At 33.3% G+C, this 72,089-nt stretch overlaps 2 protein-coding genes, 1 long non-coding RNA gene, 1 other non-coding gene and 1 pseudogene across 5 annotated transcripts; all 5 read right to left on the reverse strand.

Annotated features, from left to right (window-relative positions):
* Nucleotides 1-2,190: 2,190 nt before the first annotated feature.
* LOC112097859 lies at nucleotides 2,191-5,642 on the reverse strand (annotated as a pseudogene).
* A 7,212-nt stretch (nucleotides 5,643-12,854) lies between these two features.
* Nucleotides 12,855-12,991, reverse strand: LOC112098716. Its single transcript, XR_002905825.1, has one exon. It is a non-coding gene; the product is annotated as a small nucleolar RNA Z247 (small nucleolar RNA).
* Nucleotides 12,992-35,070: 22,079 nt separating this feature from the next.
* LOC18040531 (coumarin 8-geranyltransferase 1b, chloroplastic) lies at nucleotides 35,071-37,916 on the reverse strand. The gene is made up of 12 exons (XM_024184361.1): nucleotides 37,729-37,916; nucleotides 37,311-37,651; nucleotides 37,116-37,199; nucleotides 36,935-37,009; nucleotides 36,613-36,696; nucleotides 36,419-36,508; nucleotides 36,148-36,249; nucleotides 35,968-36,063; nucleotides 35,788-35,859; nucleotides 35,587-35,682; nucleotides 35,383-35,487; nucleotides 35,071-35,259 (listed from the first exon to the last, which is right to left on the reverse strand). Exons 1-12 carry the CDS (start codon nucleotides 37,784-37,786, stop codon nucleotides 35,218-35,220), a joined length of 1,245 nt encoding a protein of 414 aa, XP_024040129.1. The 5' UTR covers nucleotides 37,787-37,916; the 3' UTR covers nucleotides 35,071-35,217.
* Nucleotides 37,917-44,474: 6,558 nt separating this feature from the next.
* LOC112097688 lies at nucleotides 44,475-47,317 on the reverse strand. Of its 2 annotated transcripts, XR_002905186.1 has the most exons (5): nucleotides 46,914-47,317; nucleotides 46,756-46,814; nucleotides 46,150-46,228; nucleotides 45,025-45,125; nucleotides 44,475-44,650 (listed from the first exon to the last, which is right to left on the reverse strand). It is a non-coding gene; the product is annotated as an uncharacterized LOC112097688 (long non-coding RNA). The 2 variants fall into 2 exon arrangements; XR_002905185.1 differs by lacking the exon at nucleotides 44,475-44,650 and having other exon boundaries at nucleotides 44,824-45,125.
* Nucleotides 47,318-64,511: 17,194 nt separating this feature from the next.
* Nucleotides 64,512-66,894, reverse strand: LOC18040315 (BAHD acyltransferase At5g47980). Its single transcript, XM_006431778.2, has 2 exons — nucleotides 66,737-66,894; nucleotides 64,512-66,027 (listed from the first exon to the last, which is right to left on the reverse strand). Exon 2 carries the CDS (start codon nucleotides 65,977-65,979, stop codon nucleotides 64,609-64,611), a length of 1,371 nt encoding a protein of 456 aa, XP_006431841.1. The 5' UTR covers nucleotides 65,980-66,027; nucleotides 66,737-66,894; the 3' UTR covers nucleotides 64,512-64,608.
* Between the last annotated feature and the right edge of the window lie 5,195 nt (nucleotides 66,895-72,089).

Raw genomic sequence — 72,089 nt, forward strand, 5'->3', positions numbered from 1 at the left:
ATTGCTGAATATGGAGTGTAGTGACTTTAGAAACGCATCTTCATCGTTTGAAAAAAAAACCAAAAAAATAAAAAAAAATTCGAACATTTTCTTTTTCTTTATTAAGTTTTGATGTTCATTTTTCTTCTTCTTTTTAATTTCTCCTTTATAAATATACATTTTCAAATTTTTGAGTCGAAGATGGCTGAATACGGAGAGTAGTGCCTCTAGAAACACATCTTCTAAGTTTAAAAAAAAATTCTTTTTCTATCATTTTAAGTGTAACTTTTCTAATTAGTTTTTCTCCATCATTTTCACATTTCTGCATGCATATTTTTCTTTCATGTTTAGAATAGGTTGGGGGGTAGAATGTTGTTTGAAACAAAAAAAATTTGTGTGATTTGTTTTAACATTGGATGACATGATGAATTTCAAATTTTAGTATTTTTATTATCTTTGGTCTTAAGTGATGTTATGCCATGTTTGCTACTTTACATGTTGATATCGGAGACAAATATGAGTTGCTTGAAGAAATGAACATGCCATAATAAGTACCAAGTGAGTTTTTGAGCCTATTATTTTTCTTGGAGAGTAACCCTTTTGCCCATTCTTTATACGGCTTAGCAGTTTATTATTTTATACACAATCTCTAGATTTCTTTTGAGTTAACCCTTAAAAAAATTGTAAAATTAAAAAAAAGAGAAAAAAAAATGTGTGTTGCTACATTTAGAGGCCCATCTAACTAGTAGATATGGACGATTATTTAGAGCCCTAAAAAATGATGGAAAGGCCATCTTTGATCCGTTTGAGCCTTTCTAGCCATCCATTTTATCAAATATCCATAGTTAACCATTTTGAGCCTTAAAAAAAAATAATTCTTTGTCAAACTTATCATCTTGACCCACTCCGATTTGGAGTATTACCCAATATCTTATAAGTTCCATCACCTATTTATGCTTGAGAAAAATGTAAATAAATATTTTGTACAGTGAAGTTATGTCCAACAAAAAAAAAAGATATTGTTGTTTCAAAAAAAAAAGAAAAAAAACAATTGTTGTTTTAAAAATAAAAATAACGATAATAGGTAAAATCCACCTTGCAACTTTCAAAAAAAAAATCTATGTATTTTTCTCAAACATACACTTTGTTTTCCTTATTTCTCTTCTTTGTGAGCCATATCCCTAGCCCCTAGTTCAATTATGAGTGGCTAATTTTCTTTCAAGCTTGGGTTGAAGGTGAAGTCTCAACATGTGTCATGGGCTTTATTTGGTAAATTTATTTTCTTTTCCCCTCTAGTTTTTGTGGATGTTTTGACTTCTCGTCGACAAATAATAATAGTCTTGTCTAGATACTGCTCTGGTTTCACCGGCACCCCAGTACAAGGTTATTATTATTTGGCACGATAAGCCCTTAGCACCATATTGATTAGAGCGTGGTTCATGAGGTGTGGATTCCCCTCATGATTTAATTGGTATTAATAAGGAATATTTAGCCCATGGTGCATGTTGATACGAATCCAGATACCCAAGTACGTCAATTTAATAGATTTTCACTTCAATTTCTTCTCGCCATTTCAATTCCAATTTTAGGATAATTTAAATCACTTCCACCACAAATCCAACCACCCATCTTCATAGAAAATTAATTCTACACACAATTAAAATCCACCTCCTCGTGGGATCGACAATCGTCACCATTAATCTATTCTACAATAGATTCGTGCGCTTGCGAGTTCAATAAAATTTGCACAACAGTCTACCTGGGGAAGTGGGAAGCTATCCTTGGGGCAGGACTTGTTCAAGTCTGTGAAATCCACACACATACACCACTTTCCATTTGATTTCTTAACTAGAACAATGTTGGATACCCAATCGGGGTACACCACTTCCATGATAAATCTTGTTGTTAACAAGCGGTCTACCTCTTGCTCAATTGCATCGTACCTCTTTTGGTTGAAAGTCTGACATTTCTGTTTGACTGGTTTATTACACGGGTTGACATTGAGTTTATGACAAGAGAGAGAATGCGAGATACCCGGCATATCCAAGTGGAACCAGGCGAATACGTCGTGGTGCTCGCGTAGGAGGTTGATGAGCTTTTCTTTTTGTTCCTCCGAAAGGTTGGAGTTTATTCTGACAGTCTTTGTTAGATCAATGGTGCAAATCGGGACTGAAACTAGGTCTTCAATTTGCTTACCCTGTTTCTCATCTTTCAGTCTTCAGGGATCCAAGGGTGCCTCAAATCAGGGATTTCACCAGAGAAATTGTTAAGGCTGAGATCAAGCACATGAAGAAAATTCAGGTTACCAATTTCAATGGGAATGCTGCCATTTAGGCCGTTGTTTCTCAGGTATATTGCTGGAGGTAAGCTGAAGAGTTTGTTATATTGTTGATTGTAAAGAGTGCATTTTGTTTCTTGCACAAAGAGAGGCAACTAAAGTTGGTTACCATTAGCTTTGTATTTGGCCTCTTGCAATGCCAGAGCTGGCAGGCCGCAAAATTCTTTCGGAAACTCTCCGGAAATGGAGTTGTAAGACAAATCTATGTAGAAGAGGTTTGGCATATTTCCTAACCATCCTGGAATCAGACCAGTGACCTGATTTGATCCCAAGTCCAAAACCTGTAGCTTCTTTAACTTACCAAGCCAAGTTGGGATTTGGCCCTTGATTTCGCAATCGCCTATACCCAGAACAACAAGATTTTGAAATGCAAATGACGAGATTGTTATCTGGTTTTCATCTGGAATTGCTTCGTGGACAAAATTTTTACAGAGGAGGAGCATCCTCAGGTTCTTACAGCCCATTAAAATCCTGATAGCTCCAGTGATATTGCTCAAGTTATTGTTAGTAATTGAAAGGTAAGATAGAGATACTAGTGCAAGTATCTTAGGAGAAATTTGTCCCTCTATCTTGTTACGAGATAGACGAATTACAGTAAAAAACTTGCATGAAGTGAGAGTTAATGGGAAACTACCTGTAAAGTTATTATTTCCAAGGTCTATGGTATGTAGATTGTAAAGGGTAGAGAAATTATATGCGGAGAGATCTCCTCTAAAGTTGTTAATCCGTAAATTCAATGTGATGAGATTAGTGCAGTTCATCAAAGATTGAGGCAAAAAACATGATAGGATGTTTGTGTGAAGCTTCAAAGATTTCAAGTTGGCGAGTTTCCCAATATCTTGGGGGACCAGGCCACTGAATTTGTTAAAGAGTTAAGCTCAAGAATACTGAGGCTTGTGAGGTTGACGACACCGTTGCTGATCGCTCCGGAGAGTTGATTAACAGGTAAATAGATTTCTTCAAGTGATGCAGTGGCAGAAACGTCATTAGAAATTGATCCTGATAGGTAACTGAAACCTGCCCGAAATGTTTGAAGCTTGGAGCAATTTCCTAGGAGTAAGCTGGCCGCTAAATAATTGTGGGAAAAAATCCAGGATCCTGAGGGAGCACGAAGATTTATTATTCCAGCTGGTAAAAGAAGGGATATTGCCGGAGAACTTGTTGTGGCTGACATTAAGAGCAATCAAATTTTCAGCCAGCTGAAAAAAGGATGATGGAAATTGGCCAGAAAAAGAATTGTAAATCAAATCAAGAGTTTCAAGATTAATAACGAAAGAAAAGGAACTGACGGCGAGAGGATCGAGAGGTGATTGTGGGAAAGATTGAGATAACAGAGATGTGTCAGCTTTCCAGTAAATCGATAAATGCTGCCTCTAAGGCCTCTGTCGGGTAGCCATAGATGAGTGACTTGAGCTTCGAAATCGCATTTGATGCCTTCCCAGAGGCAGCAATCAGTGGAGAAAGACTAATTCAATGAAGGATTAGATGCATTGAAGTTGAGCGATAAAAGGGTTTCTTGATCTATTTGATTGTAGGCTTGATCAAGAAAGGCAAAGCGAGACAAGAATACTAATACAATAATGCTTATGAACAAATCCATTGTTGTTCTTCTTTGAAGTTTCATGCTGCAGGTTTCTTAATTTTTTATGGCTATCGTATGAATGGAAGAGAAAAGACTTGAAAAATAAAAAAGTCGATAGTTGTTAAAAATTAAAAAATTAGAAGACGGAAATTAATAATTTAGCAACATATCATTTCTCATATTCAAACTCTTTAGTAACATATAATTAGCAATGGAGATTTAAAACTTCAAATTTTGACGAATTCTGAAAACTTTTCATTTCCATTTCATCATCTTCTTAACTAAACCATTGGTTAGACTTAGTTTTGCTTATTTTTATTTTCTTTTTTGTAATTACCTCTTGGGGCTTGACATCAGTGTTATGAATTTTTTTTTGGGCTTTGAGGACGTGAACTCTGCCTCAAGCGCCGATTCAAATTCGCTTATGGGGCCGGGGCCTTTCCATCCTATTCCTAATGTGTGTGTGTGTGTGTGTGTGTGTAGAGTTTGATAGACTAACAAATAATAAAATATTTCATTTCTTTGTGTACATTCTACGTATAACCTGCTTGATGGATTGATTCACAATATAGATGAGGATAACTCTTGCTTGATGGCGTCACCAGATTTTTGGCTCAATAAGGATGAAAGAAAACAAAGATGTTGTTTGGTTGCTGAGAAAATAGCTCAGAAAGAGATAATTATGGGATCTGTATTATTATTATTATTATTAAGCTCAATTTGTGACAAGAATACAATCTCTATATGTATACATCTCTTAAGCATTATTATCATTACTAATTGACAACTAACTATTAACTAATTACAATCTGAAACTTCAACACAGAATACACATTGTGTTGCAATAAACTTTAACGGTTTATGCTGAGTTGTCATCTTGCTTACTAACTTCTGACGCAATTATGTTTTCTTTCTTTAGCTTAGACTTTTCCTTCTTCTTTTGTATGAAATGAGCTTCCTTAACAACCCCCCTTAAACTCAAGGGACAAGGAAGAACGTTAAGTTTAGCTCTTAAGTAATTGAGCTGTGTAAATGAAAGGGGTTTAGTCATTATGTCTGCAACTTGCTCTATACTTGGCACATACTGAATATTTAGCTCCCCTACAACAACCCTGTTTCGAATGAAATGCATATCAATTTCAATATGCTTTGTTCTTAAATGATAAACATGATTTCTAGCCAACTCAGTTGCACTTATATTATCACACCAAATTGTAAGCTTTTCTGTGCAACATACTCCAATTTCAATGAATAAAAATGGTAACCAAATCAGTTCTGCACTAGCTGAAGCTAAGGCTCTATACTCACTCTCTACACTTGATCTGGTGATGATGGATTGTTTCTTAGATGACCAGGATATTAGGTTGTTACCTAGATAAATACAATAAGCACCAACCGATTTCCTATCATCCAAGTACACACCTAATCAGCATCTGTAAAACCAGTGAGTGTCAAGTTGCCTTCTTTAAAGAACTTCAAACCATAATCTTAAGTAGCTTTTAAGTATCTTAATACTCTCTTGCAGGCCATGAGGTGCTGTAATGTAGGTGTAGAAACATATTGACTTACTTTGTTGACAACAAATGCAATCTCAGGTCTAGTTAAGATGAGATACTGCATTCCCCCAACAATGCTCCTATAATGTGATGGATCTTCAAGAAAATAGCCTAGCTCACCTTGGACAACTTTCTGCAACTTCAAACCAGTACTCATAGGAGTATCAATCCCTTTACATTCAATCATGTCAACCTTGGTCAATAAGTCTCAAATATACTTTCTTTGAGACAAATATAAACAGTCCATATCATACAACACTTCAATGCCATGGAAGTATGACAATATGCCAAGATCTTTCAAGCAAATGTTGTACTAAATAACCTCTCTAATTCCATACTATTTGGTCCTATAATTAAAATGGAACACCCTAAAAATTTACCCATAAAAGCATAAGGGTAAAATTGGAATAAAGCCTCACATCGTTTATTTTTATTAATAAACCTCAAGATAGACAATTATTATTCATACTCCAACTATATCCTTACGTAAAACATTTGAAATAAAGTCTTCAAAGAAAAATCTCTAATCCAAAATAAAAAGTCTAGTCAAATTTAATCTTTAAAGCAACTCCAAAGGTCAACTAAAAAAAAAAATTCCATCTAGATACCCAAGCCACATCTCTAATCAATCAGCAAAATATTGGAGATGAGGGGTGAGATGTCAACTCAGTAAGCAAATCCACGCACAATATTTGAAAACCTTTGTCATTATACCTTTAAACATTTTATAACATCTTATAATAATATCTTCATTTAGCATAAGGGATGGATTCATGTAAAAGCATTAAAAATATTAAAATATCATAAAAACATTAAAACATAAACATTTGGTAGCTCATGCCTCATAATCATCATCATTCATCATTTAGTCTACTATACCCCGTATTGTTCCTTATTCAGGGTACTATTCCCCGCATTGTTTATAACATCATTGTGCACAAGATCATCATCGTACTAGCAAGCTGGCCATAACATTACATAACATCATAACATTCGTATCTTATACATTACTACGGACTATGAGCCTAAACATTTTTTAATCCACCTTACATCCTTTCATAAATAACATTTAAAGTCTTCTAAAACATTTAAGAACCTTTCTTTAATCATTTAATTCTTTTAGAAATTCTTTAAGAAAACATTTTATTTAAGAAAACTAATTTCTTAAGAAAAAATCATTTTGAAATATATTTATACATTTATAGTGTTTTTATTTTACAAAATTCATTTAAATATTTTAGAAATCCTTTTTATAAAAAAATTCCATTTAAACATAATTCTTATAATATAAATTACATTTATTATAAAGCACATCATGCATTAATCTACTTATATCGATCTGCAGTAATCAACTCAATACCTTAAGAACAAACCAACGAGATCACCCATGTCCTATAATCATCATAAAAATATCCTTATCAATATTATCTCTAACCTTAAACATAATCCCAATCATCCTTAAATCATAGACACTTATACTAACTCAATACTTATACATATTCTAGACATAAACATGAGTATCTTGCACATGCTGATTTTTAATAACCTATACACATGTCGGAAAACCATGAAAATTTACAGAGATACTGTGAACATGCATAGCATTGCTTAAAAAATTTCACAAAAATAAGTACAGGTGAAAATTAAGTCAGAATATTGACCTTTCACCAAAGTAACATGACTGTCCAGCAATGACCAAAACAGACCTTTACCAATTAGGAAATTCATAAAATATTCTCTAGTACTCGAAATAATCCGTTTCTTTTTTCTAATTACATTAGACACATTCAAAAATCATTTAATTAAAATTCATAATTTTTGGACGTCTGAGACGATTTTAAAATCATTTTATTTCCGAAAACATCGAACCTGTTCAGAAAATTCGAGATTTGAAGACAAATTTCAAAATTTCATATCTTTTATTTTACAAGCCCAAAAATCGCGATTCCATTTTTTCAAGACAGAGAAAAGATTGAACTTTCATTATAAAATCCTAACATGGCATGTAATATTCATGAGTTATCCCAAACTATTACATATTTCAGCTTCTGCAATTCTGGTAAACAGTTTCCAGATCTGCAGCAGCCGCATGTTATGATTTTTAATAATTTAACCATAATGATTAAAAATTAAGAAATTAAACAAGAAATCATACGAGACATAGATCTGTTGATAAAAAATCATCATAATTTTTAAAGATGTGTAACCTTATGGAAAAATTTCCAGAAGTGAGAACTGTCGCTGAAAATTGAAATTTTCCAGGACCAGTAACCCAACTTCAAAAAATCATAACAATTTGCATACTCATAGAATTTCAACACAAACCCTATCAATGGAAAGCTTAGGATGTCTAGTTCCATGATATGTAAACGTGTTCATGTGATTCTAAATAAAGAAAATGATTTGAAGATGCAGACTGTTCATATCATCATAGCATTACAAACACACATATATTACCCAAATCATACTACAAGTAATTAAAGGCAGACAAGTGGAGAAGAAACTGTCATCTTCTCCTAAAGGAATAGACTAAATGTCAACCAAATGAAAAGTTCTCCCTCCCCCCCCCCCCCACCAAAAGCCTTAAACGGCCTTAATGGCCTCTCTAGCCTCCGGTGATGGCAACCAGTCATCATCGGTCAACACCCTCTCCACCGAAGAAAGAATTATTAGGAGTTTGAACCCTCCTAAGAAATCATTTAAACGACCCCCAAAAGTCACCAATGATCCACCACTTGACGTCCAACTGCCACCACCGCGAATCAAATCGCTCCAACAGCAAAATGACCTCAATCCATTCACACAACCAAATCATTTCTCTCCAAACCACTCCCATGCAGACCCTCCATCTCCAATCCACCATCATGCTGACCAACCACCGACATCCACTGCCTCTATCCTCTCGAAACTTCGGCAACCCTTAACCACCTCTATTGTCGTGAGTGAACAAGAAGAAACGTCTCATGAAGGCTGCCATGATGCAGCAAATCAACCATCCCTTCACGAGCCGGCTATCATGAACTTACCGGCTGATGGTAATGGCAGCCAGCCACCACCGATTCCCCCCTCACTTCTAAAAATGAATTTCCTTTTCTTAGGAGATCTCAAAGGCAGTTGAAGAACAAGAATACTGTTTGGCAGCCGAGAAAATAAGAACTAGATCTGAATATTTTCTATGAACTAAATTTCATTAATCACAACAACTTATTAATAAGTACAAAGCTGATTCTATTTATACTAAGCTGAAGCTCAGCACTAATAGATGTAATTAGCTGCAACTAATTCACTTATTCTCTTAACTAACTATAACAGCTTTAGCTAATTAACATATGCACAACTAATTACATAACCACCAGGTTCCAGCTGGCATGCCATGTCATCTATTTGTAACTGCATGTGGTTGTTGCTGTGATCCTCTGCTTTGCTGGTAATCTTACAAACATGAGCTTCCTTGACATCCCCCCTCAAGCTCAATGGCCTGTTGATGACATTGAGCTTGGATCGAAAATAGTTGAACTTGGGAAATGACAGAGCTTTGGTAAGGACATCAGCAACTTGTTCTTCAGTAGGAATGTATCTCACTTCTAATTCTTTTTCAAGCACTTTATCTCTAATGTAATGGACATCCAACTCAATATGTTTTGATTTAGAGTGAAGAATAGGATTTCTAGCTAACTCTCCTGCACTCTGATTGTCACACCAAAGGATTGGAGTTGGTAATTGGACAATATTAAGTTCTGACAGCAGAGATTGCAGCCATGAAAGTTCTGAACTTGCTGAAGAGAGTGCCCTGTATTCACTTTCAGTGCTTGACTTAGCTACAATAGCTTGCTTTTTTGATGACCAGGAAATCAGATTATTACCCAGGTAAATACAGTAGGCTCCAATAGATTTTCGATCATCAACATCACATGCCCAGTCAGCATCAGAGTATCCAGTTAGACCTGCAAGTCCAAGTGTTCCCTCTTTTTGAATATATAAACCATGAGTAGCTGTAGCTTGAAGATACCTGAGAACCTTCTTGCAAGCTAGCCAGTGTTGGAGTGTAGGATTACTAAGATATTGGCTGAGTTTGTGTACAGAATATGCAATGTCAGGCCTGGTGAGAATCAAATATTGAAGCCCTCCAACAATGCTCCTATAAAGAGCTGGTTCTTTGAATTCTTGCCCCAGAGGACCTTGAACATTTTTCTCGAGTTTGAAACCAGTGCTGAAAGGTGTATCTGACCCTTTGCAATGTTTCATTGAAGCTTTGCTTATCAGATCTTTGATATACTTTGTCTGTGACAGATGCATTCCATGAGTGGTGTAACATACTTCCACTCCAAGAAAATAAGCTAGCAAACCCAGATCCTTGAGAGCAAAAGCCTTACTTAGTTTGGTGATAAATTCTTCAAGTAATGTTGAGTCAGGACCAGTAACCAGAATATCATCAACATAGACCAAGATAATAATAATGCCTTTAGCATCATGTTTGACAAAAAGAGATGTATCAGCTTTTGAATTGATGAAATTCCAGGCATTAAGGCAGCCTTTCAGTTTATCATACCAGGCTCTTGGAGCTTGTTTCAATCCATATAAAGCCTTGGTAAGCTTACATATATAGCCTTCTTTGGACACAAAACCCTCAGGCTAAACCATATACACATCCTCTGACAAATCCCCATTTAAGAAGGCATTATTCACATCAATTTGTCTGACCTTCCAACAGTTCATAACAGCTAAACTAAGAATCAATCTTACTGTTGAAGACTTCACTACAGGACTAAAAGTTTCTGAATAATCAATACCTGCAGTTTGATGAAATCCCTTGGCTACCAGTCTAGCTTTATGTTTTGAAACTGAGCCATCTGTGTTGTACTTGGTTCTGAATACCCATTTGCACCCAACTAGTTTGTAGGATGAACACATAGGCACAAGGGTCCAGGTTTTATTCGTAATCAAAGCATCATATTCAGTCTGCATTGCTGCTTTCCATTTGGGATCAGATAATGCTTCTGAAACTGTAGATGGTTCCAGGCTATTGTGAGCTGTTAGGTAGGCCTTTGGTTTGAATATGCCAGCCTTTGCTCTGGTGATCATTTTGTGTGTGGAGAGATTTGGTTTAGGTTGAGATGAGTGGGTTGGTTGAATCAGGGAGTGAGATACAGTAGGTTGGGAGAATGATGTATTTTGTGTTGTATCAGGTATAAGTATAGGAAGATTGAGCTGAGTTGGTGAAGAAGGTATGGATTGTTGAGATAAAACAGCTGGTGGTGAAGGTTGTGATGATGTGTTGTGAGAGAGTGGTGAAGATATAGAATCAAGATGATTAGAATGTGAATCATTACCTGCAGTTTCAGCTTCAAAGGTGTTCAAATTGCTATTGGTAATAGGTATAGTGTACTGCTGAAGAAGACTGTACTGAAACTCAGAAGATTTGGATGGAGAAGAAGAACTGAAAATTGAGGAATATGGAAATGAAGTTTCATAAAAAACAACATGACTTGCTATATAGATTTTTCCAGAAGGATGGAGACATTTATACCCCTTATGCAAAGGACTATAACCCAGAAAAATACATTTGGATGTATGAGAATGAAATTTGTGTTGATTATAAGGTCTAAGAAAGGGAAAGCAAGAACATCCAAATGTTTTCAAGAATTTGTAATCTGGAGAAATGTAAAAGATAGACTCATAAGGAGATTTCATTGATAGAACTGGTGTAGGCAGTCTGTTTATAAGATATGTGGCTGTATGAAAAGACTCCCACCAGAATTTAATGGGTAGGTTTGCTTGTGTAAGTAGAGTAAGACCAAGTTCTGTAATGTGCCTATGCTTTCTCTCTACAATTCCATTTTGATTGTGAGTGTATGGACATGAATGTCTGAAGTGTATACCCTCTGTGTGAAGGAAGTTAACAAAGGATCGAAATTCTCCCCCCCAATCTGATTGAAGACATTTGATGGGTTTGTTAAGTTGTTTTTCTATCTGTTTTTTGAAAATTTTAAAGACTGACAGTGTTTCACTTTTGGTTTTCAAAGGAAAGATCCAAGTAAATCTTGTGAAATCATCAACAAAGCTTACATAATATTTGTAGCCTTGTGATGAAATCACAGGGGCTGGTCCCCACAAGTCAGTATGCAGTATTTCCAGGGGAAACTTTGTTTTGATATTAGTAGCTGGAAAATGAAGTTGGTGCATTTTTCCTATTTGACAAGCATCACAGAAATTAAAAGTTGTATTCTTATTGTCAAGAGTGAAAGATGAACATGTTTTGAGTACATGATTCAAAATCTTAGAAGATGGATGTCCCAATCTCTGATGTAATATAGAAGTACTTAACAAACATTCAGAGGGACTGACATATTTGGAACACTCAGAGTTTTTACAAGTAGCTGCAGTAGGCAGACATGAGGTATTATTGAAAGCATTGACAACTGAAAACATTGAAAGAGGAGAAGTTGATACAGCTGACTCAGCAACAAGGTTTTGACTAGAAGCAGAAGAGGCTATCTTATTAGGTGAAACCAATAGCAATTTGTATAGACCTTTTTCAGCTTTGCCCTGCAGTATGATCAAATTCCTCACCTTGTCCTTCACAAAACAGAGATTATTAGTAAACTCAATCACAACATCATTATCCTTTGTGAGTTTAGAGATGCTGATAAGGTTTTTAGTAATTTGTGGCACTAAAAGGATATCATTTAGTTTGAGAGTTAAAGAGGCATTATTGTAGTTGTGTGATTTCAATACAGCACTTCCAATATGTGTTATATCCAATCCAGCACCATTGCCAACAACAAGTTTAGATATACCTGTAAAAGCTTCAGAAACATGCATGTTGTTGATATCATTTGTCAGATGGTGTGTTGCACCACTATCCAGATACCAGTTAGCATCAGCAGGGCCTTCCATATTAGCCAAATATGCAGATTTTGGATTTCTGTTTGGTGGTGGTCTGTAAGCTCCAGATGCTATGAATTCCTCAAGTTTCCAGCAAATATTTGCAGTGTGGCCTGTTCTACAACAGATTTGACAGGTTGGCTTAGAGACATTCCATTGAGGCTTAATGTTTCCAGATGGTCTGCTATTGTTAACACCTCCATTACCAGCATTCTGGTTCCAGTTACCTCCACCTCCACCTCTCTGATTATCTCCTTGATAAGCCTTGAACTGATTGTTAGATCCATAAGCATTTCCACTATTAGCATTAAATCCAGAGCCTCCATAACCTTCTTTGTAACCATTACTGTTATTGTTTCCATAACCAGAATTATATCCAAAACCACCAAAACCTCTTCCTCCTGACATATTTCCCTTTTTATAACCTCTGTTATAGGCAAGATTGGCCTCAAAGTTTTGTTTCACATCAGTATTAGCCAGCATATAAGTTTGTTGTTCAATCCTAGCTTCTTGAGTTAGAAGCATAGCATAAGCTTCATTTACATTCATTTTTCCTACTCCTACTTGTCCAGTGATATAGGTAGCAACAGAGTTATAGTCTGGACCTAAACCAGAGAGTACATGCAAAATCAGATCATCATCACTTAATGCACTACCAGCAGCAGCCATATTGTCAGCAATACTTTTCATCTTAATGAAATAATCAGTAATTTTCAGATCATCCTTTCTAGTTGAGTTCATCATATATCGTAAGTGCAGAAGCCTAGATTTAGATTGAGATCCAAATTGAACTTCTATAGCTTTCCATACCTCTCGAGAAGTCTCTAGATTGAAGACTAGACTGATGATACCTTCACTCATTGAAGAAAGTAACCAGCCAAGCAGCACCTGATCTTGTGATCTCCAAGTTGCGAATTCTGGATTTTCTACAGATCTCAATTCATCTTCAATTCGTTGAGCAATGTGTGAAGGAGGTGGAGTGGTTGAATCATTAATGAATTTCTCAAGTCTGTTGCCACGAATTGAGGCAAGAACTTGAGATCTCCAAATCAAATAATTGGATTGATCTAGCTTAATAGGTGTATTGAAAGTGAATGTCACATTTGTTGAATTAACAGTTGCTTGATTAATTGGCGCTTGAGAAGAAGAAGAAGCTAGATGGACTGAAGCCATTGTTACTAGCTCTGATACCAAGTTGAAGAACAAGAATACTGTTTGGCAGCCGAGAAAATAAGAACTAGATCTGAATATTTTCTATGAACTAAATTTCATTAATCACAACAACTTATTAATAAGTACAAAGCTGATTCTATTTATACTAAGCTGAAGCTCAGCACTAATAGATGTAATTAGCTGCAACTAATTCACTTATTCTCTTAACTAACTATAACAGCTTTAGCTAATTAACATATGCACAACTAATTACATAACCACCAGGTTCCAGCTGGCATGCCATGTCATCTATTTGTAACTGCATGTGGTTGTTGCTGTGATCCTCTGCTTTGCTGGTAATCTTACAAACATGAGCTTCCTTGACAAAGGCAAACTCGTTCAAAATATAAAAGCCAATCGCCAGCCATCCAACCCCAACAGCCACCAACTTCCGTAAACACAGCCAATCAACCACCATCGCCATCATTATCCCTTCAATAGCAAACTCCAACCTTAATTAGCCATGACCACCTTCCAACCGTCGAGCCATCATCACCTTCAAATCGAACCAAGCCTTCCCAAGCTAACACAAACCAGCTTCCAGCATCTAGTCCGCAGCCAACACAAGCCATACATGATCACTCGGGAGATGATCAGCCAGCCGTTACAGTCCCTATGCATTCTCAAAACCAGCCCGTGCTTCATGGCCAATTGAATCAAGAACCTCTTCAAGATGCAACCACCGTGGTTAAATCCAGTCAGCCGCAACCATATCCTACACAAACAACCCCCACGAGCCAAAAAGTCTCACACACATGTACTCGGAACAGTGTTCACAGCCAGCTGCAGCTGCTGACCGCCGATTGTCAGCTCCCCATGCAAGCAAACACCACCGAATCCAGTCAAAATCAGTAAACATCCCAGCCCAAAAGTCTCCACGCGTGCAGCAGCCATGAGCAAACATCCCAGCCCAAAAGTCTTCACGCGTGCAGCAGCTATGTTGCTCCACATGCACATGAACCACTTTCGCCTGCACATGATTTGCGTCCCCCATGTGTGTTTCCATTAGCCTTTCCCACTAATCAATCCCAAGCCCAATCCATTTCTGACCCCAACAACCAGCCCTCCCGAATGCCCTCAACACTCATTTCTAATAATCCCCAATTTACCCCGTTGACTCAAAATGCTACACCGCCCACTTCCGCACCATCTTATGCCTCAATTTTGAATTCCGTCCCCAATTCGAATCAAAAGAGAACCAATAAAAAATCGTTTATGGATATTATGATCGGCCCAACTAGCTCAATGGTTCCAATCAAGACCGTTACTTCATTCGGGGGAGAGCCAAACATGCAATTCTCCGTTGCGGAAATTGAAGCGATGGTCATTCCCTTCAAGTTGACATTGGTTGGTAAATTTTCTTATAATAGACCTAGTATGAAATTAATTCGTAAATTTTTTAATTCTTTGAAATTGAAGGGAACTTTTAAGGTGTCTTTACTAGATAATCGACATGTGTTAATTCAATTGGACGTTGACGATGACTATTCCCGCCTATGAGTTAGGCAGACATGGCACATTAATGGGAGTGCCATGAGAATTTTTAAATGGACCACTCATTTTCGGTGCTCCGAGGAGTCCCCTATAGTTCCTGTATGGATCTCATTTCCTTACTTGCCTGTCCACTTCATGCACTGTAGGGAAGCATTATTTTCTATTGCATCAGCTATTGACAAGCCATTGCGAATTGACCAAGCTACTGCCTCTTTAGCTCGCCCTTCTATAGCTAGGGTATTAGTGGATTATGATGTTACCCAACCTCATTTGCCAAGGATACGAATCGGGGTGGGAGATTCTGGATTTTGGCAAAATGTAATTTTTGAGAAAATCCCACTCTACTTTGCTTCCTGCAAGCACCTTGGCTATACCATTGAGACGTGTTACGTGGCCAATCCAAGGCTTCGTCCCCAGCGACCCAGTGGGAATCGGCAGACCAGAGTAGAAGATGGGAAGAAGTCAGAAGTTCTACAGTCAGATACTCCACAACCCTCAAATACTCCTCGACCTGAGCCTTCCATCACTAAGCAGATTGCAGACGCGGGGTCCCCGATCACCAAACCTTCGAAGAACCGGCCTAATGTTACAAATTCTACATCCGTTCAGGAGCCGATTGCCCAAGATGACACAACTCATGATTCTAAGGAACCTCATGATCAAAGCTTGTCTCCCATGCGGAGCATTGGTGAGTATAATCCACATCTTCATCGAGCATCCAGCAAAGATTTTAGGCATTACAATTCTCATACTGATAATGATGATAGTTCTGACGAGCACCTGGCGAATAACAAACACTTTTTATCTACTTCTGAGAATTCTGAGATAATATACTTAAGTCCCAATTTTAGCATTGTTGGTCAATCGAAAAAGGGATTTAAATTACTTACCAGCCGTAAGTATCGTAAGACATATTATCACCGTCTTCATTAGTCTTTTTATTATGATTCTCATGTTAGGCTATGCCCTAATCTTTTCTTTTTCTATTGTATTTTTTTCTCTTGATTGGAGGTTTTGGGTTTTGTCCCCCTCCTTGTATCTTTCATTATCTTTTATAAATTACAGGTAGAGGTCCCGCCTAACCCCCCACCTTAGAGTGGTATGCTTATTTAAAAAATATTAAAGGCAGACAATTCATAAAAGTAAATCATATAAGTCAAAGAAATACGTAATACCTTAAGGCAAACACCAAGCAAAGAAGTTATAAAACTTTCTTTTCCTTCTCCAAAGACTTATGTTTTTTTTTCTTGGATTTTGTAATGGTGTAGAAAATAAAATACGACTTCCTTTTAAATACTTTTGGCAATTAATAAATACTTTAAAAAAAAGCAAGAAAACTTGAGTTTTAAGAAAATTCTTTTGTTTTTAATAAAAGCTAATAACCTATATAACTTATTTAAAACCAATTGATAATTTTTACTCACACGCAAACACCCAATAATAATTATCCTACCCAACTTAATAAGGGTAAAAGAGGAAACAAATAACAGGTGTTACATAAAATATCATCAATGTTGTGAAAATTTTAATATACTCGCAAGCGCACGAATCTAGAAATAGAGTAGTGGTAACGAGGTCGATCCCACAGAGATTGTTATAAATTGAAAAGTCTAATTTAAATCTAAAATTAATATAAATTCTAACCTAGTTGACCAAATTGAGTTTCTAAGAAAATTGAACCAATTAAACTAAGAAGGCAATTAAAATAAAGGAGAATTCAATAAGATAAGAATTACCAAGGTTTCAAAATCCACCACAATTCAACTAGTAATTATCTAATTATTAATTAATCCCCAATTTTAGAGTGACAACTCGAAATCAATCTATGTCATCTAATGGATATAACAATTAAGCCCAAATAAAATTAATCTTATGTAGGTTCTTTTTCTGCTTACTAGTATGACATCTAAGCATCCCATGTAAACATATTGAATAACAAAGAGTCAAAGTTTCCCTAAGCACTCCATGTAAACAATTTAATGAAAGACATAAAATCAAAGATAATCATGTATAAACTTTATAAATCCAAGCATAGATTTAATCAAATATTAATCCTAACAATCAATAATGCATGACAGAATTGATGAAAAGATTTTATTAACATCCAATTAATCATATGAAATAAAAACCATAATCATCAAAGAACATATATAGGGAATTAATTAAATAAAAAGATAATTATTTCATTGAATAAGGTTTCATCCTTAACCTCAGTATAAGAAAATTAGCTAGACATACTTGAATTAGGAGTAACAAAAGAAATAAAATCACTCATGGAAGCCGAACTGCTGCTGCCCAGCCTTGCGTCTTGCGTCTGCAGCTCTCCCCCTTCAATTCAAAAGCAAAACTCCCTTTTATATTGCTTGGCCACCGAATCCTATTGTGATTCTAATAACTAAACCAACTTTTACAAGCTAAAGCCTTAAGCTTGCCACGTAATTGAAGACAATAAAAGCCAAAAGCTATTGATTTCCTTCCTTTATTCTACTTTGACTTTCCATTCAAAGGCTTAATTAAAAGCTTTGTTTTATGTGCTGCCCACTTTAGCTTTAACCTTCTTCTTTGTTTGCACGAGCATGGAAAATTCAATTTATTGGCTTTGGTTTCTTCGAACAGAATTTCTTGCACATCTCCTTAATTACTTCCACAAATTGATTTGATCTTCAATGATGTCCAATTGTTATTCTTTACGTACTTTTCATCCATAATCTTCAATTAATTCCCTATGCAATAAAATAATTCAATTAATTAAAAATAATAAATAAACATAACTAACAATTATATTATTAAGGGTAAAATATGTAAATAAATTATGCTCATCAAATACCCCCAAACTTAGATTTTGCTAGTCCTCGAGCAAAAATAAAACAAAAACAAAAACAAAAACAACAAAACAAAAAGTAAATCCTAACTAAACCACTTTCGCAGGTGATCGCGATTGCATTTAGCGTATGCAACAAGCCTTTAAACCCTTAGGCGGCCCTAGTGGACGAGTTATAGTTTCTTGAGGGCTTCAGTGATGATACCCACAAACATCATCTTTAAAAATAAAATAAAATAAAATAAATAAAGAGAACAAAAAAAATTAAATAAAACATGAAAATAGCCTCAAAGATTACATAAATTATATAGCTCAAATAAAATTTCAAATATTGGCAAAGTTCTAACTTTAATTCAATAGTCAATCCCATTTCTCTTTTGATTCTTGTAGTGTGTGTGTGAAATCAATTCAATCAAATCCATTCCCAAAATCCTCAATATCAACAGCCTTCGCCTCAAGCAAAGAACAGAGTAGGTCAAACTAATCTTATCATCTTGATCTCCAATTTTTTTTTTTTCACAGGCTTTTATGTGCATTTTCTTTTGATTTTTTTTCAGCACATGCACTTGATTTGATTTGATTTTTTTTTCTTTTCTTTTTTTTTTAACCATAGTCAGGAGCTTTCACTCTACCCCTTAAGGTAGCTTTCTTTTCATGGTAGATTATCCTCTACATACTGGTGGTACATAAGCCCAAATTACTCAAGGATAGCTTCACTCTTAAGGGTTATAGGTAGCTATTTCTGACTTTGGCGCTCGTGTATACTATTTTGTATTGTGGAGATAAGAATCAAGACAAACAGTCATTTACTCTATCTAAAATTCTCAACTCAAGTTGCGTCAATCTCAAATTTCAAGTCAAAATTATGAAAGAACTGATATTAGTGCTCATGGTTTAAAGAATCTCAATCAAGATGAACTAACACAAGAATCAAGTATAAACTAAGATAATATTCAACCCTTTCTAAGATCCATATTCATTGTCAATCAAGTTCTTATCATTGGCTTTTCACGTAAAAACAAAAAAAAACATAATTTTTTTTTTGAATTTTTGATTTTTTTTTTGGTTTTTTTTAACAAACAAAGCAACACTATTCCCACACCCAAACTTATTTGGAACATTGTCCTCAATGTTTCATAAATAAAAGATATGCATGCAAAAAGATGAAAAATAAAATAAAAATAAAAATAAAAACATAAATAATAAAAGAGAAAGTTGGAGAGAACACACCTGAATGGGATGAGAAAGCTTAAAAGAAAACGTTAGAAGAAATATAAATAATAATAAAAAATCCTATTAACTAACTAATTAACGTAAACAACAAATCAACCAGGATCAATAAGAATTTGGTGAAAATCAAAGCAAGTATACAAAAATACCAGAAAACATAAGTGATTAAGCACTGGAGCATTTTATCCATAAAAGGATGATGGTAATGAAACTCCTCAATATCGCACTGCTTTGATCTCTTCTGTTCCAAACTTTCCTGAGAGTTATCTGAAGTAGTATAAAAATCTAATAATTTAAGCACTTTAAATCTTACCACCTTTTTCATGTCAGAATGTGACCTATGTTGTACTTTTTTAGGAAGTAGCTCCAACTTGAATGGTTCACTTTTCTCTTCAGGAGGAAGTGGCTCAATCTTTTTTTTACACTTAATTAGATCTATGATAAGAGTCGAATCAAGTAAAGCATTAACTTCTTCAATACCACTATCAACATCAATAGAGAAATCAGAGTCAGTTGTGCATGGTATTAATGGATTGTCACAGTGGTTAGAAATAAGTGAATCATCAATTGATGCTTCTATCATATCTACTTCAACAACTTCATCATCTTCTTGTGCCTGCTTGGGAACATTAAAAATGTTTAATTCCATGGTCATGTTACCAAAAGACAATTGCATGTTTCCAGTACTGCAACTAATATGAGCATCAACTGTAGCTAAGAAAGGACGACCTAGAATAACTGGGGTGTGTTTCTTAAGATCTTGTACATACTGAGTATCAATAACAATAAAATCAACAGGATAATAAAATTTGTCAATCTGCATCAACACATCATCTATAATACCACGAGGTATTTTCATTGATCTATCGGCAAGTTGCAAAACAATGGACGTTGGCTTTAATTCCCCTAGTCCAAGTTGCATGTAAACAGAATAAGGCAAGAGATTAACACTAGCACCCAAATCCAATAATGCTTTATCAAAACATTGGTTCCCTATAATACATGAGATAGTAGGGGAACCTGGATCCTTAAATTTTGGTGGCATTTTACATTGAAGTAAATTGCTAGTTTGTTTAGTTAAAAATGCATTTTTGGTGACATGCAAGTTTCTCTTTTTAGTGCATAAATCTTTCAAAAACTTGGCATAGGAAGGAACTTGCTTAATAGCATCGAGTAAAGGGATGTTTATACTTACCTGCTTGAAGATTTCCATAATCTCACCTGTTGAAATCTCTTTCTTTACCTTTGCTAACTTTTGAGGAAAATGAGCCTTGGGAATGTAAGCTAGTGGGCCACTCTCTTTTGGATCATTTGGTGATGAGTCTTGTGATGGAACTGGATATGAAGAAGTAGGCTCAGATGTCTTCCTTGTTGGAACCTCCACTTTGTTGTCAAATAATTTTCCTCTTCTCAAGGTCATAACAGATTTTGCTTCTTCATGCTGATGGCTTGAACTCGATCCAACTTCATGCACTCCTTTGGGATTAGGAATTGGTTGACTTAGAAATTTTCCTTTTTCTCTCTCTGCTACAGTAGTTGCTAATTGACCCAATTGATGTTCAAGCTTTAGAATAGCTTGAGTGTTTGACTGAAAAGCTTGTTAGGTTGACTGAATGAAACTTTGAAGTGTATCCTCTAAAGAAGGCTTTCTCTGTTGGGGTGCAACAAATTGAGACATAGGTTGTTGGGCAGGAGGATATACTTGATTAGGAGGGACAAATTGTTGATTGGGCATTTTAAATTGTTGTCCTCCTTGGTTTGACAAAGGTTGATTTTGTTTCCAAGAAAAATTAGGGTGATTCCTCCAATTAGGATTATATGTGGATGAATATGGACTATTGAAGGATTTTTCATACGATTGTAAGGCATGTACCTACTCAGAATAAGCCTCTGGATAGGCTAGTAATGATGGACAATTCTGTGCTGTATGAGACAAGTTAGAACAAAAAGCACAAACCTCATTAGCTACACTAGGATGATAATTCATGAATTGGTTCAGAGCTAAGGTATCTACTTTCCTAGAAAGCGTAGCTAGAGTGGCTTTCACATCAAAGTCATCCTTAACTTTGTATAGACCCTTTCTAGAAACTTGAGATAATTTTTCCCTTTGATTTGAAAAATTCCATTGTTGAGAATTATTAGAAAGTGAATTAAAGAAATCCCATGCAGCCCCTTCATGTAAGTTCAAAAATCTCCCACCATTCATAGACTCTACCAATGACAATTTGACATGGTTAAACCGTTATAAAAGCATTGTATAAGTCTCCATTTTTCAAAACCATTGTGGGGACACTTGAGGAGTAAATCATTGAATCTTTCCCAACACTCATAAAATTGCTCACCCTCTCTTTGATAAAAAATCACTTATCTCTCTCCTAAGGGCATTTGTTTTAGACATAGGAAAAAACTTGGTGAGGAACTTATTACTCAATTCATCCCACGTAGTTATAGACCCAGCAGGAAGCGAATTCAACCAAGCTTTCGCTTTGTCTTTTAATGAGAAAGGGAACATACGAAGCTTAATTGACTCATCATTAAAATTTTGAAAACGAAATGTAGAGCATATGTCAAGAAATTCCTTAATGTGCAAATATGGATCCTCTCTCTCTAACCCATGGAAAGATGGTAAAAGTTGAATGACTGAGGGCTTAAGTTCAAAGTGTGTTGCTGTAGTTTGTGGCAACACAATACAAGATGGTTGGTTGGCTGCAAGTGGTGAAAAATATTCTCTAAGGGTTTTCTCTGCTTGCACTGGTGGAAGTATTGGCAATAGTCTATTTGGGTCATCCATCACTTCTAAAGAACTAACTTGCTACTATCAATTTTCGACTCTCTTTTAACCAAACGATTTGTTGAATCACGTTCCCAAACACTCGTAAACTAACTAGACAATGAAAGAAAGAAAAATAAAATAAAATAAACCAACAATAATGAGAATAAACGAAATTTAAAAATAAAAGAAATCAAACAACCAAACAATGAATTTAAAGACAAATAAAAGTTTTTTTGTGCTTTTTATTAATTAAAAAATAAAAGACAACTTAAATTATAACTAGTGGAAGAATCAAATCAACCTAGATTAAACTGACTTTCTAGCACAATCCCCGGCAACGGCTGCAAAAACTTGTTGTGAAAATTTAATATACTCGCAAGCGCAAGAATCTAGAAATAGAGTAATGGTAACGAGGTCGATTCCACAGGGATTGTTATAAATTGAAAAGTCTAATTTAAATCTAAAATTAATATAAATTCTAACCTAGTTGACCAAATTGAGTTTCTAAGAAAATTGAACTAATTAAACTAAGAAAACAATTAAAATAAAGGAGAATTCAATAAGATAAGAATTACCAAGGTTTCAGAATCCACTACTATTCAACTAGTAATTATCTAATTATTAATTAATCCCTAATTTTAGAGTGACAACTTGAAATCAATCTATGTCATCTCATGGATATAACAATTAAGCCCAAATAAAATTAATCTTATGTAGGTTCTTTTTCTGCTTACTAGTATGACATCTAAGCATCCCATGTAAACATATTGAATAACAAAGAGTCAAAGTTTCCCTAAGCACTCCATGTAAACAATTTAATGAAAGACATAAAATCAAAGATAATCATGTATAAACTTTATAAATCCAAGCATAGATTTAATCAAATATTAATCCTAACAATCAATAATGCATGACAGAATTGATGAAAAGATTTTATTAACATCCAATTAATCATATGAAATAAAAACCATAATCATCAAAGAACATATGTAGGGAATTAATTAAATAAAAAGATAATTTTTTCATTGAATAGGGTTTCATCCTTAACCTCAGTATAAGAAAATTAGCTAGACATACTTGAATTAGGAGTAACAAAAGAAATAAAATCACTCATGGAAGCCGAACTGCTGCTGCCCAGCTTTGCGTCTTGCGTCTGCAGCTCTCCCCCTTCAATTCAAAAGCAAAACTCCCTTTTATATTGCTTGGCCACCGAATCCTATTGTGATTCTAATAACTAAACCAACTTTTACAAGCTAAAGCCCTAAGCTTGCCACGTAATTGAAGACAATAAAAGCCAAAAGCTATTGATTTCCTTCCTTTATTCTACTTTAACTTTCCATTCAAAGGCCTAATTAAAAGCTTTGTTTTATGTGCTGCCCACTTTAGCTTTAACCTTCTTCTTTGTTTGCACAAGCATGGAAAATTCAATTTATTGGCTTCGGTTTCTTCGAGCAGAATTTCTTGCACATCTCCTTAATTACTTCCACAAATTGATTTGATCTTCAATGATGTCCAATTGTTATTCTTTACGTACTTTTCATCCATAATCTTCAATTAATTCCCTATGTAATAAAATAATTCAATTAATTAAAAATAATAAATAAACATAACTAGCAATTATATTATTAAGGGTAAAATATGTATATAAATTATGCTCATCAATCAATATATACAAGGACAAGAATTACAGAGGTTGGATTTCTTCTGATGAAGAGTGATGTATCTAAACAGGTGTTGATAAAACCCCATTGAAGTAAACAATCTTTAAGCTTATCATACCAAGCTCTAAGAGCTTGTTTAAGTCCATATAAAGACTTGTGTAACTTGCATACAAAATCAGGCCTTGTGCTATTAATGAAGCCTTCTGGTTGTGCCATGTACACCTCTTCTATCAATTCTCCATTAAGAAAGGCATTGTTGGCTTCAACTTGCCTAATATGCCATCCATTCATCATTGCTAGGCTCATGACTACTTTGACAGTTGCTGGTTTAATTAAAGGACTGAAGGTTTCAAAGTAGTTGATTCCTAAAATTTGCTAAAAACCTTTGGCAACTAACCTTACTTTGTATTTAGCCACACTGCCATCAATATTATATTTAACCCTATCCACTCATTTATTACCAACAATTTTATGATCAGCTTGTTTAGGAACCAAGGACCATGTACCATTGCTGATTAGAGCATCATACTCATCTTTCATATCCTTCAACCATTTAGGATCATTCAAAGCCTCTTGAACCGTAACAGGTTCTTTATGAGTGAGTATAGTAGTGATCATATGATGCATGTTGGATGAGGTAACAAGTGGATGGCTAATTATTGGTATTGATCGTGATTCATTGGGAACATAATCATAAGTTGATGTGTGAATAGGTGGGGAAACAGCAGGTTGTAATTTTGGAACAACTACTGGCTATTCAGGATGAACTGAGGGAGTAGAACCACTACTGTCAGGACTTGCAGAGTTGAGACAATCAGTGTTGTTATTAGTGAATGTATGTATGATAGGAAGAGTGGAAAGTGTATAGATTTGTTGAGGGGAGTATGAACAAGATAAAAAAGGAACATATTCAATTGATTTGTGAAAGACTGAATCAGTAGAGTATAGAAATGTATGCTCATTAAAAATGACATGCCTAGCTATATAAAGCTTTCTTGAAGGATGTAAGCATTTATATCCTTTATGTGATGTATTATAGTCAAGGAAAGACACTTATTATAATGGTAATCAAATTTGTGTTTGTTGAAGTCTCTCAAATAAGGATAACAGGCAGAACCAAAAGATTTGAGCATGTTGTAATTAGGCTTATAATTGAAAACCTTCTTAAATGGAGTTGCAAGATTGAGAACAACATATGGTAGCCTATTAACAAGGTTTACTATTGTATGAAAAGCATCCCACCAAAACTTGAAGGGTAGTTTAGAGTGAGCTAATAGAGTCAATCTCATTTTAACTATGTGCTTGTGTTTCTCTTCACCAAGCCATTTTGATGATGTGTATAAGGGCAAGAATGTCTAAATATAATTCTAGATTGATTCAAGAAATCAGTGAAAGACCTATATTCTCCCCTCCAATTAGACTGCAACATCTTAATGGTTGTGCTAAATTGATTTTCAACTTACAGTTTAAAAAGTTTAAAGATCTCTAAGGCATTATACTTGAGTTTTAAAGAATAGATCCAAATGTATCTGCTAAAATCATTAACAAAACTAATGTAATAACAGTAGCCATCTTGAGAGATTACAGGAAAAGGACCTTATAAGTCTGTGTGAATAAGTTCAAGTACTTTAGAGGTTTTAGTTGAAGTAGAGGAAAAATGGAGTCTATGAGCTTTACCCATCTGACATGCTTTACAAGTATGTTGAAGTGCTTGTTAAATTTGATGAGTAATAAAATTTTCAGAATTGATATGTTTGAGAATATGTTGAAAAATGTAAGCATTGGGATGACCAAATCTATTGTGAAGCAAAGTAATCTTATTGACTGATGGTTTATATGAAGAAACAGAAGATTGATACAAGACTTCAAGTCTGAGTTATTGAGTTTAACATCAGCAAAAGCAGAATTGATATAACAACATGACAACATGGATAATTGTATAGAAGAAGTAGTGAATGAAGAAATGTTGTGAGATAAGAAAGAAGATGGTTGTGATGATGATGATTTGAGAAACAACCTGTATAATCCTTTCTCAGCAAGGCCCTGTAAAAGTACCTGCCCCCTTAGAGAATCCTTTATATAGCAGATGTTACTAACAAATTTAACAGATAAGTGATTATCATATATAAGTTTAGAAATGCTCAAAAAATTCTTTGTAATGGAAGGAACAAGTAGAATATCTTTAAGTGCTACTTGTGGGTGATGGTGTTTAATATTTAAACTTCTAAAAATAAGAAATGCATCACCAATATGTGTTATAGGCAAACCTTGTCCATTTTCCAATGATGAACTGATCAGAACCACTGAACTCTTCAATGATCTTCATATTAGCCATGTTATTAGTTAAGTAATGTGTTGCTCCATTATCGAGGTACCACCCTTCATCAGCTGGCCCTTTGAAATTTGCAGCATAAGCAGCTCCAGGTGCAGAAAATGTATCAGATGTATAAGCATGAGAGTCAACAACATATGGATTTATACTAGATGGCTGATATAGAGAGTAATTCATAGCATGAAAGTCAGCAACACATGGTCCAAATTCAGTATATGGTTCAAAATTAGTCATATAAGCAACCTTTGATCCTTTTCCTCTACCAAAAGACCTTGATTAAGTTTTCAATGTACCTATGCCAACATACATCAGCAGTATAACCAAATTTATGAAAAATTTGGCAAATAGGGGCATTGTCACTAGATTCAACAGTAAATAGGCCATAAGATATATTGAAAACAGATTTGTTGCGTGATGATGCCTTATGGATTTGCATTTGTGGTGAATATCCTCTGCCAAAATTATTACTACCATTACCATTGGGAAATCCTCTAGAATAAGCATGAAAGAACATTCCTCTTCTACCATTGTGACTCTTGTTTCCAGCATTAAGATGTCCATGATATCCACCATATCCATAACCTCCTCTTCTGCTATTACCCCTTCCTATAGAATAGTTTGAATTAACTATTCCATAATTTGCATTAAACATAGACTTAGCACTTTGATTTTGTTCCAATCGAGCCTCATATGTTAAGAGCCAAACATAAGCATCATCATATAACATTTTATCTGCAGTGATGGTAGAGGCAAGATCTAAGTAACCAGGTCCCAATCCATTTAACACTTGCATCAACAAATCTCTTTTTGACAAAGGACTACTAGCACAAGAAAGTTTATCAGCAAGAATTTTAACTTTTAAACAATATTCTTCAACAGTCGTCGACTCTTTTCTAAGCACACTCATTTCATATCGAAACTGCATAACCTTGGCCTCAGATTAAGAACCAAATTGTTTTTCCATAGACATCCACACGTCACAAGATCTATCATAGTTAAGAACTGAACTCAAAATACCTTCACTAATAGTTGACAAAATCTAGCCAAGAAGAGTTTGATCTTTAGCTTGCCAATTAATATAAGCTAGATTAATGATTTTCTACAGTGATCCATCATCTGCTATTTAATTAATGTATTGATCTGGTATGATCTGAGCATTAGATATGAATTTTCAAGCTGATTTCCTCTTATCGAAATAAGAACTTGTTTGCTCCATAGTAAGAAATTAGATCGATCCAATTTTACTAAAGTAATGAATGAAAATGAAATTTGTGAAGCCTGAGCAACATTTGTGGTGTTTAGATTTGATGTTGTACTACTTGAACTTGCCATATTGATGGCTCTGATACCATTAAAGAAAACAAAGATGTTGTTTGGTTGCTGAGAAAATAGCTCAGAAAGAGATGTTTCTGGAATCTGTATTATTATTATTATTATTATTATTAAGCTCAATTTGTTACAAGAATACAATCTCTATATATATACATCTCTTAAGCATTATTATCATTACTAATTGATAACTAACTATTAACTAATTACAAACTGAAACTTCAACACATAATACACATTACGTTGTAACAAACTTTAACTATTTATGCTGAGTTGTCTTCTTGCTTACTAACTTCTAACGTCACAATTCTATTTTCTTTCTTTAATTTAGACTTTTCCTTCTTCTTTTGTATGAAATGAGCTTCCTTAACAAAGGAGAATAGAAAACAAGAAATCTAACGACAAGATGGAAATTTTTAAACTACTGGAGGAAAAACATACCATTTTATGAGAATTTCAATTAGTACGCACTATTTTCCCTTGAATTTTTTTTCAAAATTGAGGGGGCGCTTGCTCCTTTTAGTCTTTAATATTTCATGTAGGCCTTAAGCAAAATGCTTTGATACCATATATTAGAAATGGATCCTCTACTCATTTTACCTTAATTTACTTTTTAGTGATAAAATCCTTCTCTCATGCATAAGCCCTCATTTTTTTTATGGACACGTTATTAAGTCATATAGTTTAACAGAGTTAATACAAACATGTTATTTAATCATATGACTTTATAGTGAATTTAACATCGACTCTATTAAATGTTATGGCTCAATAGCATGTCCGCATGAAATAAAAATAAGGGTGCATGCATCTGAGAATTTCTATTTAATGATATACTTTACAACACATGTACAATATTAGTCATGTATTGATTAAATATATTCATTTTTTTTCAACCAAATCACCAATCAATAAATCCAAAAGGCCAAATCAAAAGGTAAAAAGAGAGGAAATTTACGAAAATAACCATAATACTTTAGCAAATTATAAAACTAACCAGACAAGTTTTTTTTTATCAAAACTGGCCAAACAAAAAAATTTTGAACCAAATTACCCCTGTCAATCTCACCTAGGCCCACCAAAATCTCTTACTCACCCAAACTTCTCACCTATCGTTGGCACCATAGAGAAAAATCGGAGTTCATCATCGGCGGCCAATCTCATCGGAATCATGTTCAACAACATCAATTCCACCAAAATCACGTCTAATAGCAATCAAGATCTCTGAGATCAACATTTGAAATTTAAAAATCCTAGGTATTAATTTCAAATACACGCTTTATTTTATTCTTTTGTTGTGTTGTGGTTGTGTTATTGTTGTTGTGGTGGTGTTGGTGGTGGTGGTGGTGGAAGTTGTTGGTGGTCTTGATGCATTGTCGGAGTGTGTTGGCGGGAATATCTTGCAATAGGTGCTAACCAATTCGCGAAGATTAAAAAAATGGGTAGCACCCATCGCATCAAATTTTGTGTGACAGGTAAGTCGTCGCACCAAGTTTTGTGTGACAACTCGCTCGACGAACAAAAATTCAGAAATGACAAAAATTTAACATGTCACACAAAATTACAATATATGCGATGGCTATTTTTTGGAGGTCCTAATTTAGGCTATACGTGTCTTTTTTGCGTCTAATATATTGTTTCGAAGCTTGCGACAAAACGAATCAAACCCACAACTTTTTTTGCCGGTCTCCCCTATGACCAAACAAAAAATTTGCCTCAAGTTATGTGTGACAGGCACTTGTTGTGACAATTTCTACGATATCTATATAAAATGTGTCGTATATTCACTTTATCATGTTTTTTAGTGTGTAACCACATTTTTTTAAAAAAATATTTTTCAGGTTTAATGAATTCAGTTATGCTTCAATTTACATGTTGTGTGATTTTCGTCTAGTGTGCAGTAGCAGCCATCCAACACCCACAAAATACATACTCAACAACAACCTTACCCATCCCACTCGCAACACAACAACCTCACCTACCACCGCCATCAACAATCACAAATACTCAATCCATCACCACCGCCACCAACACAACACAACAACAACAAAAACACAACAATAGCACAAAATCGCAACACAAATTAAAAAAAAAAGTAATAACTCACCTAGGGTTTTGAATTTTAACCATTGATTTTGGAGATCTTGGAAGATTTTGAACGTGATATAGGTGATTTCGGCCGCCAACAATGGACTCCGGTGCCGCTCTACTTCATCGACGATGGATAAGGGATTCCGATGATAAGCTTTCTGTGAGAGGGGGAGGATTTGGGCGAGAGGGAAGGGTGAGAATGAGAGGGGTAGTTTGGTCCTCAAACTTGGGATTTGACTAATTTTGATTGAAAAAAATTTGAGGGGTCAAATTTACAAAATGCAAAAGCATTATGGTTAATTTCGTAAATTTCCCTAAAAAGAGTCAGCTACTCAACTATAAGGACAATAAATAAAAACTATAAATCTATAACGCTAGAAAAAAAAACCCACATAGCTAAGGAAAATTGTCACTCTCTTGAAATAAGAAAAACTAATAAAATAATTATAATATCAGTTAACGTAGACTAACTTTCGGATGTTGCCTATTGATTTATTAATTGGGATAGGTTATGATCATTGTCTAATTCTTCGATTCCAACTCCATATATTTGATATTATAATCCTCATTTGTCAAAACCACTTTAACAAGATATTTAATCAACAATTTAACCCATATATTCAATGTAGAAACTATTGGCTTTGAGTTTCAAACATGGAAAAAGTTACCCGCACACTAGACTTGCTTAAAAGATTACACAAACCCTTTTAATTTTAAAAATGATTGTGTAAATCTTCTTTTTAACTATTACACCGTTGCATTGCAGTTAAAAACTTTGATAATAAATACAAATACGTACTAAGATAAATATAATAAATAAAATAACTCATAAATTCAAATAAAACATTAAAATAAATATAATTAATAATATAACACATTTATGGGGTGCAATTTATTTTTTGTATTAAGCTATTATCCATATATGCTGACAGATTTTATTATATTTAATTCCATTAATCCAAAAATTTCTACTTATATAGATCTAATATTAAAAATAAGCTATAAAAATATTATAAATAAACATATAAAATATAGTTTTTAAGAAATTTTGAATGTTTGTGAAACAGTTGTTTTAAGATTAAGACAAATTTGAAAAATTATTTTTTAATATTAAAAAATAATTTATAAAATATATATTATTATACATATTAGATTATTTTCATATTATATTTTTAGGTTATTGTAATCAAATGATATAATCATCAAAAAGGGGTCTATAATCATTTATGAAATTAAAGAGATCTATTTGACTATTTTTAAGTAAAACTTGGGGATGTGGGTGGCTTTTGTCCTTCATTTTTTTTTTCAAACTTTCCACATTTACTTTTTTTTTCTTCCTTCATTTTAAAGTAAAACTTGGGAATGTGGGTGGCTTTTGCCCTTCATTTCTTTTTTCAAACTTTCCCATTCATTTTTTTCGAACTTTCACATTTATATTTTTTTTAATTTTGTTATTCACCATACATTTTTTAACAATGTGGAAATGCAAAAGATACTATGGAGAAACAAAGTTTTCTAAGCAATGAAAATATTATTGATAATTCTTAATAAACAAAACTAAATTTTTGGGTTTTTTTTATACTAACCCTACCTATCGCGAATTTACCAAAATATCCAAACCTAAAATATTATTTTATATTAAAATTCTCCTAGTCTAGATAAGGAAAAAAAACAAATAGCACTTAAAATCTGATATCTAGAAAAAAAAAAGGATAAAAATCCTAAAAGCAATAGGAAAAGTAATAAAATAAATTAAAATGACAAAACAACTAAAAAATAAATAGAATTTTGTGTTCGACCATGGGTAGAACATCGTAGAATTTACAAAATATTATTTATGAAAATTATAAAAGATGAAAAAAGCTGAATTTGATTAAAAGTGTCAATCTCAACTCCGAGGGGTCTAATCGAATAGTTCTCAATTTTTTCAGATTTAGATTTCGAAACATTAATTTAGGCCCCCCCAAACACCCCCACAAACCCCAACCACAACCCCCCAACACCCCCCCCCCCCCCCCCCCCCAAAACACCCCCAAAAACCCAAACAAAAACCCCCAAACCCCCCCCCCCCCCCCCGGCGCAAAGAGTAACAAAGCCATTAAGGCACAAGCTGGGTCAGCTGTCGTCGCTAAGTCAAAAGTTTTAGAAGGTTCTAGTTCAATTAAATTATAAATTTGCCCCTATTGGACCAGTTAAATACATTGAATTTAGGTTCAAAATGTATTAAAAAAATTAAGTTCAAAATTTATTTTTAAAATCACACAAATATTTGCACACATATAAATCTGAATAAAGGATTCACCTACGGTACCACAGTGGCACCGTATCACTGCTTTTGTCTTTAGTGCCAGCACTAGTGTAAACTTCCATAGAACTCCTTTTACTCTTTTTTATTTTAATTTTGTTTCACAAATATTAAGTTAATTTCTCCCAAAGCTGTGAATGTTTCAACGGCGGCAAATCGGCTCCCCCGGTGGCTGTGGTTGGTCGGAAACGACAGAGGGAATTGTGGGGAACAAAACCCAAGTGGTTCTGTCACCGGAAACTGGTGAAATCGCGGTGAATTGAAGCGATGATTCCGCGGCTTTTCATGGCTTCGATCGGCAGCGTTCCGAACGGTTTCCTGCGATAAGGATGGCATGAACATAACCGGAGTCGCACGAGCTTCCTATCGGTACCAACCTTCGCCGGTATAGTGGCCGAAAAAGAAAACAGAATCCGGGTCGAGTTCGAGGGTTCGGGTCGAACTGGTTCTTTTTGCGACAAAGATTTTTAAGTAGGCGATCGTTGAAGGATATACAATTTGCGAAACTAATAATAACCAGAAACTAAGCCATTAAAGATATACAATTTTAAAGAGGAATTTGATGCAGTGGATTAGTAGTAACAAGAAAAGCCAAATGACGGGGCTTGTGATGATGACGAAGGGTGGTGGCTGCGCTGGCGGGGACGGGGGAATGGGAAGGCGACAAAAGGAGCGAGAACAACTGAAGAGGAACAGAACCAGTTCTCGCTGGTGGCGTTTGTTATGGCGGCATTAAGGAAATCGATGGTGTCTTGTCGTGTTGAAAGAGGCGAAGACGTGATCTCCGCCGTTCATAACATGGAGATCGGGTGTCCCACAAATGTCCGGCACATTACTCACGCCACCTTCGATCGGTTCAACGACTTTTTGGGTCTTCCTGTTGAGTTTGAGGTGGAGGTCCCGTGTCGAGTTCCGAGTGCTAGGTAGGTATTGTAATTGAATTGGATTTTTGGTTCCGCTATATGGGCGTTCATAGTTTTTTTCCATTATTCATCTGTGGTTTACTTGGAGTGCTCGTCTAAATTTTATTTCTAGCATAGGCATAGCTTAGCTGGCTGTGTCACTCTTGTTTAAACATTTGAAATTCGAATGTCTGTACATACTTTGAACTGAGATTTAACTTCCTCGTTTAAGCTGAAATTTTGCATTCAAAGATGGTATTTTTTTTTCTGTAGTGCAAACTGAACTTAAGAGGGTTTAAAAATTACGTTTTTGAATTGAAACCCCCAGGCCTCCTTCTTTTTGCTATGAAATTGAAGGGAAAAGTTAAATTAATATCAAGTTGGTATATCAGCCCCTTAAACTGTAAAAGTCGAAGATTAACAACTCTGCTGTTGTTTCTTCCTAAATTTTTCAATTTTCTCTGAAGTGAAAAGTTTGAGGAGTGGCCGGAAACGGAAATGAAATTCGGGTCGGGTTCGTGGGTATTGTGATAAAGAGAGGGGTATTATAATATATGTGCAATAAAAAATAAAAATATGTAAATAGTAAATAGTTTAAGGTGCTACCTAAAATGTTCATATGGATGCAGTAGAAATTATCTTAATATTTGTATAACAAAAATTAAATAAAATTGAGTAAAAGGGGTTCTATAAAAATTTACAGTTGTGCTGGCACAAAAGACAAAAACAGTGGTACGGTACCACTGTGATACCGTAGCTTGATCCCTGAATAAAAATAAAAATTTGATATTTTGTAAGCTTTCTTCGTTGTTTGCATGTTTCGATTATAAAATTTGCCTAAACTATTTTTTGATTTTCTGACAATGTTATGGCCCGCTTGGCACCCCAAAACTTCTTCAACTAATGATGGCATGGCACAATGCATGGGCTGGGTCAGAGTTGGTCGGATTTTGCACATTTCGGTAAGGCTTTGTCTCGGGCCAAGCTTTTTTGTTCGGGCTTTAAGGGCGAAGATTTATATTTAAAAGTGTAGGCCTTTATACACCCCTTAAAATTCCTATGAAACTTTTTAATTGAAATTACCTACGCAACTAAATTCAATTTAATTCATTCTTATTTTTAAATAGAAATTCAGTCAAACACTTAAATAAATTATTCTTTTAATAAATACTATACACTCGCTCTATTCCACAATTTATATTTTAATAAAAAATTTATAGAAAATTATAGCAATCTAAAGTTACGAAAATATAAGCTATATAACAAGAAGAAAACAATTTAAGATTTTAAGATTCGTATGTATTCTATAAATAAAAATTTTTAGCATAATAAATTTTATGAAAATATGATTAATTTTAATATATGGGTTTGTATTTTGTAAATTAAACTGAGAGTATTTGAAGAAATAAAATTCGAAAGGACTGTTATAAGAATATAGAGGTGTATTAAAAGTGGATTTTGAATCCGCTGCTTAGCATACATATTCTCAACTCTTCATAATCATCTACTAAACGTGCATGTATAGTAATATATGGTTAAGATTTAATTAGCTTTATACTTTTATCTGATGATTAACAATTGCATTTGTCTAACAAATTAAAAAAAAAATCAACTCAGCACTAAATTTATATCCATTAAAAGCTCAGCTCTATTTAAAATTATGTTAAATTTTTTTATTAATAAATATTGACAAGAGATGACCATGTCTTTCACGCACAAGCGGAAGTGCTAATAAGAGGGTCCATGAGGATATGAATAAGATATTCGTTTGAATATCTTTCACAAGTGATGAGACGACCATGCCTTTCACGCACACAAGTGAAGGCTAATATATATGCAGTGACATTTAACGAAAGATCCTAGACCAGACGGCTTTCGTAATGCAGTCCTTTTCCGAAATCATTGACTTCGTAGTAATCAACTGATGCCGTCAAAAGAGCGTTCAATAAAAAATTAATTTGACTCTGTTTTGGTCAATTGAAGATATATGCCAATCAAAATGTGCCCAATCAAAGAAGAGTATGGAGTTGTAGGCCGTACTGGCTTCAACTAATCAATGTTGGCTCGCTAAGGTGGAGAAGTTTGCAATTTGGGAACTCACTAGTTGCTAAAGTCTATTAAGGCTAGATAAGCACGTAGATTTTCATGCAAAATTGGGAAGTAAACCTTCTGCTATTTGAAGTATGCATTTATAACTTATGAATGGTCAAGATTTAATTGTTTCTTAAAAAACATTACTCTTTTTTATTTAAATTTAATCAATGTTAAATATTTAAAATAAAAAGGCAGCACTGATATTCATTCATCTATCATTGAACTGCATGAAACTAATAGTACAAAATTTACACTAAATATTAAGTAAAAAATTTAAGTTAAAATAACCTCACCTAAAATTAGGATTTTTGTTCAGTGTGCTTTTTTTTTTTTGTGTTAATAAATATTCTCGCGTTCTGTAGAGTTTACAAAAAATGGCAGTAAACTCTAGATTAAAATATTAGTGGACTGAGGGTACTGAATTAAGGCAAATATTATAATATTACAAAATTTTATTCACCCTACTCCTCATGGGAGAAATACAAAAATTTTAAATACATAATACAACGACGTCTTAAACAAAGAACGACCACATTTTCAAAAAGCTTAAACAAAGAACGACCACATTTTAAAAAATGATGCCACTATCACATATCTGTCACAGGAATCTGAAACTTTCTTTGCCTGTCTTCCTTGTCATCTTAGAAAATGGATAAGGATGTATTCAACATAATTTAACTGCAAATACAACAACATATTTATGTGAGAATTAAATCACTAATTAAAAAAGTAACTAAATTAAGGAACTTGATTGGATTTAACCCAATAATCACAATTAAGGGAGAGTAGTCAATCGCTTACCTTCCAAATCAACATATAAAAACCAAATGTTGATTCAAAATTATCAAGATCAACTTTTTTAGATTGAAGCCACAAAATCAACGCCAGGATGCCATGGCCAATTATCTGCAAGAAATTTTTTAAAAAATCATTAATTAGTTATAAGTGATCAAGATCATCATCACATTCACAATCAAACAAAATATACAAGACTAAATTTCTTACAGAGACAATCTTGTTTATCATGAATGATGAGGAAGCACCGGATATCATAGCACCTCCGTAGGCCACTAACATCATATTAAGACAAAGCGGAAGTACCTTTTGAGAAAAAGAGATTTGTAAGCCAATTATTATTATTGTACTATGATTTATATTATCTAATTCTGTTTGGTGTTGATGGGAATAAATAAATGATCTACTGACTTTTTCTTTCCCTAAGAGGACACAGAGTGTTTTCATGCCAAACTTTTTGTCACCTTCTACATCTGGCAAATCCTGTTAATAAATCACATAAAAGAAATAAATTAGTAACCATCCATTATTTATTAATATTTATCAATGAGAATTGATACACTTACAAAGTTATAAAGTTGAAATTATTACCTTCAGAAGTCCGTTTACGAATGCGAAGACAGACATGATAGCGACCGTAGAAATTAATGGTCTTGTAAGTACGAAAGGTCTACCAAGCACGAATTGCTGTATACATAAATCAAAATTAAATTATCGCATGGGAGCCAAATAATTATTTATAATACGAAGAAATCATATATATGTGTATACCTGCATGTGCATACAGAAAGGTAATTGAAGTGTAAATCCCATCAGAATCACAAGAGTGAGTGGAGCCATAAATGTTTTTGACTTCCACCTAAGAAAAGGAAGCTGCAGCCAAGATTAAAAACAATCATTTAGAGACTATTAATTTTCATTTACAATTTTTTAAAGATTCTAACTCTAATAGTCAATTAAAAAAACTGTTTAAAAACCACTTAGTCGACTAACTCCTGAGAGCATTTTAAGCTACGTTACGACATGCAATTGAAGCACTTACTGGGAGTGAATAAGCGCATCCACATAGAAAGCACAAGATTTGGATCAAGAGAAGTGGTGGGGATCCCGACATAATTGCCAAAGCGTAACTCTGAAAAATTGGGATCAATTAATGAATTAAAAAAGGTTACAAATTAAATAGACTTAACTTTATTTATTAGAGGATTGTAAAAAGTTTTGCGGGCACTTGCTTACCAAGATTGCGCTTCCTATACAAATCGCAATTGCAGTTCCCATTGATAAGTCGCCGGAAGCAAGCGGGAGATACGGCTTGTTAATCTTTTGCAACGTTAAGTTTATTTATTAGCAAAAACAAACAAACAAATAGATAAAGTATATGAAGCGTCAAAGGAGCATATATATAATATCTCAACATATGCATGCATGGAGTCATGGTCAGATAGGATTGTTCGGATTTTATAAAATTCGAATTTAAACTAGAATCAACACTATACAACTCTAATTTTAGTTTAAATTTAGAAAATCCAGACGTCTGGATCTGACTATTTATATATACCTTGTCTATTTCAACGTCACAAATCTGGTTTAAGGCAGTCAGAAAAGTGTTCATCAGTAATGTGGGCACTATGACCTGAAATATATGTCACGTTGAATCAATGTTATTCAAACAATCATCTCCGAATACGTAGTTGTAACTTTTATTAATTCTTTCTCAGTACTTAATAAACAATATCTACCTTCAATATTTCAATGAAAAATCTTGGGGTCAAATCAGCAAGACTTTGTAATGGAAGTAAAGAAACTGATACAATCCCAAAAACCTGTAAAGACAAAACACGGATCTCATTTCTGTGAATCTAGAAAGGATTAGAAGAAAAATGAAAATGAAAAAACTTCATATCATTATTTGTTCTGTATAAGAAGCAACTCACAATGTTAACCCAAGTGTATGAACGAACTAAATGGTTGATTGCAATGAGCTTCTTCTTGAAAAATTCCAGAAAGCTTGAAGCTGCAGGTGCTGTATTATCATCCTCGGATTGTAATGCATAACCATCTTGCAACGCCAAAGGAACGAGCTGTTTGTTCAATGGTTTCTGATGATTTCTATTGCTAATTATACCCTCATTATTGAGTGCAATTTTGTTTTGATTTGGTATATGAAATGATCTTTGGGAGGAACATTTGATTGATGAGGACTTGTTGCTTGGACTTGTGTTTGGGACGGCACTGTGTCTTTGTGTCAATGGCCATGCAATTGTTTTAAAGCAACCTGAAGATGATTAACGTTCATAAAAATTATTGAAGAAGAAGACCAGTGATGGCATATGGGGTTACAAAGAGACTCACCAGGCTGTTGCAAAGGATTGAATTTTGGAGAGAAGTTTAAACACTGCATTTGAAGCATGGTTGATGACTTTGCTCTGTTTCTTCCCCCAAGGCCTGACTCTCTCTAGATTTGCTCTGGTTGAGGAGTGCTAGATGTCAAGAACGCCGAGAGAATGTCGAGAGAAACGGCATACGGCAGAAAAAAAAAAACAAAAGATTTTTTTAAACTTAAAAAGTTAAAAGGCCGGTATAAAAGGAAAACAAAAATGCTGACTCTCTCTCCCTCCTCTCCCACGCTCGCTGGTACTTCTTCTCTTCCCCTCCTTTCGCTCACTACTCTTCTCCTTCACTCGCTCTCTACCACTCCTCGTCTCCTCCTCTCGCTCGCTACTACTCCAGATCTACTCAGTGGTCACTGGTCGTCGTGGCGCGGTGCTCGGTGCTCGGTGGTGCTGCTCGCTCTCATCGTCTCTCTCCGTTTCCCTCCTCTCCCTCGCTCGCTGCTACTCCAGATCTACTCGGTTGTTGCTGGTCGGTGGTCGCTGCTTGCTGCTCGGTGGTGCTGCTCGTCTCTCTCCATCGACCATGTTCTCACCTGCTGCAAATTTGCAATCCCTCAGCCCTTATAAATTTTAGTTGCCAGCCCATCCACATGCCCCTATAGTGAGATCCGCGCTTCGCGCTCTTATTTTATTTCTCGTTTTTGTTTTTACCTATCTTATTCCGTAGCTTTTCAATTTCATGCCTTCTGCCGATGGCTGTACAACTTTAAATTCAATTTTAATATATATTTTAAACGGTTGTTGGATTATTTTTGTCTGGAACTAGAACCATTAGTTGAATACATGTGGTGGTGCCTTATTGACAACTGAGGTTTGATTCGCCTTCAAAATTTGATCTTTATCATAAATTTCCGAACTTTGAGCCTAGATTTGCACACTGGATTGTGGTTTATTGACAATTGAGGTTTGATTTGCATGTAAAATTACAGATTTACCGGCATTCTGGGTATGGTTTTTTGTGCTGGGTGGTTCTGAAAAATTTTGGTATATTGCCAGTTGGGAATAAATTTTTGTGAGTAATTACTTGGTGAAAATTATCGGTTGGTATATGTATTACACTTGGTAATTATTTGGTAAAAATTTCTGGTTGGATATAAATTTTTGTTTGTAATTACTTGTGAAAATACATGTTCATCGTTGAAAATACAATTGTACAATTACATGTTCATCACTGTAATTAGTTTGATTTAGCCAAATATAAGCGAAATGCTAGAAAAACTTGTTTGAACAAAATATAAGTCAAACATTAATCACATTCATTGTTGTTTTCATTACGTTACGTTGTTGATGTAGCAAATATTGGAAATTTCTACTTCCAGATCCTTCGTACGTCATCGAATGAGAAGGATAATGTGGTTGCAAAGCATACGGTGGGAGTGGTTGTTGTAATATATAAAAAATTAAAACATGATATGAGATTTTAGAAATTAAAAAATATGAGTATACAAAATAATTAATATTCGTATTAAGAATAAATTATTATAAATTTTTACAAAATTTTGATCCATCAATAATTTAATCCATCATATTCTAAAAATTTAAATTGAAAAAATAAATTGAATACAAAATTTAAATTAAAAAATTTTAAATTGAAAAAAAATAAATTAAAAATTTCTAAATCCCACCCATCATTTAAATTAAAAAACTTCTAAATAAAAAGATTTCTAAATCAAACACAACATTTATATTAAAAGAAATTCTAAATTCAACACAAAATTTAAATTAAAAATTTCTAAATCAAATTTATCATTATTTGATTTCTAAATCAAAATTTCTAAATCAAAATTTCATTATCATATAACAAAAAATAATAGAATAAATAAAAAATCACTCTTTGCCAGCTGGGAATTTTACTTCAAGCTGGTGATGAACTACTCCTGCTAGGCTGCTTATGCCGTTTTCCTGCTTCTAAAATGAGAAAAAAAAAAAAAAAAACTCAACTCAATCCTTTCACGTGAATGAGCAAATACTCCTGCCCTAATGCCATTCTCTCTACTTGTGAAACGAGAGAAAAATCTCAACTCAATTAGTGCTTTTCGACAGCTGGAATCAAATGTGGAAAAAGCCAAAAGTAGAAAGAAAAAACAAAAGGGGCAAAAGTTCACGTTGGGGGGGGGGGGGGGGGGGGGGGGGGGGGGGCCAAAAAAAAGGGAGGGCATTACTATATGCCGTTTCTCTCGGCATTCTCGCTGAGAAGCATTTTCCTTTGCTTTATCTCTCACACGTGGCCACCATAAGCCATAAATTGTTTCCTCTTTTAATTGCTCAACACGGGCCCCTCCACTTAAGCTAAAGCCAATGTTATGCTTAAATTCTTCTTCACGTGGCTCTCCTATCTTCATGTGCATGGATAAATGAACTTGTCTTGAAATCACATGCATATTTACCTAATTGCTCCTAAAATCAATCAATTAATACCTCTAAAATTGAGTTCTTTTATGTCCTTTTTTATCCATAATATTTAATTAATCCCCTATTTAATAAAATAATTCAATTAATTAAAAATAACTAACAATTATATAATTAAAGATAAAATATGTATGTATTATATACTCATCAATTTGGTTATTGAATTATGGCACTTTATGATTAATGTGAATTTTGGCTCCTAATTATTGCATATTAATTTGGATACTCAGCTGCTGTTATATGCATTAAAAGTTAGCATATTATTAATATTTTGAGTTAAAAAGATAGTCCTTCAAATTTTAGAATATTACAATTTGAGTGCAAAGCCATTTTAATCCTTATCAGAACGGTTAGTTCTCCTCTAATACTAAAAGATAAGAAAGAAATGACATATTTTCGCTCATTGTCACTAGTTAATTTTCCTTATATTTTCTGGCCGAATCACTAGGTGTAGAGGTTACATTCTCTTAATACCTAGATTCTTATTTAAATTGATAATATGGGATAATTTAGGATTTGTGTCCTTATTTATTTTTAATTCCCAAATTAAAGTCTATATTAATTGAGAGACTTCTTAATTTAACTATTTTCCTAAAATTAGGATTTACCTACTTCAATAAAAGGAGATTATATTTAGGACATGAAGAGTTATATCTTTTAGAAGTAAAAAAGAATATGATCTCTACTATGAGTTGTATATAAGTATAATATTTTTCTATAGATAGAGATGTATTCTACACATTGAAGATATTTGAGCACAAGTAGAGAAATAGAATTTTCGTGCAAGTGAATAGTGCCATGAACAATGTTAGTGAATAGTATCAATGAACAGTACCTCTCGTAACTATTCATGGAATTTTAATTTTCATGTTTAACATTCATCAGAATGTTTGTTGATTGGTCTCTTTTGGTGAAAGGGTTGTTTGTAGCAGTAACGAGATTCATATCAAGGTTACAAACAAGAAAACTTGTGGTGCTTACTAAGAAGATTCAACTAAGTAGGGTCAATTAGGTGGCGACAAAAGTAGGAAGGAGCTTGAAATTGTTTAAAAATCTGATTGATTGTAATCTTCCTATATTTGAGCATGGCATCATTGATGAAGGACTGGAATTCGAACCAAGTAAAAATCTACAAGTGATTTATTTTCCCCAACTTTTATTATATACATCTAAATTAATTGGTTTAATTAATTTAAGGTTATAATTGACATACATCTCCATCTAAATTTTCCAACACGTTTTAGTAGAATATGTTATGCTTTGGGCGAGTCACCAAGAGTACAAGGGACTTTCACTAATAAAATTTTGTTTTGTTATAGAAAAGATATAATATGTTTCTATTCCTGCTGAGCCACCGGAAGTTAAAAAAAAAAAAAAAAAAAAGGGATTTCATGCACTCGTATTGGGAAGAAAAGAAACAATGTTGTTTCTATATCTCTACTCATGCAGGGAGTCCAAAAACTTTCTATTGCAAGCTTAAGCGGAATGATAGGAATTGCTTGAAGTTGCCATTCTACATGCTCATGTAGTGGGAATCAATACCGTTATGTAGTCCACTTGTCGCAAGTATCAAAATTTGTGTGATGCATGTTTGACACTAATTAAGATAATCATGATATGCCTTATAAATATGGAATGCATTATGGCCATCATGTACTTGCACATTTAGAAGATAAACCATGATTTACAACGTTTTAATTTTTTTTATATATAATTGAATTTTGTGTAGAAATATGAATTCGAGTTGTTGGGGGTCTTAATGTAGAATTTCTAGATATCTAACTCAAAAGATTAGTTTACTGGGTAGTGTAATATATCTTACTTATAAGTCCAAGTAAGTCTATTTTACTAACTAATGTGAGACACAACTCAACAATCTCCTCTAAATGAAACCACCGCTGGGATGAATCCACCACCGGATCTTGTTCCTTTCACTGAACAATGTGGAACACAACTCAACAATCCCCTCAAATGAAACCACCGACGGATCTCGGTTGTTTTATCCAACAATGTGGGACACAATTCAACAATCCCCTTGGAGGAAACTACCGTCGCTTTCCGGTCATTTCATCTGACACACCTGAGTTGTTTCATCACCACATTCCATCTACTATGGTCTGTCTCTGGTGTCACTTGTAGGGTGGAGCTTAGCTTAAGATTTCTAAATATCCAACTCAAAAGACAAGTCTATTTGGTAGAGTGACCTACACAACTTATAAGCCTAAGTAACTCCCCTTTACCAGCTAATGTGGAATATAACTCAATACGAGCCATAGAGAAATAATAATAGTGAATTTTTATTTTTTCTTTAATTTTTTTTTTGTAGGTAACACAATTTTACATGAGCCATTCCGAAATGTTTTCATATGATAGATGTTTTTGGTTAAGTTAAAGTGAGATCTATTTTGTCCCGTTTGAAATGATTTGTTTGCTAATATTTATAGTAAATTATTAATCCTATTGGCCTATTTTGCACAAATGTATTTAAAACACCACTGAAATTGGACATGAGATCAAGTCTACAACAATTTCAAGAAAAGACAACAGTAAAACCATACTTTACAAAAGCCTCCTAAATACATGTTATATTAATTTAGTTGCAAGTTAATTAATTACTAATTTATATAGAAATTGAGTCCTATATAAAAGCAAGAATTTTTTATAATATATCTTCTTGTAAATTAATCAAATTATTAATTTACAACATTACTCTAAAATTTTCAAAATTTATTATTTAATCGATGTTATTAATTTATCACTATTTAACTATTTATTGTTATAAGAGGAGTAATGAAACAGCCGAGAGATAATGACTTGAACGAATGGTTAGTGATTTTCAAAAATGGATATTCTCCACAAATGTTAACAATACACGTGGTCATGCATAGAAAGAACAATTGTTTCTATTAAATGCAAATTATATTTAAAAGAAAAAAGCGGTGATACTTCCACCCCTCAAATTGTGTAAGTGCACCCCACTTTAAAATATAATTATAAAAAATTCAAATTATTTGTAATTGTTTCAAATGAAGAAGAAATTTTAAGAATTAACCAATTAAATCTTCTTCGTTATTTAAACTTATGGCACAAAAATACATGCTTTGGGTAATTAAATTATTTTTATGTTACAAGGGTAAAATAATCAAAATAAATTTAGGTTAAAAAACATTAACAATCAACAATGGTCAAGATATATATATAAAGAATCTAATTGAGTATGTTTAAACTTTTTATTAATTTAAAATTTAAAAAAATAATGTGAATTTTTAGTAAATATATTTTTGAAATATGGTGAATCTACATAATTGTGAGGTGAATATATCTTAGTAAATATATCTTAGGCAGCGACATTAAAAGGAACATATCTTTTATGACGGTTCAAAAACCATCATTAAATGCATACATATAATGACGATTATTTTAATAAACGGTCATTATATATCATATGTATATAAGTTTTAATGACGGTTTTTTTGTTAAAAACCGTCATTAAATGTATACATATAATGACGATTATTTTAATAAACTGTCATTATATATCATATGTCATAAGTTTTAATATCAGTTTTTAAAAAAAAACCGTCATTAAAAATCACATTTAATGACGGTTCTTAAATAACAGCCATCTAATGCACTTTTCCATTAATTTTTTGTGACGGTTTTTATTCATAACCGTCATCTTTTATAGTAAATATACTTATATTTAATGGCGGTTCTTACATAATAACCGTCATCTTTAGCATGTTAATTTAAAAATAAATAAATATTTACAATAATCCTTTGAAGCCCCAATTTCAATTACGCTATTTATAATTTTTTTAAAATTGTAGGTTCTACAAATGTTTCATATCAAAAGTTAGTTATACAAAAAGATTTGATAATTCCTTTTCTCTTCACAATATCTTCAATATATCTTCAACTTAATAACATGCTTGCTTGCTGCCTTGAAAAATTATATATGTTTATAGCCAAAGGGAAAAACAAAAACAACCTAAGAAAAAACAATTAGCAAGAAGATAAAGAGCAAAGAAGTAACAACATTTTTTTAAAAAAAAAGAAACGTTTTTTGAGTGTTGTTTTCTTTGAAATACAGTAGCAAAACAAATTATAGGCACCACATACAACAAAAATAATAGTACAAGTATTTGCCTCAACATAATTTTAATTTAAGAGATGAAGAGAGTTCAAACAAGTTGATCATATGTCAAATAAATTAAATTTAAATGCTCGAACTTCTCATTTCATGAAATTTTAATAAATTAAACTATAAAAATCAAAAAATAAGCATTTATCCGTCTTCCCATGGTTTCTTTCAACAAGCGCTAAATGAATTATTGCTATCAAATTAATATAAGCTGCCAAAGTAAATAAATTAAATGGATGGACCTAAATTTTAAGGTCTAGGAATTTAATCTCTTCATATGGCCCATCAATTCAATGAATGTCACCAAACTTAATTGTAAATTCTTGACCTATAGAATTTTGAAAGAATATATGATTAGAAAGATTCTAAAAATCACCACCATCTGCTAAACTAAAATTTTTAAAGAGTAAATTTATTACGTTTGCACATTCATATGCTTGTACTATATTAATTTAATAGTAGTATCCCAGTTTAATCGGCCAAGAGCATTAACACATACTCTATAAGCTAAACAGTTAGAAGACTCTATAGGTACCTTGATATGAGTGCATATCTAAAAATATTTTCAGAAGTCATGTTCTAAAGCAAGAAACATGAGAATGGATTGTAGATACATAAATATATGACCATTGTAGATGTGAATGGTGAGTAGTATAGTTGTAACGCCATACAAGCAATTAAAGCACAAACTGCAAAAGTCACCTGATACAACTTGTATTTTGTCAAATCATTTAACTATTCAGCAAAGAAGAGGAGACCATTGGCATCAAAATATGCAGTTGCTTTGTTGTCTTCTACATAATCTGCATTAATAAAGTCATATTACTGATAGAACTAATAATTTTGAATGAACTAAAATGAAGAAAGTTGTTCGAAAGCTAATTTAAGAAAAGGAATTACTTTCAAACTACCGAGAAATAGAAGCAAGGAAAGCAATAACCAACAACAAGTTTAGAAATCAACTTGCTTTCATGCTTTTGTTCTTTAGGCTCAAATTGTATAGAATCCTAAATAACTCCTTCCAATTCCTTAGTTTTTATCTTGAAAGCAATCAAAGCATCCATTTGCTCACTCAAACTTTCAACCTAAGCATAATTTTCTTTCACTTTAGTCCCGTAAAACTTGTCAAATTTATCAAACTCATCATCAAGCCTTCTAAAAAGCTAGTGCTCTCATTCCCCTCCTTCCTCAACAATCTTCCAAAATATTTTCAATACAAAATGGACCAAAAAATTTCTAGGAGCCTTTTTGATTGTAGAACAGCAACTAATCAACACCTGCAGATTTCCAGTGGCTGTTTTGCTACTGTTCTGCAGTGAAAACAGCCAATAGAAATCTGCAGGGGCTGTTTTACTGCTGTTTTGTAGTGAAAATAGCCCCTGCAAATTACCAAGGGCTGTTTCACTGAGAAAAGCTGCAAAACAGCCGTTGTAAACTTCTAGCAGCTATTTTGACAGCAAACCTACAGAAAAACAGCCCTTGGAATTGTCCATTGCTGTTCCAGCTTGATGAAAAATACAGTAAATTGAATTTTTAAATACGAACGTAGTAAATAAATGATTCAACAACCATGGGAAATTATCAAAGGAACCCCAAATGGGAACAAGCAAAGTTATCAAGCAAAAACAAAATAGATAAGCCTTATTATCAATTTCCTTTCTGAATTTTTTATACTAATAATCAATAAAAACAAATTACAGCAAATTAAAGCTTTCAATGATTTGGGCAAAAATTGAAAAGCCCAAAATAGAAAGAGTGACAATTAATACTTATATGATAGAGGTCAAATTGAAAAAAAATACATTAAAAAATGAAGAGTACACCTACCATGAACTTTCTACAACTCTTCCTCATTAGATCAGCTAAAACTTCCGCAGAATGTTCAGTTGATTTCTTGGAAGCTTGGCTGTAAACAAAATAAATCCCACATTTTGTCACCACGTAGCAACACTTTATGTGTTTAAGATACAACTGGAAAAAGACCACAGTATTTTTACAATACTCACTGTCCCCATTCAAATCAAAACTACTGAAGAAATTCTTGCCCAAAACTATGTGATCTAATTCGAACTAAAAATAATGTAAAAAAACCTGAGGTGGATAACAAACTTGTAAAGTGGGAGAAGTTGGAAAATTGCAAAACAAAAACCATGGCAAGAGAGAATAGAATCATTTTCCATTACCACAACACAAAAGATTCCGTTAATCAACAGACAACAATATAAGGAAAAAAATTAAGCAGAGTAAACAAATCAAGTAATCAAATCCATTGAAGAAATTATTGCACAAAAGGATTAAGGATTACGACAAAGAAACAAACACCTTCAAGATGTTTTTGATCTGCATCAAAAATTAAAAATCCAACCAAGAAACCGACTCCCAAAATCACAGTTAGATATGAAAATATGAAATTAAAAGTAAGTAATTAATTACTTAATCACATAGAACCAAACCAATCGAAGCGGTGAATCAAGGTGGTCATGTTACAGCTTCTGGCAACAAAGAAGATCAACATTCAAATTTGGTTAATTTAAGTAAGTAAATCAAAATCTCAGGCGATGCACATATGTTATCGAACAACAGAGACTTACATGGTAGAGTGTTTTCTTCGGTAAGTGAAACGGCGAGTGATGGCGAGGCTAGGGTTTATCTGGTTCGATGGTGATTGACAGTGAAGGCTTTAATTTCAAGCAGTTAATGATTGGGTTGTCTTCGACGGCAAGGGTTTGGATATGGGTTAGAGTTTTCTTGGGTAAGAGGGGTACAATGTTGACTCCGACGTAGTAGAGAGCAAGCATGAGAGAGAGGGGCTCCTGGTGCTGGCCTGCTGCTGTGTGTGCATGAGAGCATGGTGAAAGAGAGGGTGGCTGCTGGTGGCCTAGTGCTGCCATGCTCGGCTACTACTGCACGGGCTAAGTGTGTCGACGGCGTGTGTGCTGCTGAGAGAGAAGGGTTGCGTGCGTGCGTGCTTTTAGAGTTTAGAAATTATATGTAATTTTAGGGATTTGGTGTTTAGTATAGGGCCGGTTAATTTGGGATATATATATCAATGACGGTTCTATAATAACCGTCATTGATTTGGGATATATAATGACCGTTAATTTGCATAACCGTCATTAAAAATTAAAATTATTTTAATTACATATATAATGACGGTTATATATAACAACATTCATTAAAAATTATCATTTTTAATGATGGATTTTTAGTAACCGTCATTAAAAATTGTAACTTTAAAATTAAAAATATTTTTTACTACGCATACAATAAGTGTTTTATGTAAAAACCGTCATTAAAAATCAAGATATTTTAACTACACATATAATGATTGTTGTATATAAAAACTGTCATTAAAAATAAGATTATTTTTAACTACACATATAATGACCGTCGTCATTAAAAATGGTCATTTTCAATGATGGTTTTTATAAACAAACCGTTATTAAAATTATGTGTAGATTTTACTTGACATTTAATGATAGTTCTATTACATAACCGTCATTAAAAGTGCTACATATTATGACTGTTCACATAATAACCGTCATTAAAGATATTTAATGATGGTTGTTAAAAAGAACCGTCATAACTCATAACATATGAGTCATTGTTTAACATTTTTGTAGTAGTGGTTTTTAAAAACTATCCAAAGCACACATATTATATGTGTTTCCAATTTTCCCTTATAACAATATGTAAATGTCTCTTTCGAAAAATAGTGAACAAAAACAAAATGCCCTAGTATTTCACTCAACTACTTGTTCGGGAATCATCTGTATCATGCTTTTTGAAAGGAATTTTTTAGTATAGCGCCAGACATATTTTTAGAGCTTTCATATTTAAGGAATCATGGGGGTAAATCCCCTTTTAATACCTAAGATTTAGAGACTATTTGTTTTTTAACTTAATAACTTAAAGTGACTTAACTTAATTAATTAAGTTAATTAGAGGTGTTTGTTTTTATAACTTAATAAGATTTTCCAGATAATTTTGACTTAATAAAATAAATTATTTTTTTTTAATTTTTTACTGAATATAGAAATATAAATCAGTCAACTAATTTCTAATTTCAATAATATCCATACTTTATTGTTTATTTTTCATGCTATCTCAAAGCTCCTGCATACACATTTACTCAATAATAATCTCATCTTTATCCCTTTTTTTTTTATCAGCCGTCATGGAATCCCTTCTCATTTTGGTTCTCTAATCAAGTTTTTGAATCTCTCATTATCAGTAATTAAAGATGTTATTCTTAAGTTTTTTTACGTAATTACATAATCTATTTGACTAAAAAAATTTATCTATTATAATTCTAAAATCATTATGTGTTCACTTGAATGTAGTTTTGCTTATATATAGTAAAATATTATGGTATTTATGTTCTTTCAGATATATATTGTTTATTAGACATTCAAATTTAATAATGATAGAAATGTAAAAGTACATGTTATTTATTTTTAAAGTTAGAAAAAATTAATACTTATTTTTAGAGATTCAAATAAAAAATAAACATATTATTTAGATTCAAATATTTAAGTCTATTTAGATTTCAGATTAATTCAGATCTATTCAGATTTTGGATAAAAAAACAAATGCCACCTTGATAACCCTTTATTTTTCAGACATTGTCTTTTTTTTTTCCCTTCTTAATAATTGAGTAAAAGAGAAGAATCTTCGTCTTTATCTTTTTTCCCAAAGTGTAAAATGAAAATAAGGAGGCATATGTATTACTAAAAAAAAAGTTAAAAATATAGTTATGTATAAATTTATTTTTCAGGGAAAATTCAAATAAATCTAGTAACACTCCACATGTGAAATATAAATATATTTTTCTTTTTCACAAGTGGAGTGTTAGCTAGATTTATTTAAACTTCAATTTTTTGGAAGCTCAAACATCTACCATTTTTTATAGCTTTCAAAAAAAAAACAATCAAGCACAAATAGCTAAACATAAGGCTGAACTTTTCATCATTCAAACTTCCAAATTTAATATTTTTTTTAAAAACAAAATCTCGAGTTTTGGGAGTGCTATCAGTCTATAAAAATTTTAAGAGTATATATTATTATCAAAATTTTAAAAAAAATGTAATCTTTAACTTTAATATAACTAATGACATTAGTATCTTAGCGTATTTTTCAAATTTGAAACTAAACAAAAATTTAAACTCAATCCTTGGATCATCAATAAAGCTGTTATTGTTGGATTCAGCTGTGGTTGTAGGTCTTGCAAAAGAAACGGCTTAACGACGAATTTCAGGCTGATTAATGGAAGAACTATAAATAAAAGGACCAAGATCCCCAATGAAATATAAAATATTATTCATACATGGCATCCTCCAAGCGAACCCTCAATAATCCAGAATGTACAGATGACATCCATGTGTCCCCTGACTATTATAATGAACTGAAACACTTTAAGAAATCACGAGCTTAGTCACGTGAGTTCGTTTAATTCGGTTCTGATCAAAACGCAGCATAAGGACACCCTCTTTGATTTAAGTAGTCATGCTTCTCACACGTGACTTCATTAACACAATCAATAGCACTGAAATGCTGCTGTTTAGTCGCTGGTGTTAAATTTTAAATTTTATTAATATTTTTAAACCTCACTTCTACTCTTTAGCCATTGATTGAAATAAAATTTGGAAGAGTTATCTCCATAGTGTGAAATTTTAAATTTTATTAATATTTTTCTCCGTATTAATTCTTTAACTTGCAATTTTGGAACCTAAATTTGCTTTGTTGAGTTTTGGAATCTATGAAATGTTAACAAACCGTAGGTTTTCTCTACAAAGCAAGACCGGCGAAGGGCGATTCTTTTGAGAAGATTGAAGTGAACTCCTTCCTAATACTAGACAGGCAGGTACGTGCTCCGATAGAAGGGGGTCAGCTCGGCAAGTAAAGGATATAAGGAAAAAAATTATATGTGTAAATTCTTTTCTTTTATTTTCGTCCTTTTGCTTTGTTCTTTTAGCATGGATCATGAATCGGTTCATGGTAAAGCAAAGAACAGTAAATTAAAAGCGATGAAAGAGAGCTTTTGTTTAAGAAATATGTAAAATTTTTATTTACCAAGGGCAATTGTTGGCTTCATATTGGCTTCTTCTACTATTGTTTCAGTGGCTTCCTTCTTGGAATTTGTATAGTCGCCTTGTTGCCATTTACTATATTTGGAAAGCACGAAATTGTCTTCCACTTCATAATCATCCTTTGTCTTTTGTATATGCAAAAAATCTAATTTCTAGCCACTTTAGCTTTTTTGGTGTGGCTAGTCCACCGACTGGTAATAAATCTCGGCCTATATATTCGGCCTTGCATTTATCTTGCGCCAGCCGTCTATCTTCTTCTACCATTATCTGGCATTCACCAAGAGCTCCTTGGATCAAATCGACACTGACGGTTTGGCGAAGGGAAACCTGGCTCTTGCAGCTTGTGGTGCCGTGTTTCGTGGTTTGGTGCTTTCCAAGGTTGTTTTGCACAGTCCCTTGCCCATCAAACGTCTTTCTATGCAGACATATATGCTATTTTAAAGGCTATTGAGCTTGCAGCTTCAAAAGGTTGGAATTTTATTTGGTTAGAGAGTGACTTTGCTTCGGCTTTAGCTTGTCTTACAAGTACTAAATTCAAGCTGCAATGTCATTTGCGTATCAGATGGTTGGATTGTTTGAGATTTATTTGTAGAATACGCTTTTCTACTTCACACATCTATAAAGAGGAGAATTCAGTGGCTAATAGTCTTGTTAATTTAGGGTCAATTCTTAATACTTACGATTGATGGGATGATCCTCCTATTTTTGTTTGTCAAAGTTTGCATGAGGATGCTTGGGGTCTCCCCAAGTATCATTTCAAATGAGTGTTTTTGTATTCTTTCTTCTCCTTTTTCCTCCTTAATAAAATTCAGTATCATTTGTAAAAAAAAATTGGAACAAAAATTAGCAAGAGTTTTTAAAAGAGTTACAGAGGGGTGCTAATGGCATGCTCTAATATAAATATAGTAAATTTCAATACCCCTAACTACTTTTTTTATTAATAATGGACTGTCTTTAACTTGTTAAAGTACAAAAATGTCCTAACTTGTAAAAAAATATGTGATTAATGCTGGTGTGTTGTTCAAAACAACTATTGATTTGAAATGTCTGCAAAATATATACTAGGGAACACAGCAAAATGCTAAGAATAAAATATTAAAAATAAGTTATTTATAAGATTTAAAGATTAAAGAAGTGAAATGACTTAATGGGCTAAAAATTATTATTATTATTCCTTATTTGTCCTTTGAAGTTGAATAAATTATAAAGTATGCATTATTTTTATTTGAATTTGGGCTTTGGAGTTGAAAAAATTACATGGCATATGCCATCGACTTCATAACTTAAAACAGTTGACTATTTTATAAACACCTAAAATTCCAAGATCAAAATTGGATTTTTCAGATTGGTGTCTTTAAATCTAGCTTCCAACACATTTGAGTGTTAATAAAATCATAGACACCATCAGAATATAAACAAAACAACAATAACAAGAAGAATGTCATCATATAGAGTAGCAGTAGATTAATGGCAATGTTATTCAGTTCATAAACAATTTTGCACTGACTGTGATGATCATGTATCGATGTAAATCTCTCAATCTATTCCAAATCCTCAAAGACTATACTACAAACACGAGAAGAAAACATGTAATTTCTTTAGGTGGTGGGAACCAACTAAGTACGAGTACAAAATAATTGTTAGAGGATTAAGAATGTTAGATGATGATTTTGAAGATAACTATGAGCTAGTAGCTAAAGACCACAAGATTTTAAAGAATGTTAACAAACTTGCTGTAAAATCAAATTCAATGATAAAGATGTTGTAAATTATCCCCACAATGCTATCATTATGTATTCTGCATTTTTGGCATGTTTTTTTTAGAAATTATTAAGGTTAACTATACTAGAAACAAGAAAAAGCAGAAAACTAACATTGAAGAATACGTGGCATTTCTAAAATGAGCTCATGTATTGCATTTGTAAGTTTTGTCAATGTTTCTAATACATATATTTAACTAGAATGTTCTAATATATATTCACTAATAGCTAACTATATTATCTTCGCTACTGCAATTACAAGAACTTCAATATCCAGACAAGTATTCTTTCAAACACCCTTAAAAAATTAGTTAAAATAATTACATGAGCTTTACTTACTTGAACATACAATTAATAAGCTAATAAACTTGAGTATAACTATTGTTTTCACACTGAACTAAACATTAGGGAACAAAGTCAGCAACATCATTGTGCAAGTCAAATCTGAAGCAAAACTAGTTTGATGACATCTTTACTTCATTTTCGTTGTATTAGACATCCTCTGCAACACAAGTTCACAGCCCAAAAATGTAGCAAGAAACCAACATGCAAAAAATTTACAGTACAATTAATAATCTTTAAGAGAAAATTATATAGCTAATCTAGTTAGATAAGACATTTACCAGCCACTTTTTAAGTATTGCCTTGCCCTTGCCCTTCAAGTCTCTCAATCTTGCAAGTTTAGATTGAAGAGTAACTTTTGCAGATATTGTACCTTCTCTAATGAAATGCCTCCTATAGATGTCTTAAGAAATGGATCAACAACTTCATTTCTTGTTCCTGCTCGCATTGTTACTATACATTTTGTCATTGTATTTGTTGTTTCTGCAATTCTTGTGGTTCTTCTTATTGCTGAAACCCTTGTTCCTTGACTTCGCATTTGTCTTAATGTCAAAGGTGATTTCTAAGCTACTACCCCTTTATGATTAATGGAAATGATAGTAAAATACTAAGCCAATGAGTGTTGATAGTATTTAACAATAATGATAAATTAAAAACTCAAAAAAACAATATAAGTAACTTGATGTAGATCTACTATGCTGAGACGCACTTATACCATCACCACCATCAACTAATCCATCAAGAACAGAGCCATTTGCATCAACACCAGTAGCTTGTGAGTTCCCAGCAGCATGGACTCTTGTAAATGATAAATCTAAGTTAGAATCTACTGCTAAACTCTTCCTATGTTTGTACACCATGAACGAAAAAAAAAATCTGATTAGATAGAATTGTTGCACATTTTAACCATTTCCTTACCACGTTCATTGTTTTCTTATGTGCATTAGTTGGATCAAGAAGGCAACATCTTCTATTATGGCCTATAACTTTATATAATTTGTAGCATATTATGAATCTTCTCTCATGAGCTAGTGGTTTGTAAGGCTCCTTTCTTTTGCATGTTTTAGGCTTGCCAGTGGTCTTTAAACATTTGGGACCGAGATTTCCTTTACTTTTATATGTGGCCATTTAGAATTTTCAGGCAATTTAGAATTTTCAGGCAAAGGATGAATCATGCTTGAGTAACACTTTAAATATGCCTTCTTTAAGTAATAACCAAACATTGCAAGGTAAGCCATTAATTGCCACAACCTACAGTCTCATATATGCTCTTCAAAGTTGATGATTTATAACTTTGTAATAGCTTCAACTTCAAAAAATACCTCACTTGCCGGTGTAATTCGACTCTTCCTACCACTCTTCAGTGTGTGGTTCATATTATAATTAATGAAGGATGATGAGAGCAACATCAATTCTCTATTTTGATAATTAATTATTTTATCATTTGTTGCTCTCACCATCTTTTTTCTAATGTGCTCCACCAAACTGATTATAGATGTCTTTCTCAATTCACCAATCTATGCATTCTAATTCTCAATTATATTATTTATTGTTTATCATAATTGACAAACTTATTAAAAGCATGGACTAACCAGTACTTAGAGTTTAGTTTCTTTAGCCACTCAAATGCATTAGTATTAATATTTTGTATGTCTTTCATTAATGTAGTGAATGCATCTTTATTTGATGCTCTAACAACACTTTATACTTATTTCTCAACTTAACTTGAGGGAACCTTGTCTTAAAGTCTCAAAGACATCCTTGCACAAAATATGTTATGTGATCCATCAAATTCTAGGTTCAATGATACAAGAATACCATTCTACCTACTAGTCATGAATATAAGTTGTATTGTGTCAGCCAAATACTCTTGTAAATACCCTTAAGACTAGGTCTAACTCTCAGTGTTCTTAGACTCGTAAATACATATTACAATTAGAAAAATACTATGATTTGTATTAAGAATAATTACTAACAATAATTACGTTCAAAGAGATCTTTTAAATGAAAACTATCCTGCCTAATAAATGGCCTACACTCATCTTTGAAGTCAACATTGAGACTTTGAAAACTCACTATTAACCTTTGGAATCCACAATTATCTATAGCTGTGTTTTCTTTTGTTAATTTAAGCAATGCTAAAGCCTCTAACATTTTTCGTTTGATGATGTTAATATAATTTTAAAGTTGCCTTAAGCTTTTAACATGATCTCCATTAGCAGCTGACTCTAATATCTCTTTGCCCTATATATTTTCTAAAGTAACTTCATATATTATCACAAGATCGTTAACAAGAATGTTCATATCAATCGTCACCTATCACTTCATTTTTATACTTCTTTGCAATCCAACCAACAGTAACTCTAGATTATTCAAAAGACCCTCACATGTGTTTACGCTGTACAAGGTCCTAATTTGAAAGTATTGTTCCAAATCTCTGAAGTGTTACATATACTTTGAAGGGGCATTTATCTATACAACACTTACATACAACATTTCTCTCAAACTTGGTCCTTTCACCTCTGAAACCCTCTTGCCTACATTAATCTTTCAAAGCCTATGCAAAAGACTGAATATTTTTAACACTTGTCCAACTCTGAATTTATTCTATCTACAAATATTTGACCACCAGATATCTAACCTAATATCTAAGACAATTTGGTCAAATGATATTCATTTTCCCATAATCTGCATTGTCAATTTCATATCATTGTAATAAGTCATCATTTGTAAAATGTCCATCCTTATTATATTGAGGTTCCTTTTCCCTAGCTTTTTCATCATCAACGTCATCTTTTAATTTGAAAAATATGTAGAAGTTATCCTTTAACTTTTGATAACTTATCATCATGGCAAACAGTTTGTGCCAATGGACCAAAACTATAATCGATAGTCATGCTTCACTTTCTCTTCTTGGTTACCTTGGGCTTACTCATCATGTGCTTTAAATCAACTGAATTTCTCTTCTTTTTTGAATTTCTCTTCTTTTTCTTTGCAAACTTGTTTTGAACCATTTTAAGAATAAGTGCAGGTTGTCTCTCACTTACAAATCTTTGAGAAGCCCTTAATATGACAGTTGTAGACTTCCTTTCGTTAGCTAATCTCTTTGAACCTTTGACTTCATTCCTTGAAAATGGTGGTTGTTTTGACTTTCTTTTAGAAAGCTCTACATGGCCAACTTGTAATGGAAAGTCTTATATAGGTAATGTGACTTTTGCCTAAGGTCCTTTAGCAATAGCATTATTTAAAAATGGTTGTGAGGAAGAATCCTTGAAAAATTAGGAAAATGGTAGATCAGCTTCTTCTTTATCAAGATCAATGTCATCCTCATCATCCACCATAGCAAATATCTAGAAGTCATCAGCATTCTCAAATTCAAAGTCACATACATGGTCACTAAATTATGAGAGGTAGGAGTAAGTTTTATAACATTAGTTGTTTCTAGAGCCTCATCTTCAAATGATGCAGTAGCTTCGTTAGATGTTGTTTCTTGATGCAATGAAGGGTCAAATTGTAGGTATAGAGTATGGGGTATGGTCAAATTACGTTTCAATCATTGGTGTTTGATCAAATATGGATGTTTAAGCAGTAGGTTTTTTTGGGCTTGTTTGGAATTACTTTTGGATGGCTTAAAAGAGATTTTAGAAAGTTAAAAGTTAAAAGTTAATTTTAATATTCTATAAATTTTTTTAAAAGTCATTTTTGGCAAAATCACCCTAAGCTACAATGGATTTTGAAAAATAGGAAAAGAGTACCTTTCCAAAAAATTTAATTTTGAAAATCAGTTTTAGACATATTATAATTCCATATCACATATATTATAAAAGTTTAAAATTTTCCTTATTCAATTACGAAACAAAATTAGGAAACTTAAAGCAATTAGTACTATTACCAATAATATTGAGACAACAAAATAATTTTTAATTATTAATTATTATATATAGACAATAAAATTATTATACATATTTATAAATGCGTAAATAAAGTTTATTTAATATTATTTCAATTCAGTCATTTGCATTCTCACAGAAATTTAACAATATGATTTAGCAAGTGCTACGACTATTTTTAAAACTCATAGAAATTTTGAGAACATATTTTACCAAAAATTTAACTGATTTTTTTCACAACTGATTATTTTTGTAGCACAGCTAATAATAATTATTTTAAAAGTTAAAACATTACAAATCTGGCCCTTATCAAGTGTATTAAACTGAACAGTTGGACTTGTGTTATTAGTAACTATTGCCTGAGTTTTTGTAGTATCTACTAGGTGGTTTTGTGGTTTAGGAATGGATATATTAACAAATATAGGTATGTCATTGATAACTCTATGAAATGAGAGTTATCATGACATTTTTAGATTTAAATCAATAATACTTAGAGAGTAAATGATGTGTTTTCATTACATTTTTTTTATATTTTGCATAAACATTCATCTTAATTTATTCTTAATAAATTTTGTTTGATTTAAATTAATTTGTGTGCTTAAATCATATGTATAATTGTTGGTGACTAGAAGCTCAAATTTTAAGGAAAGAATGTTGATGCAATAGGTTTGCAAAAATAAGGAAAGAACATAGCTCCAAAAAAATTGCAACAAATCTAGAACAGTATAGATGTTGTAGCCGTTGCTGTAGTAACATTGCTGTAGCAATCCTGGAACAACGATAGAGAATATTCCACGCGAGATACCCAGAATATTGTGATATGCAGTTTCCTAATATGAATGATGCATGCCCTAAACTTCCGTTTACCCTAATTTTCAACTATAAAAGAAGTACATACGCAAATGAAAAGGGAGAACCGTCACCCAAGGAGAAAAACCACAAAGAAACAAAAGAAAATTAGGATTCAAGGGAGAGATTGAGGGCTGCACAAGAGGAGAATTTGCAGAAATCAATCGGGAACTCAGTCCTTATTCTTCTCTTGTTTTCTTGTTTACTTTTTAGTCATAAGGATATGTTTGATGGCTGAAATTTTATTCTTTATTTTTCTTTTGCAAACCATGAACTAAATTTATTTGTGGTTGAATGATAAACAATCTTGATGGTTTATTGAGTGAATATATGTATTGATAATATTTATTTCTATTTATTATTTCGGCTGATCACCTATTTAATGATACTACCTAAGAAAGAGTCACAAAATGGCCTATCTTAATGGAACATATCAGAGGAATACTTGGTCTTAGATTAGGTTTCCTGGATTGAGTTTTACTTGAGTCCAAAAGGGCTATCTTTGATCTAAGATTAATAATGAACTAGATATAGAGATTCACATTGTATGGTAATTAGAACATAAGCGTGTAATGCTAAATCTAATATTAGCATAACAACTGATCTCTGTTAGGTTGCATGTAGATATAAAATATCCAACATGCGACAGCTGAGGATACATAATGATTCTGCCCAGTGCTGTAGCAGATGTTGTAGCAATCGAGCTAAACATTAGAAAAATAGTCAAACCCATTAAGAAAATTTATTTACTCAACTACTCTATATTCGCATTGATTTTATCCTTGAGTTTGACGTGATAATTTACTTTGTTACATTTATTTATTGCATTCTTATTTTAATTATTATACTAGTTTCAATAATTGTTTTATTTTAATTTAGAACAAAATCGGCACTGTTAAGATTGGTGTAGCAAGTCTGATAACATAAGTCCTTGTGAAGACAATCTTGAATACTCATCATTATATTACTTGTTGTGTATACTTGTGCATTGACACTCATAGCGTTAGAAATCTCACAACAGTCGTCATGATGCGGTACAGGTTCAGGTTTAGGATAAAGTTTAGGAATAAAGAGCTTTATATTTTTAGAATGATGCACCCTTATTGTTGGTTCCTTTCATAGACTTATTTCTACTGCTGTTTTGTGAACTTGCTACTAGTTTATACTGTTGTGGTATTGTTGTGTCATTATTTCATTTTGTTGTCTCTCAGGCTGTTTCTGAAACACAATTAAAATATTAGGCTCCTAAGCATTAGGTCCAAGAACTACATCTTTAACATCATCCTGTAGCAGCCTTTTTTTGATGAAATTATGTAGATTAATTGCTATTATATCTGCATTAAAGACTATCTTGGTATACGTATTACCATCGTACAAGTGTCAAGTCTAATAAAACTCATAATCATTGTCAATTATCCCCTTCAATCCATTATAAAGCAGTGTCACTTTAATTATAAATCTCTCAGCTTTATAACTATTTCTACAAAACACTATTTTCATTATAGCATCAATTAGGATCAGTCTACTTAGAGCGTCTGGATCATAATAAAATCAACATCAAGTGTTTCACTAACAAAATTAATAATGGCTTTCGCCCTTAAGTTTGGCTAAAAATTAAAATCAAACATGCAATCAATAACATCACCAAAATAAATAATGCATATCATAAACGACATTATAAAAATAGCCATGATAAAACAACAAGAAACCAAAAACCCTATTATAAAAATCTAGACATGATATTCACATTAAAGTTACAGACCGCGACAAGTAATCTGAAGTTCACAATACACTTAATGAACTTGCAACAAGAACTTGGTAGACACAATTACTTCTTGAAAACAAAACTTGCATCAAATATAAAAAGGTTTGAACTTTAACTTAAAACAAAATATTTGAAAAACAAATCATTCTAGCTACTACAAAATGCCTCATAAACACCAAGTTCATTAAGAGTAATGTTGTTTGAATTTTATTAAACTCGCAAGTGCACAAATTTATTTTAGTGTAGATTAATGTTGACGAATGTCGATTCCACAAGGAGATAGATTTAATTTTGTATAAGGTTAATTTTATGTAGCTACAACAAAATAACTCATAAACACCAAGATCATTAAGAGTAATATTGTGTAAATTTTATTGAACTCGCAAACGCACAAATCTATTGACGAATGTCGATCCCAAGAGAAGGTAGATTTAATTTTGTTTAGGGTTATTTTTCCAAGTTTGTATGTAAATTGATTGGAGATGAATTCTGAGTAGTACTAAGATTTAAAATAAAAAAATGGCATGAATAAATTAAGGATGAAAATTATTCAAATAAAACACTTGAGTCTCTAGATTCGCACTCAACACTTCACCATGAGCTTAATATTCCTTTTTAGTTCTAACTAATTTATGAGAGGGATATTTCCACTCCTCATAAGTCTCACTCTAATAAATATGGTATCAAGTACTCAGTGTACCATAGAGTAATGATCTTCTGCTAAGTGTGGTGTCAAGTACATGTTATGTCAGACAATAATAATCCTTCTATTCGATAACGTGGTAAGACCGTTCACTAAATAACTTGGATAAGACAACCCACAAATACTAGAGGGGATTCTACGTCTAATAAATATAGTGTAAAGTGATCATTGTTCCATACAGTATTGATCGTTCACTAAGGAGCTGGTATATCGTGCAAAATCTAAACAATATACAAGGTCTGTCAACAATGAGTTAAAATAACCACAAAAATCAAAAAGGAAAGGAAGGTAAACTTATCAAATTAAGCTCATGGATTACGTTGAGGCTTCACTTTTAACCTAAGCTAGAAATTAAATTAATCACTCATAGTTGAACTAGGTATAAAGTACTAGATAAAGTGAGAATCACATAAAATAGAACTCAAATTTGGATTCAAGCTGTCAAATTAGGGGAGGAGCTCCCCATTTATAGATACATTAAGTAAATTATGGTAATTGGATGAAAATAATTCGAACGCTCAATATTGCATTGCGTAGTAAGCTTTGATTGGCTAGAACACATCATCAATGTTGTGATATGTCCAATAATATGCGACTACGTCATTGGTCAATGCTAAGTCATCGATCAATGGCACATCATCAGTCAATGGCACATCAATATTTTTCTGTCCAAATAGGATGATGCCACGTCATCGGTCAATGCCACATCATTTAGTCAATGCCATATCAATACCCCACCAAAATTCTAAAATTATCATTTTGCACTTTATGCCTTTCCTAAGGTTTTTAACTATTCTGAACTCAAAAATACTATTTGTTTTGTTGTTCGACTTCTCATTAATCATAAAATGACCAAAATACCTCTAAAATACATAAAATACTCAAATTATAATAGAACACACACACTCAAAATTTAAAGGACTTAAATACATAAAAATAAAAATGTTAGTGAGGTTGGGAGTGCAAAATGATGATTTTACTTTTTATAAATATGCATTCTCGAACACTCAACACATCTCTTAACCAGCTCATTGCTAGACCCTATCAAATTAAGTAATAATATATAGTGAAAAATCTATTCTTCTCATTTGACACTCAACAATCAATCAATATTGATTATGGGATTTGGTTAAAAGAAAGTAATACTTTTGTTCTTACCATTTCGTTGAAGTTTCTTCCTCAGGCAGTAGTTTTATTTATAATGTATTTCTAACCAATTCTAATTGTTTTACGCGAAAACTTTATATTTGTTTAGGCAAGAGCACAATTTATTAAAAAAGAGCTATGTTGGACAGTTCGAACTCTCACCATTTTACATGAATATTCTCTGCTTGCTTAGGTAAAAGGCTCGGTTACTAAGTAAGAGTTCACACAAGCTCGATAAACTTTCACCGTTTTATGTGAATGCCCTCTGGTTACTTAGGTAGGAGACCTCATTACTAAGTGAGAGTGTCTTTTTTTTTCCAATTTTTTCTTTTGTTTCTTTTTTAAGGTAAAGTGACTACTATCTCTAGTCGTTGCTTTTGAATGAAACAAAAGGACTAGGTATTACAAAATCTCAACTTACTATCACCATCGATCGTGCTTGTGTGTCTAGAATGGTCTGTTGAACCTTTCAAGATGGCCAAAATAGACAAAAAGGGTTAGTCAATATTATCGGAATAGAGAATTCAAAATTTTGGTTTTTTTAATACTTATTATTATTTAGACTTCAAGACTAAGAAGTTGCATGTCTAGAGTAACTAAACTCCATATTAGGTCATCCTCAAAACTATTCAGGGTTAATCTTTATAACAAAAATTAATAAAAACATCACTAGGACTGAAAATATGCGCTTTGCACTAAGCCATCTTTTACTCAAAAAAATAAAATAAGTAAAGAATTAGTAAGAATACAAGAACACAACTATTAGTTATTCTATAATTGTCAACTCTTCCCTCCAACTAAAATGAGACATTGTCATCAATGCCTTAAAGGAAAGAAATAGAGAATAGAAGACTTTACCTGAACACTGCAATAGAAAATATTTATAAATGAAGGGTCAAATCTAATTTGTTCTTCTTACTACTACTGCCACCATCATCAATAAACTAATCCAACATAAGATTATTGGGATTTGGCTCTAGTTTATAAGATTTTAAAAGATCAAGTAACTCATTAGCAGTAGGAGCACAAATAAAGAATTCTTTTCATTGTAAATGAAATAATTGATTCTTAATTGCATGGTTATTAAATGTTATCAAGCCATTATAAAAGTTACTGACATTTAACAAACCAATAAACTTATGATGAATATTAAAATAGGGCCAAGAAGCAAATGTAATTAGTGCCTCTAGAGTTGCAAAATCTCCTGACAAGAAAATGAAAGCGTCAACATGTTTTATCATTTCGATTATTCTTTCTTGCAAATTTAAGAAAACTAACTCCTCTTTAGTTGAAGAGCTGAGTAAGCATCCCAAAAGTTTTAGGGCTTCTGGGATGATACCTAGCACTTGTCTTCATCTCGTAAAAGCAGCTTCTGAGATTAGTTTTGATAACTCTCGGTCACCTCCTCTATTTACTAGGTCTAGCTTTCTTTCAGTTACAACACGATCAAGATTTATAGCTACCATAATGAACTCCTTATATTTGTCATAGTGCAACCCAAAAAGCACACAAACATTTTTAAGTTGTCTGCTTGAAGTTATTGCCATTGAGACAATTCTCAAAAACTATTTATGAGTTGTTTGAAAAAGAAGCTCGTACTTAAAGATCCTAACGATAGATATAATGATATACAACTGTATATGGGGTGGTGTATCCGTCAAATGATGCGTAAAACTCATGGTTCAATAGTAAAAAATAAACAGTAAAAAGAAACAAACAATGATTAAATATAAAATTACATCATTAAAAGTAATAATGCAAATAATAAAAGAACTCTAAAACAAAAGGACATGTACTAGTAGTTGTGATTGTGGCTCATATCTTCCTCTAATTTTATGTCTAAAAACGACTTAAATGCCCTCTATGGATCGAGTATAGGCTTCCCATCCAAATTTCTTATAAAATGGAAAATAAGGTCGTTTATAGTCAAATTCATGAGAATATATTGTGCGCGTTCTTTCTAGAATAATGCCATAACTGGGAAATTACTCTTTGTACGTATCCACTGGGTTCAAGAGTTGAAAGGACGTCATCTAATGACTCTTTATTCAAGTCATCCCTAATTAATTGAATCTTATCTTTCTTGTTATCAGACACATTCCCAAAGATTTACACGGATGTATTTTGCATTCCATTTAGGCACACTTATAAGAATGAACTTTGAGTCGTCTATCTCTTCGTTTCCTTGAATAGTTTCCTTTCTCGCAACTAGGCATGTAAGCAATAATTTTAAGAGATAACTCCGCTGCTAATTATGTTTTGGCTTAAATTAACCAACTGATATCAACATGGATGTTATTTCTTATAAGTAGTCGTAAGCATTCAGATCCAGTTTTATAGATTGTGAGGAGTGCATTTTAAGGGAGAAAGGCAAATCACTTGTGAAGCTTTGCAAGAATTGCGTTCCTATCCATAGACACACGTGAAGTAAATAATAAAATAAAAACACATAATGTAAAAATTAGAATGTTAACTCACCATTGTCCTTTTATTGAGTTTACTTCGAATTCCAATTATATATCATAGATACCACCCTCTATTTTCTTGAGTCGTCTTTGTACCTCTTCAAAATGGGATACTAACACTGGTGGTCGTAAATCCCAAACAAGATGTGATTTACAAACTTAGAGCAAGCTGCTTAGGTGACACTTCACTCGTAGAAGTTCATTAAGGTAGTTGAAGATGATCTATCTCATTGAGGTACTCATGACGTATAGTACAAGTGATAAACGAAAATAAAATTATTAAGTAAATGAACTTAAGTGAGAAATATTCAAATAATTTCAATTAGTAAAAAGAAATGACAAAAAGTTAAATCACCTAAAGAAAAGACTCAATTAGGAAGTGGTGGATCACTTAAATTTATTTTGATGTCTTATTCTTGTCGTTGGTACTCTATATATGGTTTTAATTTTTGACCATTAACTTTGAAAGTTACATCATTCTTTGAAATGAAGCCAAACCAAACTAAGTCATAGAGATGAGCTAAACCAAACCGAATAGAATTAGTATAATTTAGTTTAGATTAGTCTGTATTTAGTTCATAAAATCATGAACCAATTAAATAAAGTTTAGGTCGGTTTTGAGTCAAAATCGAACCAAATCAGATAATACCCACCCCTACATCTCATCAAAAATTTAAGGGCCACTGTTAACCCAAAAAAGAAAGTAAAAGATTGAAAATAATTTACAAACGCTAGACGGACCGCTATAACTTAAATATTTTCCGAAGATATATTTTTGAACTTGCAAGTACAATGCACATGCACTTATTCTATTCTACGTGAAAACAACACAAGACAAAAGTTTATAATTTACGCACAACATGACAATGATCTAAATAAATTAATAATAACCATATGAATGAACCACACACAGTTCTGTGCCCATTAAACTCATATTTTAAACCTGGACACAAAAAATAAGAAAAAAAGACATTAAATTTAATTTATTGTTGATAAAGAATATTTTTTTGAGGTAGACCTGTGTTGAAGCGAGATGGTTTATTATAATTTGAATAAAAAAATGAAAATACACAACTGGGGATACGATGAGTCTTATCTTTTTAGAGAGACATACAACTACGATAAAATATTAAGATCATCAACATAAAACTTAAACAAAAGCTTAAGATTATAATAAAAAGAGCCCAAGTAATAATCAAACGGACATGCAAGACCAAGATGACAAGCCCTAAAGTTGTAGGCCACTTGCGCACAGTATGACAATATGTATCACAAAATCAAAGGGAAGACCTCAAAATCGATGACACGTTTTTTCCAGTACTTGTACTCATATCGAGTACTGGTGGATTAACAGTAGCAAATGAAAGCAGTTCTTGGTCACGTTCAAACAAGGCGAGGTCTTCTGGGCTCAGAAACACCAATACTTCTATTCCCTTCCCATCGTTTGTGTCCATCAAAACAAACAAGTTTGATATCACATAATTTGATATAGTCACATGCACTGGCTTCCCCCATCCAAAATCTGCTAATCCGTAAAATGGAAAGTTAACAGTGCTGGAGAAAGTGTAGAAATCGATCTCATCTTTTTCAAACTTTTCTTGAAGTGACTCCGGAATATGGAATAGATTCTTGGTTTCGAGCACTGTTTGGAGACCCTTTTTGCTATATTCTGCCTTCGCTTTCCTTAACGAAAGAACCAAGTCTTGTACCGTTTCAATTTCATTTCCACTCGCCTGCGCCGTCACATAGCCGACAGAGTTGCCCACGGAGTTTTCAGGCAAGGGTGGCTTCGCCACGGCACGCACGTTCATCGCGTGTACTGACAAAGAAGGTCTTGAATACCCGAGGTTTGATCTTGAAGCCGCCTTTGCACATTTCCAAATCAGTGCAGTCAAAACCTCGACGCGTGATGGTCTAGGCACGGTGGCACTTGCAACTTTAGCCCTGAGTTGGTCGATTTTCGATGCATCAAACACATATCTGTTTACTTCAGTCGGTGCATTATGGAAAGGTAAGGGCACGAATGATTCACTTGCTGGAAAAAACGTTGCAGCAACAAATGCAGGAATCACTTCCTTATTAATATTGCTGATGCTTGATGACTGACTATCTGCACGGGCTGTGGCGGTCCAGCTGTTAACGAATGTGCCTACCGAGGATCCATCAATGAGCTTGTGATGAGTGCAAACCGCAATTGCCAGTCCCCCGCATTTGAAAAAAGTAGCTTGTATGCGCAGCATTGGATCCCCGATGCCTGCTGCTGAGGATTCTGCGTACTTGAACGGATGAAAATCTCGTAACAACTTCTGATCTGGCTTTTGTAGATATTCAGACAAAAAGCCGTTAGCAAGAGCTTCAACGTACTCGGCCCCTTGGTCATTACATATGATTGAGAAATCATCTTTGAGTCTCCCAGCAAATGGGTAGAATTTTGTGAGTGTTTTTGATAGGGATGACTTGAGACGTTGCGATATTTGGTAAGATTTTACACTGCTGTCTGCTTTGTAGAGAAAAATAGTGCACACATATATCGGAAAAGTGATCTGGTCCATGAGAGACAGTTTAAAATTTCTTAGGTGATGAGGAGTAGGGTATGCTGGCTTGATGTTTTCCCTGGTTAGGACTTGTACCTCTAGTGCCCTCACCATGTTGGCCTTGCGACGGCGGTACGTGGACTTCTAGTTAGTAATTAGTACCTGTCCAATAAAACATCAAAAGGTTGTTATTATGTGTATATTTTATGAATAGTTGTTGACAAAGCGAGGGAAGATTAAATTGAAAAAGAAAAAAGTTTTACAGCATAGGGAAGGGAAGAAACAAACCCGCCAGGAAAAACCAAGAAAAAAAATCATCTGAATTAATAATAAGCGGTCATAAAAATAGAATCATTATCTTGTAAGAATTTCTTTTACTTTAATATGGCAAGAGAAGAGATAAAAAACAGAAAAATATATATTTTGATGTATTAAAAGATAAAATATATTGTATTAAAATGTATCTTTACGTGTTTTTCTTATTTTTTTAACTTATCTTATACGTTAATAAGGTAAAGGATACCTTATTGAAAATTTACTCCCTAAAAATATCTCTCAAATGTCAAAAAATTATTATATACAAATTGTAATAACTAAAAAAAACTCAGCTCGAGTAAAATTCATGCGCAGTGGGGCTCTCTGTAATGCTCATTTTTGAAAGCCCCAAATGTGTGGTAAACAGATTCCAAACCTTTTGATTGTATTAGAAGTGTATGTATTTAGTAGATTCTAAATTATAATATATGTGTAAATTGTAATAATTAAAACAAACATAATAAAAATAGAATTAAATAAATAAAATCTCCAAAAAAAGGGGATGAAAACCCAGTAATTTGCCATAATCTCATGACTCAAAGTATTGGTTACTTACAAGCAATACAAAGCCTGCCGTTCTCCTGTAGAATGTGCTCTAGACCTCAGTTGCTTGTATGACAGCTGACTGTTATACTGCTGCTCCTTGATAGCTATTACCATCCCTTATAAATATGCACAAGCGTTCTGAATAGCCTGACTATTTAGGTTGCAAAATTTGACTCCTTTATATTTAATATCTTTAGTTTATCAATGCAAGCTTTGTTTAGGTTGCAAAATTTGACTCCTTTATATTTAATATCTTTAGTTCATCAATGCAAGCTTTGTTTAATGAGTATTTGTACTTGATATGCATGTGCTTGCATAGATATTAATAAAATGTGTTTTTTTGGATCTCTACGAGGAATCGTGCACATTCATAGTCGAAATCTAATGACTTATAAATGTATACAAGCGTTCTGATTACAGCCTAACTGTGTTTAGTTACAAAATTTGGCTCCATTAATATTTAATTGCTTTGCTTTATCAATGCAAGCTTTGTTTAATGAGTATTTGTATGATATGCATGTGCTTGAAATGTGTTTTTTTGGATCTCTATGAGGAATCGTGCACATTCATAGTCAAAATCTAATGACTTAAAATAATTTGTTAATGACTTATAAATGTATACAAGCGTTCTGATTACAGCCTAACTGTGTTTAGTTGCAAAATTTGACTCCATTAATATTAAATTGCTTTGCTTCATCAATGCACGATTAATTTAATTAATCGGCCGGCCGTTGAATTTCGAATTGCACATAATATGCATGTGCCTTGCATTATACATATATAGTTATTATTTGTATTTAAATAAAGTTTTCCTTATTTCACCGAGGTTTCTTAAAAGAAAAATGACTTTAAAATATTGTATTATTAAAATTCGTCAGTTGCTTATATTATTTTTAAGTACTATCACATGTCTCTTATGTCATTAAAATATGCCAGCCAATTCAGCAATGCGCTTCCGCAAGCGCAAAAATTTAAAACGAGGCCAGCCGCCGACTGCTGTTCATGTGATGCATATTAAGAATCTATAATATATTAGAATATGTTTCATAATTAATTAAGTTTTAGAACTTTTAATTTCCTTTTCAATTTATAATTTTTTTTTATAATTTAGAATATTTTAAAATAATTACTATTATTATAAATAACTCCCCCTTGTAGCATTTGAAAGCAGCTTCAATTTCAATAATATTTTCAATTGTCAAATCTCTGTGTAAGTATTTGAGTTAGTTAATTTTTGGTATTCTACGAAATTAACGAATTTTAACTTTTAAATTCACAGATTTCTTTTGAATTAACGTGAATTTAACTTAATCTTTATTCTGATTTTCTTTAAAATTAACGAAATATTTTGATATTAAACTTCCGCTACATTAACTTACTATCAGAGATAAAAACTCTACTATTACCAATCTAACCCCATCTACTACAAAATCTTTTCTTTTCCCCCTTTTAATTTTTTCCATTTAGCTTTGTAAAAAAAAAGAAAACAGCAGCCCGCAGCTGCCGCCGTCAACAGCGGCCGGCGCAATCTTTCGATCACCGTTCCGTTCATGGCCACCACCATCAGAGACAGAACAAGCCGCCCATCAAACCCCAGCATCGGCCACGTCAATCAGCCACATATCGCCGGAAAAAGACAAAACCGCCGCGTAAGTCGCTGCTCTCGTTCGCCGGTTTCCGTCGCGATTTAGCCAGTACCACCGCCATCAATCCACTCCTCTCCACGAGCTCCACCTCTTTTATTATTCCCTACCTCCGATCGACCAGCCCTTCGCCGGAATCTAAGCCAACACCAAACCGCCGGCTTTATCTCTAATTTCCAGCCAAACCACCACCACCATACTCATCAACCGAAAGTCTTTCAGATCCACCCATCTTTGCCCGATTTCCGACCATCCTCACAGGAAATCTAAAACTTCGCTTAATTATAGTTTCGACCCAATATTTTATTTAATTTTCATTTTAGCCCCATAACCTTTTTAAACCCGAATTTGAAAAATACCTGCAAGAAAAGCTCATGATGCTCATGTTGCAACTTACAAACAAGATGATGTTTCTAGAGATGAAGCCCTGGCTAGCATGACGGATAGAATTAATATGTTAGCTGCACAAATGGCACGAATGACAGAGTTACTTGATGAACGACATCGTACACCAGAACGAGAAGACAAATCAAATGAAAGCTTCGTTAACTCATTCTTCGGGTGTAGGCATAGATCTGAGTCTACTGATGATAAAAGATGAGAATCTAGGTTGAGAATTGACATTCTTGAATTTTAGGGAAGTGGTCGACCTGAAAAATTATTAGATTGGATTAATGCAATTGAGAAAGTTTTTTAATACAATGAAGTCCCTGATAATAAACTAGTTTCACTTGCTACAACTCGATTCCGTGGAAGAGCAGCAACTTGGTGGCAAAAAACGAAGCTGAAACGGATAAAGCAAGGTAAAAAGAAGATTGACTCTTGGGAAAAGCTAAAAAAGCACTTGCGTGGAGCATTCTTACCTCACAATTACGCCAAACTGTTATACCAATAGTTACAGAATTTGAGGCAGGATAATCGATAAGTAAATGATTACACCATAGAGTTTCATTAGTTGGTAGCGCTAAATGACCTAACAGAAATAGAAAAACAACAAGTTTCCCATTATATTGGAGGCCTACGATCTTAGTTTCAAGACCAGTTGAATTTACTTGATCCATATTCTGTCTCAGAAGCACACCAACAGGCTTTACAGTTGGAGAAGCAATTTAGTCGGCGTACTAATGACTCAAACTTTCGGGGTCCTCGAAGTGTTGTTCGTGATAATTCAAACCCGGCTTCTCAATTCTGTAATTTCACTCCTCCAAGTCCTCCAAATAAAACTAGTAAATCTAGTGAAATCACTCAAAGCACCAAAACTCAATCCTTGGGTTCGGGATTACGCTGTTTTAATTACGAAGAAAGTGAACACCAAATGACAGAATGTAAAAGGGGAGAAAAATACAATAAAGGCTTATTCGTAGGCACCGAGGAAAGTAAAGACTACTAGGAGGAAGAAACTGAAGAGTTCGCTGAAGAGCCAGCTTTTGATAGTGGTGGTAGCACAAAATCCATTAAAGAACATAGTGATAGCAGACCAATGTTGATCGTGAACAGTGCATTCTTCACTTCTAAAGGTTAAGACAAAGACAAGTGGTTACAACAAAATATTTTTTAGAGTACTTGCACAATTGGGGGAAAAGTATGTCGTATAGTCATAGACTTACGCAGTTACGAGAATGTCATTTCAGAAAAAGCCGCAATTAAGCTAAATTTAAAGACAGAACCTCATTAAACACTATACAAGCTCACATGGCTGAAGAAAGGCAATTAAGTAACAGTATTTAAATGTTGCTTAGTTTCCTTATCCATTAGATCGATCTACAAAGACCAAGTTTAGTGTGATGTTGTAGCTATGGATGCTTGTCATCTATTACTGGGCAGACCTTGGCAATGTGATAGAAATATAACACATGATTAGAAAAAGAATACTTATAGCCTTATGTTTAACAACACTAAGATTGTTCTCCTACCTAACAAGGAGTTCACCATTAAATAAGACTTGGGTAATTATTTATTAGGCAAGAAGCAGTTTATAGATGTTGTAACAAAGACAAAGAGAGTCTACATTTTATTGGGAAAGGAAAGTCACAGTGATTCAGAGATTCCTGAAGTTGTGACACCTATACTAGAGTAATTTCAAGATTTGTTCCCTAACAAGCTACCACAGGGTTTACCACCTTTTCGGGATATACAACACTAAATTGATTTAGTATCAGACCCTGCATTACCAAATCGACCTCATTATCGTATAAGTCCCACAAAACATGAGGAATTAAGGCGCCAAGTGGAAGAGTTACTAGAAAAGGGATTTATTCGTGAAAGTCTTAAGTCCTTGTGTAGTCCCTACTTTGTTGACTCCAAAGAAAGATTGCTCTTGGAGGATGTGCGTGGACAATCAAGTTATCAATAAAATTACAGTTCAATATCGTTTTCCAATTCCTCGATTAGGTGACTTGTTAGATTAGCTCAGTGGAGCAGCAATTTTTAACAAACTTGATTTGAAAAGTGGCTACCATCAGATTCGAATACGACCTGGAAATGAATTGAAAACAACCTTTAAAACTTGCAAAGGGTTATAAGAGTGGTTGTAATGTCGTTTGGCTTATCCAATGCTCTGAGTACTTTCATGCTAGTTATGAATCAAGTTCTTCACCTTTTTATTGGAAATTTTGTGGTTGTTTACTTCGATGATATACTTATATATAGTGCCAGCCACGAGTTACATTTACAACATTTGAGAGAAATACTTTCAACCTTAAGAGCATCAAGTTTATACACAACAATAAACAAGTGTATTTTCTTGACAGAGAAAGTATTATTTTTAGAATATATGGTGTCGAAAGATGGTATATCCGTTGATCAATCGAAAGTGGATGCTATTTAAGATTGGAAACAACCAACTACTTTATCTACCATCAAAAGTTTCTATGGATTGGCATCTTTCTATAAACGATTTATTCCTCATTTTAGTACTATTATAGCGCCAATCACAGATTGCATGAAAGGAGGACAATTTTCGTGGAAAGAAGCAGCTACTAACACATTCGAGATTATCAAAGAGAAGTTGATTACATCCCCAATACTTGCCTTACCAGACTTCTCTCACTTTTAAGGTGTATTGTGATGCATCCAAAGTAGGCATTGGGGCTGCTAAGGCTAGCAGAGTAAGCTGATAGCTTATTTTAGCGAAAATTTGAACGGAGCAAAGGCATGTTACAAAACTTATGACGTGGAGTTTTACGCAGCGGTCCAAGCATTAAAACATTGGTGACATTATCTGATTCATAAAGACTTTATTTTATACACTGATCATGCTGCATTGAAGCATCTCAATAGTTAAGACAAGCTCTCTTACAGACATGCCATGTGGACAACATTCCTTCAGGAGTTTACATTTGTGGTAAAGCTTGCCTCTGGCGAATCCAACCGGGTAGCGGATGCACTTAGTCGACGAACTTCTTTGTTGACATAAATGCATAATCAAGTCCTTGAATTTGACACATTTCGAGAGTTATATGTTACTTACCCTTTGCTCCTTTATTAAAAGAGGTTGCTGCAGGGTTTCAATCAGACTATTATTTACATAACGAACTCCTTTTTAAGGGTAATTAGTTATGTGTTCCTAACTCAAGTTTGAGACTAAAAATCATTGCAGAGTTACATAATGAAGTGCACATGGGTCGTGACAAAACTCTGGCTCTAATAGCCAACACTTATTTTTGGCTTACCATGAGGCGTGATGTCTATCACTATATCGAGACTTGTCGCATTTGTCAG

The sequence above is a fragment of the Citrus clementina genome, unplaced genomic scaffold, assembly GCF_000493195.1.
Source record: "Citrus clementina cultivar Clemenules unplaced genomic scaffold, Citrus_clementina_v1.0 scaffold_5, whole genome shotgun sequence".
Taxonomy (NCBI): domain Eukaryota; kingdom Viridiplantae; phylum Streptophyta; class Magnoliopsida; order Sapindales; family Rutaceae; genus Citrus; species Citrus x clementina.

What these genes read in the sequence shown, in the direction of transcription:
- LOC18040315 (XM_006431778.2), bottom strand. Translation starts at nt 65,979, where the DNA reads ATGGTGAGGGCACTAGAGGTACAAGTCCTAACCAGGGAAAACATCAAG.
- LOC18040531 (XM_024184361.1), bottom strand. Translation starts at nt 37,786, where the DNA reads ATGCTTCAAATGCAGTGTTTAAACTTCTCTCCAAAATTCAATCCTTTG. An exon ending in TTTTCATTGAAATATTGAAG is followed by an intron (nt 37,010 to 37,115) that starts GTAGATATTGTT and finishes CATATATTTCAG; the next exon opens with GTCATAGTGCCCACATTACT. An exon ending in GATGCGCTTATTCACTCCCA is followed by an intron (nt 36,250 to 36,418) that starts GTAAGTGCTTCA and finishes TCTTGGCTGCAG; the next exon opens with CTTCCTTTTCTTAGGTGGAA.